At 42.6% G+C, this 70522-nt stretch overlaps 5 protein-coding genes across 14 annotated transcripts in view; all 5 read right to left on the reverse strand.

Annotated features, from left to right (window-relative positions):
- Positions 1–5254: 5254 nt before the first annotated feature.
- On the reverse strand, positions 5255–9078 carry LOC121579616 (ras-related protein Rab-1A). The gene is made up of 6 exons (XM_041894359.2): positions 8730–9078; positions 8133–8205; positions 7919–8014; positions 7707–7802; positions 7476–7607; positions 5255–7281 (listed from the first exon to the last, which is right to left on the reverse strand). The coding sequence occupies exons 1-6, from the start codon at positions 8741–8743 to the stop codon at positions 7087–7089; spliced, it is 606 nt and encodes a 201-aa protein (XP_041750293.1). The 5' UTR covers positions 8744–9078; the 3' UTR covers positions 5255–7086.
- A 3302-nt stretch (positions 9079–12380) lies between these two features.
- On the reverse strand, positions 12381–37934 carry LOC121579617 (titin). 7 transcript variants are annotated; one of them, XM_045224467.1, is made up of 32 exons: positions 37306–37934; positions 31848–31905; positions 31622–31717; positions 31399–31452; positions 31084–31262; positions 30827–30966; positions 30552–30620; positions 29761–30009; positions 29494–29670; positions 28845–29015; positions 28497–28661; positions 27869–28243; positions 26528–26587; positions 26213–26426; positions 24959–25462; positions 24054–24674; positions 23504–23704; positions 22784–23254; positions 22054–22515; positions 19779–21131; positions 17936–19258; positions 17339–17684; positions 17023–17195; positions 16734–16782; positions 16037–16603; positions 15807–15858; positions 15589–15650; positions 14544–14664; positions 14270–14369; positions 14024–14097; positions 13789–13903; positions 12381–13446 (listed from the first exon to the last, which is right to left on the reverse strand). In XM_045224467.1, exons 1-32 carry the CDS (start codon positions 37407–37409, stop codon positions 13359–13361), a joined length of 8793 nt encoding a protein of 2930 aa, XP_045080402.1. In that variant the 5' UTR covers positions 37410–37934; the 3' UTR covers positions 12381–13358. The 7 variants fall into 7 exon arrangements, with proteins under 7 accessions (XP_045080402.1, XP_045080401.1, XP_045080400.1 ...); XM_045224466.1 differs by having other exon boundaries at positions 14544–14655; positions 23504–23914; XM_045224465.1 differs by having other exon boundaries at positions 23504–23914.
- A 4566-nt stretch (positions 37935–42500) lies between these two features.
- LOC121579619 (leucine repeat adapter protein 25) lies at positions 42501–47590 on the reverse strand. Its single transcript, XM_041894363.2, has 2 exons — positions 46778–47590; positions 42501–43361 (listed from the first exon to the last, which is right to left on the reverse strand). Exons 1-2 carry the CDS (start codon positions 47024–47026, stop codon positions 43077–43079), a joined length of 534 nt encoding a protein of 177 aa, XP_041750297.1. The 5' UTR covers positions 47027–47590; the 3' UTR covers positions 42501–43076.
- A 498-nt stretch (positions 47591–48088) lies between these two features.
- Positions 48089–50852, reverse strand: LOC121579618 (protein ZNRD2). Its single transcript, XM_041894362.1, has 4 exons — positions 50752–50852; positions 49818–49969; positions 49516–49600; positions 48089–48945 (listed from the first exon to the last, which is right to left on the reverse strand). The coding sequence occupies exons 1-4, from the start codon at positions 50765–50767 to the stop codon at positions 48500–48502; spliced, it is 699 nt and encodes a 232-aa protein (XP_041750296.1). The 5' UTR covers positions 50768–50852; the 3' UTR covers positions 48089–48499.
- Positions 50853–59765: 8913 nt separating this feature from the next.
- LOC121579620 (arrestin-C-like) overlaps positions 59766–70522 on the reverse strand; it is an 18253-nt gene continuing 7496 nt past the window's right edge. For 2 of the 4 annotated variants that reach the window (XM_041894365.1, XM_041894366.1), the window contains exons 2-15: positions 63751–63782; positions 62838–62868; positions 62646–62706; positions 62501–62545; positions 62159–62412; positions 61992–62068; positions 61701–61839; positions 61504–61588; positions 61351–61423; positions 61108–61242; positions 60934–61017; positions 60770–60843; positions 60585–60588; positions 59766–60116 (exon numbers count right to left, since the gene is read on the reverse strand). In XM_041894365.1, the coding sequence (XP_041750299.1) occupies positions 60089–60116; positions 60585–60588; positions 60770–60843; positions 60934–61017; positions 61108–61242; positions 61351–61423; positions 61504–61588; positions 61701–61839; positions 61992–62068; positions 62159–62412; positions 62501–62545; positions 62646–62706; positions 62838–62868; positions 63751–63758 (1098 nt within the window). In that variant the 5' untranslated portion in view covers positions 63759–63782 and the 3' untranslated portion in view covers positions 59766–60088. Of the gene's footprint in view, positions 60472–60584; positions 60589–60769; positions 60844–60933; positions 61018–61107; positions 61243–61350; positions 61424–61503; positions 61589–61700; positions 61840–61991; positions 62069–62158; positions 62413–62500; positions 62546–62645; positions 62707–62837; positions 62869–63750; positions 63783–66963; positions 67266–70522 lie in introns of those variants that run through there. The other 2 variants (XM_041894364.1, XM_041894367.1) reach the window with 2 other exon arrangements.

The following is a 70522-nucleotide window of genomic DNA, read 5'->3' on the forward strand; positions in this document are numbered from 1 at the left end:
AACCAATGCTTCTAAGACCATTCAGAGAGCTTTATAGACATTCAAAACATATTTCTGAAAAATGTACATGGCACAGGGTCAGTGTACAGCAGCCTTTGTGCATTGTACTGGAGAGTAGGGATTCCAATAGCACAATACACAGGAAATATTTTCACACATTCAGGAAATGTCTGCTCTTGCACAGCTGGGATGTTATTGCTCTGTATAATACTCCACATTTGAGTGTCTTTTCAATAAAACATCTTTCTGGTGGCTGATATTCTACCCAGCATTGTTTTGATTAATTTACACTGGGACACAAATAAAATGTGCAGCTCCTGTGGCCCTCCAGGACCAAGACGGGACTGGGACGCAGTGGTTTAGGGGGGTGTAGGGGCAGACATCTACAACTGGAGAACCATTTTAGGGCTGCAAAGCTAGTATTCACAGTCAGTTTCGGCAACTTAAGGCAATCTAGGTTATAAAACGATTTAGCCATTGATCTTAGTATTGTCTCTCTCTAAGAGTTTACGAGAGTATGATTTATGGAATGACACCTCCCTCTGTGCTAAAGCGGTGATAAAAACTCTGTCCCCTGTTCAGACAGTAAAACCTTACATTGTTCCCCACTAAAGTGTGTCAGGGGAATGCACCAACAACCATATGTGTGAAACAGCTACTGAACCAGCTGAATATATTTGTTATTGGCATTTAAAATACTCTGGAGACAAAACATAAATATTCCAAGTAGAAAACAGTTGTTTTCTTTTCTTTTTTGAGCAAAGTCATGCTGGGAGCTGGATTACACATGAGCATGTGTATAGTTTTAACATCATAATGGGCTAAACTCACTAGTACATTTCAGTGGAATATGAGGCCACATAGGATGGAGATTGTAGAAATTGTTTTGGACTGTCTGACTCAAGAACCGCAAAGGGAAACATTAAGATTCTAACAAAGAAAAGGGAGCATGCAAGATGTAGATTCAGAAACCAGCCTAGCTGTCTCTCACTGCGCACATACAAGACTGCACTCACTGAGAAGCATGTTGGTAAGGAGCTGATGGTGGCATCAGGAGCATAAAGTGTGTGAGCCAGGTGCTAAGCTGCAGATGGATGCTATGCCATAGAAGAAATGGTCAGTTAGAGGGAAGAGGAGGATCAGAAAGAGGACTGCACCAAGCAGCGCTGTGGGTACTCCAGGGCTGAGCCGATGGGAGGGAGGAGTGGCACAGCACTGGGCCCACCAAATGGCCTGAAGAGAGAGACCAAAAACACACCAAAATGGACCAATGTAACAGTGTGACAGAGAGGGAAAACAGGGGTATAGACGTTCTGATTGAAATTCAAAGAAGTCCTATGTTCAAGAGTTTTAGTAGCTATGGTCACTGGCCAGTCACCAAACATTCAGTATGAAAGGTAAAGGTATATATACAGTTGAAGTCGGAAGTTTACATACACCTTAGCCAAATACATTTAAACTCTGTTTTTCACAATTCCTGACATTTAATCCAAGTAAAAAGTCCCTGTTTTAGGTCAGTTAGGATCACCACTTTATTTTAAGAATGTGAAATGTCAGAATAATAGTAGTATTTATTTCAGCTTTTATTTCTTTCAACACATTCCCAGTGGGTCAGAAGTTTACATACACTCAATTAGTATTTGGTAGCATTGCCTTTAAATTGTTTAACTTGGGTCAAACGTTTCGGGTACAAAAAGTTGGGTGAATTTTGGCCCATTCCTCCTGACAGAGATGGTGTAACTAAGTCAGGTTTGTAGGCCTCCTTGCTCGCACACACTTTTTCAGTTCTGCCCACAAATTGTCTATAGGATTGAGGTCAGGGCTTTGTGATGGCCACTCCAATACCTTGACTTTGTTGTCCTTAAGCCATTTTGCCACAACTTTGGAAGTATGCTTGGGGTCATTGTCCATTTGGAAGACTTCCTGACTGATGTCTTGAGATGTTGCTTCAATATATCCACATAATTTCCCTTCCTCATGATGCCATCTATTTTGTGAAGTGCACCAGTCCCTCCTGCAGCAAAGCACCCCCACAGCATGATGCTGCCACCCCCGTGCTTCACGGTTGGGATGGTGTTCTTCGGCTTGCAAGGCACCCACTTTTTCCTTCAAACATAGCAATGGTCATTATGGGCAAACAGTTCTATTTTTGTTTCATCAGACCAGAGGACATTTCTCCAAAAAGTACGATCTTTGTCCCCATGTGTAGTTGCAAACCGTAATCTGGCTTTTTTATGGCGGTTTTGGAGCAGTGGCTTCTTCCTTGCTGAGCGGCCTTTCAGGTTATGTCGATATATAGGACTCATTTTAGTGTGGAAATAGATACTTTTGTACCTTTGTCCTCCAGCATCTTCATTTTAGTCATTTAGCAGATGCTCTTATCCAGAGCGACTTGCAGTTAGTTGCATTTTTTTTTTCTTTCTCCATACTGGCCCCCCGTGGGAATCAAACCCACAACCCTGGCGTTGCAAGCGTACACAAGGTCCTTTGCTGTTGTTCTGGGATTGATTTGCACTTTTCGCACCAAAGTACGTTAATCTCTAGGAGACAGAACGCGTCTCCTTCCTGAGTGGTATGACGGCTGCATGGTCCCATGGTGTTTATACTTGCGTACTATTGTTTGTACAGATGAACGTGGTACCTTTAGGCATGTGGAAATTGCTCCCAAGGATGAACCAGACAGAATTTTTTTTCTGAGGTCTTGGCTGATTTCTTTTGATTTTCCCATGATGTCAAGCAAAGAGGCACACACACACACTCACCTGTCCTGATGAATATGAAGGCTGTGTAGACACAAGATTTCAAGCTTAAATGAAGGGGTGGGGTATATCTGTATGTTGAAGTGTATGCGTGTATTACACGTGTCTGGTTTCAAGGCTTCTGTAACTGTATGCCTCACGTGCAGAGAGCAGGATTACTGCCAGAGTGTCTTCTCTGAGGTGCAGCTGTTCAATAACATGGTGGAAACGGGCTGCAATGGTTGATGGAAGACAGAGATGCCTACTGTAATAATGGTGGAAATGGGCTGCAACGGTCGATGGGAGACAGAGATGGCCACAGTAATAATGGTGGAAATGGGCTGCAACGGTCGATGGGAGACAGAGATGGCCACAGTAATAATGGTGGAAATGGGCTGCAACGGTCGATGGGAGACAGAGATGGCCACAGTAATAATGGTGGAAATGGGCTGCAACGGTTGATGGGAGACAGAGATGGACACAGTAATAATGGTGGAAATGGGCTGCAATGGTTGATGGGAGACAGAGATGGCCACAGTAATAATGGTGGAGATGGGCTGCAACGGTTGATGGGAGACAGAGATGGACACAGTAATAATGGTGGAAATGTCAAGCAGTCTACTAATGTCTATAAGCTGCATTGTTCTACCCACGCCAAAGAAGAGAGGAGCGATGAAGATGGCAGTGGTGGGTCCAGTGTAGGGCACTAGCATGGGCATCATACAGGCCCGGAACACCAGTTCCTCAGTCAGTGGTGCCACCACCTGGTTCCTCAGCCACACCAGGTCCCCCCCACACACCATCCAGGACCTGGGGGTCTACAGCAGGGTGAGTATCGTGATGGGTACAACAAACACATGCACTCATGCTCATGTCAACACCCACCCACACTGCACAGACGGACTAACACCAGGCCATCTCTGGAGAACGTACCCACCAACAGAACACCACACAACAGGAGCATGCTAACAGACATTTTGACACGTATACATGCTTGATCAAACTCACCAAGGCCTGATTTAATTTCTGTGGGTTATCCATAGCTGACTGGGTCAGGGGACCAAGAAGAAGACATTTAGAATTGAACTTGAGGGATCAAAATGCAGTTGAGAATTGCATAGGCTACAGCAGATCCTACTGTACCAGTAAATATCCCCCTGAATAATGTTTTATATATTTATATTTTAGTCATTTAGCAGACGCTCTTATCCAGAGCGACTTACAGGAGCAATTAGGGTTAAGTGCCTTGCTCAAGGGCACATCGGCAGATTTTTCACCTAGTCGGCTCTGGGATTAGAACCAGTGACCTTTCGGGTACTGGCACAACGCTCTTAACCACTAAGCTACCTGCCAACATTTAGAATGTTGTAAATGGCATGGTTTCATACTTTCATAGTGTGGGAAGTACAATATAAAACATGCTCACTGCTATGGTGAGGATGGGCTCTTCCTGGGGCTTACATCTATACGCCTACATTATAACAAATATATACGATTTAGCTAAATGCATATAGAGGAAACACTGACTACTACACAATATTACACTATGGACAGACAACTGTGACCCAGTACACACAGGTACCAGTTGGTACTGTAGCTTGCTACGCTATATACAGGTAGATGCCATAATAAAGGAAACACCAACATAAAGTGTCTTAATAAGGCGTTGGGCCACCACGAGCCGCCAGAACAGCTTCAGCCTTGGCATAGATTCTACAAGTGTCTGGAACTCTATTGGAGGGATGCGACTTTCTTCCACGAGAAATTCCACCATTTGGTGTTTTGTTGATGGTGGTGGAAAACGCTGTCTCAGGCGCCGCTCCATAATCTCCCATTAGTGTTCAATTGGGTTGAGATCCGGTGACTGAGACACACACAGACACACACTTTAAACCCCCTATGCTCCTTTGAGACCCCCCTTTCAAAGTAACTGAGACATCTTCTTCTAGCCATGTTAGCCAAAATAATGGACAACTGGGCATTTTTATACATGACCCTAAGCATGATGGGATGTTAACTGCTTAATTAACTCAGGAACCACACCTATGTGGAAGCACCTGCTTTCAATATACTTTGTATCCCTCATTTACTCAAGTGTTTCCTTTATTTTGGCAGTTACTTGTATATAAGCTCCCAATGTAAGAACAGGCTAGAAGTAAACAGGACAGAATGGACACCCTGCACACTCTATCCAGCATCAACAAACTATCATAACATTATCATCCTTGTGGCATACGTGTGTTGAGATTATGCTGTTTTTAAGTCATCCCCTGACATGAGATGGGGATGACTTATGAGAGCTAGGTGAATAACAAGAGCATGCACATGGGTTATTTCAGTCAATTCTCTTATGTCAGATGGTGTAAAACTCAAGCGGATTATCAGAAGCCTATAATAGCATAAGATGAGCTACTGTCACAGGTACTGTTTCTGTGCTGACTCTGACCTCTACTGGTCATTACAGGTATCACATAAATCTGAAATATGTACAAAACAGATACACAGTGAACACACAATAATGGCAACTATAACAATATACTTTATTACTATGGACTCCCAATATCTTCTGGGCATTAAGAGCATGTTACATTGTCCACAGTAAAGAAGAAATAACCATCATCCTCACAATCTTTCCATTATATCCCTCCCCTGACCAAAAGATTGAATTAGGGAATAGAAATTAACTATTTGTCATTTAAAGGGGAAATGTAAACCTGATAGAATATATTAAGGAAGCCTCATCGGTCTGCTAACTATTCAAATGGGACAAATTTCACTAAATTAAAAACCCAGCAACCTTTTCCTGGTGTTTACCATCCAACCGTAAGATACTTCATTATCAAAAAGGCAAGGATATCAATGGTGATGCTTAAAGGAGTGGAATTCTCAGACAGTCATCAGCTCTACAGTATTTACCCAGGAAAGCAAAAGTGTTCCTCTTGTTTGAAATCCCATACTAATTTGAGATGCTGGTGATTTTTCTCTGGGGTCCTTTCTCTCTTTCCCCCGATCATGTCATTAGAATAGACATATCTGCAACTAAAGTTTGAGCAAGCGGTTAAACATGGAAACAATACACTCAAAAGCGAACTGTGGTAGGCTATGTATGTGACATACTCTCCCAAAAATATTTTCTAAAAAAAAATCTAAACCTTCATGTAATGCTGGATCATGGTGACTAATGGCATGGTTGAACCAGTACTGAAATAATACATGTTACCTGTAACCTTATCATCAACCAGAGGTTGTCCATTCAGTATTATAGTGAGCATGTAAAGGTCTGATGGTACTGGAACAGAAGCATTGTGACTTGAGATGAGGTCAAACTAAACGCTAAAGGATTGGACATGCCTGAAAACCCCCATGTTTATAGCCAGCTACCACGCCAGACAGAAAGAACCATATGCCGTTCGCCTTCGGTTTTGCTCTCATTCATCAAACAGCAATAACATACTTATTGATTACACACTTCCTAGATTAGAAAACAGAGAATGAAAACAAACCAAAATCACAGTAATAAAACCACCATGTAATAATATTATATATTATGATGTATTATATAACAATGATTAAAACAGACATTAAAGATGTGGACACCATGATTGTAGATTTCCATTCGCCATGTTGTCCCCACTTTCTGAACATTGTTTTGATGGAAAGCCTGTTATTTACTTCACCCTTCTCTTTCTTCCCAACAGCAACCCTATTACTACCTATATCTAGTCTTTATGTGTATGGGCCCAATGACAACTTACAAATCTGAATCTAAATTCCGAAAGACAGATGATACAAATGGAGCTTGTCTTCACTATTTTTCCTCTGGGGTGTGTCCATAAAGCCTCTGGTTTAACTGTCACAATGATCCTCTTATTTCACATTCACACCATCAATGATCAGCAGTCATAAAGGATAGTTATATAGTCATCCATAGTTGAAATAACATCCATGATTTCTTTCAACCACTTATGTATGTATGTGTGTGTATGTGTTTAAACAGCCTGTGCTACAAATAGATACATGTCTGTGTGAGAGACGGAAAGTGCTAGATTAGCTAAAAACATTTTTTATGCCTTGCAATGCCAACCACATTTTTCAATGAAGATGTTTCCAATTCTGTGCATATTGGTGAATAAAAAGAGAGTGTTTGGGGGGAAAAACTACTCCTTGGGCACAAACCCTTCTCACTCACTAAATTATGGGCATAGGTCAAGATGAAAAAAAAAATGTCAGTCAGTTCTTGAAGATCCCACCACCTCCATCACCATAGTTTCCTGTTCTGTCAGCTCCACCCTAATACTGTCACTCTACCCCTGGGCCTCTGGAGGTGAGAGGAGAGGGCAGGGCAGTCCTAACAGCATCCTCCCCCAGACTGCCTTACTGGGGTGCTGTCAATCTTCAGGTTGGGCTTGTCACCTCCTGCCGTGGCCCCGGGCCCCATGCGCTTCTTAATCTCGGCCGCCATGGTCATGAAGGATTGCTCCACGTTGGTTGCGTTCTTAGCACTGGTCTCGAGGAAGGGGATGGATAGGGAGTCAGCAAATTCCTGTTTGAGGAGGGTGAGACAGAGGTCAATAACCAGTCTGACTGCGGTAGTAGAGTGCTTCCATTGCAAGTAAAACACAGTGTGTCCTAAGAGTTGATAATTCACCATGTCGACTAGTACAAAGGCTAGAGTATACTTTATACAAATACTGTGGTTAATCTGTATCCAATTCCACATGTTTCCTGTTGACTCACCTTGGCTGTTGTGTAGTCTACAACTTTCTTGGTGGTGAGGTCACACTTGTTACCCACCAGCAGCTTGTTGACATTTTCGCTGGCATAGCGGTCGATTTCCTGCAGCCACTGCTTTATATTGTTGTAAGACTCCTAGAAAAGAGAGAAAATACCTCAGTTACGTGTTGTCAATAAATAAATGTTTAACTCATAGATGTTAATGAATCTTCTTTGTGGCGGGGTGTCACTAACCTGATCTGTTACATCATAAACAATGATGATACCATGGGCTCCTCTGTAATAGCTGGAGGTGATGGTGCGAAACCGCTCCTGACCAGCAGTGTCCCACTACAGACATAAGACAAGAAAAACAATTCGTTAATTAGCTAAAACACTACATGGCTGCAAGCATGAACTGCAATGACACTTCCCGACAGCTGCCAGGAGTGATGGATTCAACTCACAATCTGTAGTTTGATAGTCTTGCCGTCCAATTCAATAGTTCGGATTTTGAAGTCCACGCCGATGGTGCTTATGTAACTTTCCGTGTAGGTGTCATCCTGAAATGCATAATTTTAAAAACATATATATCAACAAACTCGGACAGACACACAGTATCCAAACATTGATTGAAAGCTGAACACTGATCAACATGCCAATAACACTGATAGTTTTTACCGCAAATCGAAGCAGGAGGCAAGACTTGCCCACCCCTGAATCGCCAATCAGAAGCAGCTTGAACAGGTAGTCACTAGGGGGAAAACCAGGTTAGAGGCAATCAAATAATGGTTAGAGACTAACAAATCTGTTCTATCAAACCGCCAGCATTGACTTTCATTTGTGTCTCAGACGAGTTAGGCCAGTTTATACGCAATGCTGTCATTTCCATCGGAAATTATGTTATTATAGCTAACTACTGCTGCAAGGGTGTGCAATGAAATGTTCAAGAGGAAAACGTGAAAGAGAATGGTGACGAGACCCATATCTCAACTCCAATGGCTCATCCAACAAACTAGCTAACTAACGTTAGATCAACAATCTTATGCAATTTGATGTCAACATAGCTGTTGCTATGATCATGACAACATTGTAGCTACCATGTAAAACAACCCGATATCACAGCAGATGTTCCGCACAAATAGAGCGTACTAGTATGTAAACAAGTGATGACGCAAGATATTGTTACCCGTTAGAGTTAGCTAGCTACATCTCGTCATCCGCTGTTACTGGATCTGGAGCTATCAAAAACAACTAAATATCACAAACTTTACTCACTATTCAGGATTCATGGTGTGTTCGAAATACGTGTTTTCTCGGCTCTTGTCTGGGTCACACGCGTATCTTCTTGGTAGCTAGCTAGCTAGCTGCGTTGCTAACGCGTAAGAAGAAAGAATACTTGTTGCTAACGTTAGCTAGCTCGCCAAACCGCGTTTGGCAAACTGTTCTGCAATTTCACGAGCCAAAAGGCTGTGTATAGTTTGTTGGTTAGGTGAGTAAGTGTTCAGCGATTAACCAATTTTGGTAGAATTAGTTTTGTTGATAGATACACATTCCTTTCTTTAGCGTGTTGTTTTCCCCTCTGTCTCCCTTTTTACTCGTCTTCCCTAGTCTTTTGCGCACTGTGTGTCTGTGCGCAGGTGTCAGCGAGTGATGACGTCAAATCGTTGTCCTACACAGGTGGGAAATGTAGTTCAGCCAAAAGCCCTTCTAATCTTATCTGGTTCAGCTGGCTCCGGGGATTCAACTATGGCCTGTACCAGTACACTGACACATTTTCTTACCAAATGAGGCTTATTTATTCATCATGCACAAATGTAATAAATATAAACACAACATGTAAAGCAGTGGTTCCCAACCCTTTTCAGTTACTGTACCACCAACTGTATTTTGCTCTGCCTGCAATACCCCTTAAGTACCTCCTCGTGCATTTTACCAGTAAGCCTATGGTCTCACGAGTATTCTCAAGTACCCCCTATGGATAGGCCAAGTACCCCCAGGGGTCCTAGTACCCCTGGTTGGGAACCACTGATGTAAAGTGTTGGTCCCATGTTTCATGAGCTGAAATAAAAGATCCAAGAAAATTTCCATAAGCACAAAAAGCTTATTTCTCTCTAATTTTGTGCACACATTTGTTTACATCCCTGTTAGTGAGCATTTATCCTTTGATAAGATAATCCATTCACCTGACATGTGTGGCATATCAAGAAGCTGATTAAACAGCATGATCAATGCACAGTGCTGGGGACAATAAATGGCCACTCTAAAATGTGCAGTTTTGTCACACAACACAATGCCACAAATGTCTCAGGTTTTGAGGCAGCGTGCAATTGGCATGTTGACTGCAGGAATGTCCACCAGAGCTTCTGCCAGAGAATTTAATGTTAATTTCTCTACCATAAGCCGCCTCCAACGTCGTTTTAGAGAATTTGTCAGTACGTCCAACCGGCCTCACAACCAAAGACCACGTGAAACCACGCCAGCCCAGGACCTCCACATTCGGCTTCTTTACCTGCGGGATCGTCTGAGACCAGCCACCCAGACAGCTGATGAAACTGAGGAGTATTTCTGTCTGTAATAAATCCTTTTTGTGGGGAAAAACTCAGTCTAATTGGCTTGGCCTGGCTCCCCAGTGGGCCTATGCCCTCCCAGGCCCACCCATGGCTGCGTCCCTGCCCAGTCATGTGAAATCCATAGATTAGAGATAATGAATTTATTTAAATTGACTGATTTCCTTATATGAACTGTAACTCAGTAAAATCGTTGAAATTATTGCGTGTTGCGTTTGTATTGTGTTCAGTATAATAGCGCAAGATCATGATAATATAGATATTCAGAAATTACTCCTCATTCACAGAACACAATAACATCTCTCCGTGAAAAAAGTGAACAAGTACCACATAAGATATGACAACAAATTAGAGGAAACATATTTAAACAAACTCCCAATTTTCTTTTTAAACGTTTAAAATGTATTATTTATCATTCACTGGTTTAAACAAAACATATCGTGTTCGAATGTCCTTTTTAAAAAGAGGCTGGGACAAAGTAATACTTCATTACATTTTCAGATCTACCAATGGTTAGTAACAAATAATCATCATCATCATCATCTATGATAATAGCGATTTGAAACTAAAGGTCTTTGCTAAAAATAAACATTAAAAGAACTGCAGTGCCAGGTAATAATAGAGGACCTACAGTTGAAGTCGGAAGTTTACATACACTTAGGTTGGAGTCATTAAAACTAGTTTTTCAACCACTCCACAAATGTCTTGTTAACAAACTATAGTTTTGGCAAGTCGGTTAGGACATCTACTTTGTGCATGACACAAGTAATTTTTCCAACAATTGTTTACAGACAGATTATTTCACTTATAATTCACTGTATCACAATTCCAGTGGGTCAGAAGTTTACATACACTAAGCTGACTGTGCCTTTAAACAGCTTGGGAAATTCCAGAAAATTATGTCATGGATTTAGAAGCTTCTGATAGGCTAATTGACATCATTTGAGTCAATTGGAGGTGTACCTGTGGATGTATTTCAAGGCCTACCTTCAAACTCATTGCCTCTTTGCTTGACATCATGGGAAAATCAAAAGAAATCAGCCAAGACCTCAGAAAAAAAATTGTAGACCTCCACAAGTCTGGTTCATCCTTGGGAGCAATTTCCAAACGCCTGAAGGTACCACATTCATCTGTGCAAACAATAGTACGCAAGTATAAACACCATGGGACCACGCAGCTGTCATACCGCTCAGGAAGGAGACGCGTTCTGTCTCCTAGAGATGAACGTACTTTGGTGCGAAATGTGCAAATCAATCCCAGAACAACAGCAAAGGACCTTGTGAAGATGTTGGAGGAAACAGGTACAAAAGTATCTATATCCACAGTAAAACGAGTCCTATATCGACATAACCTGAAAGGCCGCTCCAAAACCGCCATAAAAAAGCCAGACTACGGTTTGCAACTGCACATGGGGACAAAGATTGTACTTTTTTGAGAAATGTCCTCTGGTCTGATGAAACAAAAATAGAACTGTTTGCCCATAATGACCATCTTATGTTTGGAGGAAAAAGGGGGTAGCTTGCAAGCCAAAGAACACCATCCCAACCATGAAGCACGGGGGTGGCAGCAGGATGCTGTGGGGGTGCTTTGTTGCAGGAGGGACCGGTGCACTTCACAAAATAGATGGCATCATGAGGAAGGAAAATTATGTGGATATATTTTTGCAACATCTCAAGACATCAGTCAGGAAGTTAAAGCTTGGTCGCAAATGGGTCTTCCAAATGGGAAATGACCCCAAGCATACTTCCAAAGTTGTGGCAAAATGGCTTAAGGACAACAAAGTCAAGGTATTGGAGTGGCCATCACAAAGCCCTGACCTCAATCCTATAGAAAATGTGTGGGCAGAACTGAAAAAGCGTGTGCGAGCAAGGAGGCCTACAAACCTGACTCAGTTACACCAGCTCTGTCAGGAGGAATGGGCCAAAATTCACCCAACTTATTGTGGGAAGCTCGTGGAAGGCTACCCGAAACGTTTGACCCAAGTTAAACAATTTAAAGGCAATGCTACCAAATACTAATTGAGTGTATGTCAACTTCTGACCCACTGGGAATGTGATGAAATAAATAAAAGCTGAAAGAAATCATTCTCTCTACTATTATTCTGACATTTCACATTCTTAAAATAAAGTGGTGATCCTAACTGACCTAAGACAGGGAAGTTTTACTAGGATTAACATTTACAGTCATTTAGCAGACGCTCTTATCCAGAGCGACTTACAGGAGCAATTAGGGTTAAGTGCCTTGCTCAAGGGCACATCGACAGATTTTTCACCTAGTCGGCTCGGGGATTAGAACCAGCGACCTTTCGGTTACTGACACAACGCTCTTAACCACTAAGCTACCTGCCGCCGATTAAATGTCAGGAATTGTGAAAAACTGAGTTAAAATGTATTTGGCTAAGGTGTATGTAAACTTCTGACTTCAACTGTATACTATTATTTACAGGATGGTATGTATTGTCCTGTATGTATTCTCTACAAGTAAAGTTTCACGTTTGTTCACTATCCTCTTTTTCTTTCATTTCTGGGTAGATTGATTGACTGTTCATGCCACTCGAAATATGACACACACCTAACCCAAACATTTCTCATGCAAATGTCCAAACCATAAATAAAAGTAGGATTGATAACACAATAAAAAATCTTCACCAGAAGTCATCAAGACGTGATACTCTCATAAACTTGAGTCTTTCATCAAACATATGGGTCCAAAGTAAAACCCAGAACGGTCAGACCATTTTGTGTGAAACCACCATACCGTTGTTTTCATAGCCAGTTCCACCAAATTGTCTACTTTAGTTGATTCTCTTATATTGTTGGACCAGATAAGATCAATGAGATATTTACAGATGTGAGTAGGCAATTATGGCCCTTAATTATGGAACCACTTATCTTCATGGTGGTCTAAAAGTATACACACACATCTGTTGGTACAGTGGGCTTTCTGTCTACTGAATGACAGAGTAAGGCATATTGACAGACTGTACTGTAAAGGTCCCCGTTTTTTCAATGAAAAGTTTTTAATGGATGAGGGACCTTCCCAGTACAGGGGGAAATTTGTTTCAAGTATCTCCAAAGGGGAAGGCACACAGCTCCAGCATCCCAGGGGACATAATTGGTCCCTAATGACCAGTCCCCAAATCCCAGTTAATGAGAGAAACACTGCTTGACAATCATCCCATCGGTTCAGAGGGCTTTGGATTTGTTGCTGGGGTGGCAGGTTTGCCTAGGAGTGTTTCATATTGTAGGATGCTGAGTGAGTGAGAGCTTGATTTCAAGCAGGGATTGGGGAGGTTTAGTTCTGGATGGGTTGGTATTTGTCATTGTCGTCCCTTCTCTCACTGCAGCACACACTTGTCTTTGTTGCTGAACTTCCTGCGTCTAAGCTCCAGCCCCCGCTCCAGACGCTCATCCTCCTCAACGGCCCTGAGGACACACACATAAACAACCACACAGTACTGCATCATATCAAACATATGGATAAATGCATGTGTAGCACATGGGGACGTGTGAAACTTACTCCTCAGCCTTAAGTGCCCCGCCTGCGTCGCCTCATTAGCTAGCTTTTGAGGTGGCGCCATCGGCTAAGACGCTTGAGAGAGGACGGTCATGTGTGTTTGTGAGGCAGAGGTTCTGAGTTCGCGCCAGATATGGGCCGAATCGGGAGGAAGTGGTACTCGCTGAGCAAGCAGCGTGACGTCCTTTACACATGCTTAGTCTTTCATACTGTATATGCATGGCTGTAACAAACAGATGGGCTAGTCTCACCCTCGTTCTTTGGCATCCATGTCTCTGACCAGCTCGTCCCGCTGGTTGACCAGAGAGACCAGTTCCTGCAGCAGAAGCTCCTCGCGGTGCTGCTGGGCCTTAGTGTTCTGCCACTCTGAAGAGAGGGAGGATGAGGGAAGATAGTCATTAGGTATGCACAACTGTTATAGGTCTACAGTCGTCTCACCGGTTGTGTTCAATGTAAATAAAGGTTGTGCTTATGCATTGGACTAACCTTCATTGGCCATCATGGCTCTGAGTTCTCTATTCAGCAGCTCAAATCGTTTCTCCAAGTCGTGCTCCTCCTGCCTGGGAATACAATACATTCGGTTAGCTGCCCTCTGCTGGGTACACAAACAGAGCATAATATGGCATATATAGTTGGATGGCACATTTCAGGTCAAACCATTTCCTCGTAACATAAACATGTTACGTATTCTTAAGAAAACTAGATGTGTGAGTGGTCTGGTATGTGTCTTACAGCAGCTCCAGGTGGTCCTGTCTCCTTATTAGGGCGTTCTTCTTGTTGACCAGAGTGAACCACTCCTGGATCAGCTTCTCTTCCTCGTCACGGTCGCTACCTGGAGCGAGGACACAATGTCCACAGTTAAAATGGCACCTTAGAGGTGAGATTTGTTGTACATACTGAGAAAATGAATCCCAGGACCCTGTGGCCTTTGATAAGCACACATAAAGGTATGCCTGACACAGCTCATGTTAGGTTTAGCACCTTTTGATATCTTTCTAATTCTCACCTGATTCCATCAGTCTTCTGAGTCTCCTCTCCACGATGCCTGCTCTGTTGTCAATGTGCTTTTGTTCACTCTCCAGGGCTTGCAGCTCACTCAGCACATACTGACTGGTGTCCTGCAGACGCTGACCAGGAAGATACAGAGACACACATTGCCAAAATGAAACAGACAACAGACAGATGGGAGGACATACAAGGACAGACACACAGATGAACATAGATAGATGACAGACAGGAGAAGGTCAGGAGATTAGAGGGAGAAACAGGAATAAAGGCAAAGAGAAGACCAGAAAGTAAACATGATACACATTAAGAGTAGTGACGGATAGGTTAAGCCACGGACTAAGAGCCACAGAGGCCTAGCAGTAAAGGAGTAGTGACGGCTAGGTTAAGCCACGGACTAAGAGCCACAGAGGCCTAGCAGTAAAGGAGTAGTGACGGATAGGTTAAGCCACGGACTAAGAGCCACAGAGGCCTAGCAGTAAAGGAGTAGTGACGGATAGGTTAAGCCACGGACTAAGAGCCACAGAGGCCTAGCAGTAAAGGAGTAGTGACGGATAGGTTAGGCCACGGACTAAGAGCCACAGAGGCCTAGCAGTAAAGGAGTAGTGACGGATAGGTTAAGCCACGGACTAAGAGCCACAGAGGCCCAGCAGTAAAGGAGTAGTGACGGATAGGTTAGGCCACGGACTAAGAGCCACAGAGGCCTAGCAGTAAAGGAGTAGTGACGGATAGGTTAAGCCACGGACTAAGAGCCACAGAGGCCTAGCAGTAAAGGAGTAGTGACGGATAGGTTAGGCCACTGGACTAAGAGCCACAGAGGCCTAGCAGTAAAGGAGTAGTGACGGATAGGTTAAGCCACGGACTAAGAGCCACAGAGGCCTAGCAGTAAAGGAGTAGTGACGGATAGGTTAAGCCACGGACTAAGAGCCACAGAGGCCTAGCAGTAAAGGAGTAGTGACGGATAGGTTAAGCCACGGACTAAGAGATACAAATGTCAACAGTCAAGTGGATAATAACATGACGTAAAGGTAAAGGTTTGAACTAACCAGAGTATCCTCCTCCTGGCTTGGGACACTGGACTCCTGGACTGGCGCTGTGCTCCTTGTCTCTGCATACAGATCAAACAGTGAGACTGGTAATTAGTATATTTACTGAAAAAGGAAAATCACAGAGAATGCTGCCTTTCATATCATGCTTAAGCATTGTGTCAATTTCTGTTGTCAGCTCCTTCAGTTCAGGTAAAATCTCCTGGTAAACCTCCTACCTGATTCTGAGGAGCCGTTCTTCACCTCTCTGTTTGATACACTTTCAGCTGACTGGACAGGAGACACAAACACAATAGATATTATAGGTGGAGAGAAACATGGCCTGGTGTCAATAGCAAAACATTGACAAATGAATAGAACATCAATCTCTGTTCAAACGCAAGAAAACAGTTTTAAAAGATGGGAAAATGGCTTGGAAGAAAAGATGCAGACAGTATTCAGCATGTACCTCTGTGCTGTTGGATGTGCTACTCTGTTGCTCCAGCCCATCCCCTTCATCCATGGACTCACTCTTCAGCCGCAAGCGCCTTTTCTTCACCAGGTCGGCATCTCTCACGTGACCAAATCCTGATTTTGCTGCAGAGGCGTGTGACCTGGGTGGAGGCACAGGGGTCTGTGACCCACCTGCTCCCACTTCCAAACCCCCAGCTCCGCTCCCTTTCTCTTCCCCCTTTGTCAACCGTTTAGTCCGGGGGGGTGGCACTAGGCTCCCATTGGGCTTAGAGGCCTGTTCTGTAGCACTGTCCTCCAGGAAGAAGCTACCTTCCTGTAGCTTGCGGGCACAGAAACGAGCAGCAGCATCCACATCAGAACCCTCACTGGGCTCAGTCACTGCATAGCTGGACTGGCTGCTGTTGTTCTCGATCTGAAGCACACTCAGCTCCTGGCCAGTAAAGTGGGTGCGGATCTGACACAGGTAAGTCATGACGATCAGGCGGTCTGGCACAGAGAGCAGCACCATGTCTGAGGGCTCCATTAGACGGGAGATGCCCAGCGCAGCAAAGCCATCAAAGGCCTGAGAGAGAGGGAGGGTTCAGGACAAAAATGATGACTTCTGTGTTCCTAATTGACATTATGTATAATTATTAAAATGTGATAATGTGATGTACAGTAAATATGTTTGTTATGCTCATTGACTTTTTCACCTTCTTGTTGTTTGACTTGATATCGTTGGTTTCCAGTGTCTCAAAATCTCTGAAAAGAACACCAGTAGTTAATAGAAGGACATGGATGGAACTTACTGGTACTATTTAGTGAGAACTTCAGCTGTATCCCTGTAAAGAGGTGGAATAATTATACCTTTCTTACATTCAGCTGTCTGGGTTGACTTCAAGTACATGCATGGACTCATAATAAAGTTGCTTGACTTTTCAGATTCAGACTAGGATGGAACATTGTGGGTGGGATTGAACTGATTAGTGATTAAGTGCTTACATCTTGTCAGGATGGAAGTGGTGCAGGATGGCACAGAAAGCCAGGCCATTACGCCAGGAGGTGTTAAAGTTGGTGACCTTCACTCCCTTATACCCCTTCGTAACCTCCTGGCACCACTCCAGCAAAGACTTGCTGGAGGTGACCAGCCCAGGACTGGGCAGTGGACCTGACATCTGAGGAGAGTGTGAAAGAGAGGAACAGAGGGAGAGAGACCTGTTATAGCTACTGACATTCCCATTGACATATTCAGCTGTGTTTGAAATATAATGAACTGTTGATACTTCTTATAAAAAATAAATATGAGAATCAAATGTACCTCCTGGCTGAGGACTAATACATCCTTCCTATAGGCTGTATCCTTGTCCGCCGTGGTAGTGGAGGGCCCTGGGGCAACTTCCTGAAGGAACACAGGAGAGGGAAGGGTTTTCTTCTTGCTGCGTCGGGGAGGTACAATGGTATCTGACGCTTGACCAGAGGTGACCTCCTTATCTGCTGGGGTCTGTCCATTGGACTGTGGCTCTTCACTGCCTGGACTGGTGGCTGGGGGCTGGTCGTTCCCCTGGGTTGTGGTGTCTGGTGCGGATGATTGAGCGGCTTTCTTAGAGCATCTCGTTGGGACAGCCAGGTCACTGGACTTCTTTTCCCCTTCAGCCGTCTCAGATCTATAGGGACAGAAATGGTCGAGATAAGATGATGGGGCAGCCAAGTAAAGTTAGCTGATATGTATAATTTCTGATTTAGTTTCAGTTATTATATGTCCTGCAGACAAACAAAAACAGTTCACAGTTAAGCACTGATCCAAGTCAATATTATTCAACTGTGAAAGGAGTTACAAGAGCCAGATGATATGATCTGATTAACTTAAAATCAAGCATTGCCAAAGCTGAACAATGTCATTGTCCTGCCAACTTACTGTTCATCCACCCCATCCACTGATGTATCCACAGTGCACAGAGTAGCATCCTGTTCTATCTCAATACCATCCTCCTCCTCAACCCCTGAATCAGGCACTTTCTCATTGAGGACTGTCGCCCCTGTTTCAGTCAATAACAAGCACTCCTCTTGGGCAGGGACACAGAAAACAGTAGAGAGCGCACACTTGTCTATTTCAAACCATGTATCAACAGGTACCCCATCTGTCACTGTTTCTGTCATCAGGATACTTTCCTCAACCTCCATTGGCTCCTTTGAATGGACTGTGAAATTCACAGCAGAGTCTGATGATGTCATACCCTCAGTGGTTGCCACCACCTGATTAACCTCAGTAATAGTTTCTGATGGGCTACTATTTGAGGAGGAGATGGCTATGGTAGAGGGCTCACAAATGATTTCCTGCTGCCCGTTCCTTCCATCTAGATCTAGGAGGTTTGGCTCAGGCCTGTCTAGACTGACTTCCTGAGGGATCATTGGTAATAGGGTCTCTTGTTCCTCACTGGCCTCGGAGGCTGGGAGATCTTCTGGGTTCAGAAAAGGGTCATCCTCATGGAAAGAGGGGATCAGGCGTTTCCTGAAGCGGGGGGCAGGCACAGGCACAGGTACTTCTGATGGCTCTTCTCCTGCCATCTGACTAATCTTAGCCAGCAGCAACATTTCCTCCTCAATGAGGCTTAGGTCCTCTTTGGGGGGTTCCGTAGTGATTACGTGAGGGACCTTGGGACATGTAGTAGGTGTTCCAGGTTGAGAGGGCGGTAGAGGCCATGGGACCACTGAGCTGACAGAGACATCTTTCTCTGGGAGATCTTTCTCATCATCACCCTCCTTTGCTAGATGAGGCACGTCATTGGCTCCATTCTCTCTGGATGTCACCAGAATGCTATCTGAAGAAGTTGTTTCCATGGCGAGGATTAGTGGTTTTGGAATGTCTTCCTCTTTAGCATCAGTGTTAAAAGTCTCCTTTATTAAGCTAGATTTGCTGCTCTCTTGTGCCATTGCCTCATTATTGCTATTATTATCGGGTGGTGGAACAGTTTTCTTTTTGATTCGCTTTGGTGGAGCCAGGCAACTGGCAACAGGTGCCGTGTCTTGACTAACTCTGTCTGGGCCTACTTCCTGAAGAGGCACTGGAGGAGAGTTTATTTTTTTTTTGCTGCGACGACGGGGAAGTGGCTCCAGTTCAATGGTTCCAGTAACAGGTCCTGCAGGAAGGGACCCCACTGATATGGCCTGCTGTGTGGACACACTATCAGGGCGGTTGACCTCATGTGGAGCAGGTGGTGGAGAAGAGAACACCTCTTGACTGTGAAACAGAGATATCAATGTTAGCCATCTGGCATGGCTACAATAGCAATTTCCCCAAAATGCGGATTGCCACACAATCCTCAACAACGCCACAGACAAAAGACAACGGTCAACAGCCAAGGCGTGGCAACAGTAAACATCAACACGGCAAGCTCACTATCAGCTATGTCCAACATTTCACTGGGTTCAGTTTCCAAGTTGTTTGCAATAACCTTTACTGTCACATGCAAATGCACATTCAGAGCACTAAAATCTAACAATTAAACTCTCTCCTCAGGCATGGTAGTAGACTGTACACAAAGATCTAAAAACCACAAGTTCATGTGAAATAACTTTACGAGAACTCTTTACAAGATCATTCAGTATAAGCAAAGAAAATACTGTACCACTCCAGATGCCTGAGTACAAAAACCCAGCCACAACCTGACAGAGCTCCATTCCTACTACATGAATACAATCTGTCTCGTTAAGCCATGCAGGAAAGTAGTGCAGAGAGTGACAGGAGCTCAGGCACTTACCCTGCATCCATGTACAACTCTGCTAGCCACACTGTGCCTATGTCCTCCTGCCCCATCTCAAACTCCAACTCATCTGAATCGCTGTCAGGCATGAACACTGTCTTGGTCTTTTCCTTGATTGTCTCTTTACAGGCTTTAGTGTAGTTAGCGATGGGGGTGGATTCATCTTTATTGTCCTCCAAGCACTCTTCATAAGCTATTTCATCCAGCTCTGCTTCTCTCAGTGGTGGGAAATCCTTTTTGTTTTCTACAGGTGGTAACACAGGTGGACGTACATCCTTCTCTGGTTTACCCTTCACAGTGTTCATCTCCTTCAGTGGTTCTGTGCTCTCCTTCAATAGTTCTGTGCTCTCCTTCAGTGGTTCTGTGCTCTCCTTCAGTGGTTCTGTGCTCTCCTTCAGTGGTTCTGTGCTCTCCTTCAATAGTTCTGTGCTCTCCTTCAGTGGTTCTGTGCTCTCCTTCAGTGGTTCTGTGCTCTCCTTTAGTGGTTCTGTGCTCTCCTTCAGTGGTTCTGTGCTTTCCTTCAGTGGTTCTGTGCTCTCCTTCAGTGGTTCTGTGCTCTCCTTCAGTGGTTCTGTGCTCTCCTTCAGTGGTTCTGTGCTCTCCTTCAGTGGTTCTGTGCTCTCCTTCAGTGGTTCTGTGCTCTCCTTTAGTGGTTCTGTGCTCTCCTTCAGTGGTTCTGTGCTCTCATTCAGTGGTTCTGTGCTCTCCTTCAGTGGTTCTGTGCTCTCCTTCAGTGGTTCTGTGCTCTCCTTCAGTGGTTCTGTGCTCTCCTTCAGTGGTTCTGTGCTCTCCTTCAGTGGTTCTGTGCTCTCCTTTAGTGGTTCTGTGCTCTCCTTCAGTGGTTCTGTGCTCTCCTTCGGTGGTTCTGTGCTCTCCTTTGGTGGTTCTGTGCTCTCCTTTAGTGGTTCTGTGCTCTCCTTCGGTGGTTCTGTGCTCTCCTTTAGTGGTTCTGTGCTCTCCTTTGGTTGTTCTGTGCTCTCCTCCAGTGGTTTGTTAGTCTCTTTATGTGGTTTGGTAGACTCCTTCAGAGGTTTGACCTCTTGCTCAATTTTGGTGATTGGGTCCTTGACCATCTCTTGCTCCACAGCAGCTAAACACAAAGTCTCCACTAAGCTTAGCCTGCCAGTCTCTCCAGTTGTAGAGAGCGTTGTTTCATTCTTGTGGGTCAACTGGACCGGTGATGAGTCTGTGACCAGGACTGGGAGTTCCTCTAATGCATCAGAAAAGGCTTCAGGTGGTAGGATCTCAAACTCAGATGGAGAAAGTGGTCTTGAGTATGGTTTTCCTACCTCCTCATCATTAGACATCATTAGGCCAGATGGCTGAAGTATGGAAGTCACAGTCTCATAACTAGGGAATGGGGATATTTGAAAAAATATTTAGGGGATATTTGAACAACGTTTTTAGGTTACATGTACAGCAGGCATGGAAGATGCAGTTATTTTTCAATAGACATTGAGACATATTTCAAGGTGACATTGGACACCTACTACAATTCATATTTCCATCCAATCTTTAAACATGTACACTGAGTGTACAAAACATTAGGAACACCTTCCTAATATTGAATTACACCCCTTTTACCCTCAGAACAGCTTCAGTTCGTCAGGGCATGGACTCTACAAGGTGTCGAAAGCATTCCACAAGGATGCTGGCTCATGTTGACTCCAATGCTTCCCACAGTTGTGTTAAGTTGACTGGATGTTCTTTGGTTGGTGGACCATTCTTGATACACACGGGAAACTGTTCAGCATGAAAAACCTAGCAGCGTTGCAGTTCTTGACACATTCAAACTGGTGTGCCTGGCACCTACTACCATACCCCGTTCCCCCATTCAAAGGCACTTAAATCACCATCTGAATGGCACACATTCACAATCCATGTCTCAATTGTCTCAAGGCTTAAAAATCCTTCTTTAACCTGTCTCCTCCCTTTCAGCTACACTGATTGAAGTGGATTTAACAAGAGACATCAATAAGGGTTCATAACTTTCACCTGATCAGTCTATGTCATGAAAAGAGCAGGTGTTCCTAATGTTTTGTACACTCAGTGTAGATTTTAAATCTTTAAAATTGGTTGAAACAAACGTTGTTATTTAAGCTTCGGATCTTATTGACGACATGTTTTCATAAGCAAAAGCTGTCGTTAACAAAATATACATATTTCAGATTCAGCCTCAGAGTCAAGAGTACTTAATGTCCCTAAAATGCCTGTGGCCATGCTGATCAAAGATGTCAAAGCTGAGCAAGCCTCGGTTGCCTGTCAGACTTACCCTCTGTACAGGGCACTCACTAACGCTCTCATGAAGACATCAACATCAAGACCCTCCTCCTGCACAGCTACAGGAACCTGCTCCAGCCTTCCCAAAACCTGCTCATCTTCCAACTCCTCTCTTGTACTTAAATCTGATGTGTCCACAGAACTTTTCTTCGACACTGGATCTAGATGATGCTCATTGTTGGCTTGTCCTGGGCCGACCACGGAGGAACCAGACTCACCTTCCCCTTCTTCACTCTTAGTGTCGACAACAGCACATTTTTCCAGGTATAATTTCTTCTTCTTCTTAGGAAGGTGAATGGGGGTCTCCTCATTTGATGGTGTGTCAAATGCTACTGAACTGTCACAGTCAAAGTAAATGTCTGTTTCTCTATTTTCCTTGGAGGGAGATGGGAGGGGAGTGTCCTCTAGGTACTCAGTCATGTGGATCTCTGCTACAGATCCCTGTCCAGATGGGCTGCCACAGACAGATATGAAATGAGACACTTGATTGGACACTAGTCTGACACCAGAATCCATAGAGCAGGTGATGATTTCTACTAAGTGGAATATGACTAGTCTCCAGAAAAGTTATAGCCTAAACGCAGTGTTATTGGCACTTTTGGGTGAGCATTAAAACATGTATAAAATGTAAACACCACCACAAACATGCATGTCTAGTGTAAATGTACCTCACACAGACACTTCATGCCAGGCCATGAGGAGTTTCACCCCCAGTAACTTACCCCGTTTGCAAGGTACTCTTTGTTGGCTCCAATGTGCTCATGCCTACTCCCTCTGCCCCCTTCTCCTTAGTTTTCTCCTCTAAAGCAGCCCATAGAGGCTGCTCTGCCTCTACAGCCCCCCTGCTAGGAGGACGCTTCATTTCGCATTGATCCTCTTCCTTTAAACCTGACTCTCCAGCTGGAGAAATGGCTGCTTCCAATGACACAAGCGTGTCTATCTGCAATGAGCGCTCCATGGTGGAGCTACCGAATACCTTTGTGGGGAGGTGCAGAGGGGGTGTAGACAGTGAAGTTGATGGTTCACTCTCTTTACCCTCCTCTACAATTGTCTCCTTGAGAAGTGATTCAGAAGACTGGGCTGTGGGCTCTGGGGTAGGTGGCATTCGGAACAGCTCTGATTCATCTGAGGTGATTTGCTTGTGCCCCTCATCTTTGCTAATGGCAGCTTCTGGCTTAACATCTTTGTCTGAGCTGAGAGGGCAAACGTATGGGAATTACATCAGTATTACTGTATAATTAGCCTACACACAGTGAATATTTACAGATCAGACACACTCAAAAGAACTGTAGGACATGGCCAGGCATCATCATACATTTGAACTATTGCCAATGATAACCACCAGACTATAATTCACACCTTTATGGTAAACTTTAACTGGGGTATCTCTGAGGTAATCAATTACTCTCGGTGGTATAGAGATGCCTCCCTTCCACACTTACCCTGTCTCCAGTGATTCTACGTCTGGCACTAACATGTTCTCATCTACTTTCCCCTGTTCCTCTCTAAGGACTTCATCTTTGATCATCTCCTCTCCAGAGTCCTGCTCTGGTTTCTGATCCTTAGCTTTCTCCTCCAGGGCCTCCCAGAGTGGAACCTCTGCCTGCGCCATTGCATCCTCAGCTATGGTCTCTAACGTAAAGCTGGATTGGATCATAGGTTCAACAACTTCATATTGAGGGGATTCAGCCATATTGGGTGTCTCTAGGCTTTCTGGAGTGGCATCCATGGTTTTATCTATAGAAATATAATTAGTGCTATTTGATAGTAAATCTATTTCTATGGTTTTATCTACACTGACACTGCCTGACAAGGGAAATGTGTCTGCTTTTGATGACAGATGGTCAGAAGAACTGAAAGAGAGACAGAAGGTGAGATGGAACAGGATATGGAGTGGGACAGAGGAAGAGAGAGTTAGACAATAAACAGGTTGACAAGATTAAAGGACATTTCGTAGAGAGGAACATTTTAATAAGATGTGCTCTCACTTACCGCTCTATCTGAACACAGTCAGAATCCCCTCTGTGTGCTTTGAAAATGCCTGCCTCCTCTTTCGTTGCATTCCATTCTGAACCATGTGACTCCTCTTTATTCTTGTTAGCTTTAACTTGAAGGGGGGCTGATTTGTGCCCATCAGCTTGTGATAATGAGGCCTTCTCATCCTGGGGTTGATGGCCCATCTGTTTCTTAGCCTCCTCTTTGGAGCCCTTAATCTCCTCAGCCCATGATGGCCTTTTTGCTTTGATTGGCTTTTTCTCCAGAGGAGGGAGCTCTTGAGTAGGAATACTGGATGGCTCAGCTGGTGTGGATGTAATACTGGGAGGACCTGCCTCCAGGGCAGCCATGTTTTTCATAATTTCCTTGTCTTCATCTGACTTGTTGAGGTCATATAAACAGGGAAAATCAGGTGTTGGCCTTTGTTTCTCCTGCTTCGTCTCCACAGGCTTCTCTTGGCCTTTGGCATGCTTCTCGGCTGCGTCTTCACACGTGATGTTTACAATCTCTGGAAGTGGCTTCGTGTCAACTGGCCTGTGCTCTATTTGGAGCTCCGTTGACGTCGGCATTTTTGAATATGGCACTCCAGTTGAATTTAAATCAGCTTCCTGTTCAACACTGAGGGACAGGGACACTGATGTCAAGGGTTTGAGCGTCAATGGAGATATTAGTCTCAGAAGTGGGTGTGTACGTGTGTGTATGTGTGTATATGTGTGTGTGAAGGAAAGAGGTGCTTTCAATAAACACATGAAGAGTGTCTGTGTAAAATAGCCAAGCATAATGTTTAGGCTAGTAAGAATGAGGATAAATCGTTACATAAGGATGAAAAACTAATTTTCGAAGAAACTGCCTTGAGAGGAAACAGTAGCACTGTCTGCTTGCTTTCAGAATGTCACACTTACCCTCCATTCAGATGTTCCATCTCAGTCTTCAAGGTGCTGAATGGTGACCTCTTTATTGTTTCCACTTTTGATGCTTCTTCATCTGCATTGTCCTCCAAAAATAAGTTACCTGCCATGACTGATGGATCAGGTGTCTCTATGATTATGTCATCAAAGTCAAACTCAGGCTCAGCCAATGGTGGCTTGTCTGCACTAAAAGGTGTTTTGTCCAGGGTCGAGGGAGAGGAGTCCTCTGGCTTGGCAGGTTGATAAGGCACTTCCTTGGTCTCATTGGATGTCTTTTTAAAGTCAGGCTTCTTTTCAGCCAATGGCGGGTTATCAGCACTAAATGCTCCCAGGATGTTGGTAGAAGGCTCTTTAGGGATAGTGCTCTCTGGTGCTTCTGTCTCTAGGCTAGAGAAAGGCCATGGAGGAGGGAGCGCTGGAATAAGCCCTGCTGATTCAGAGACTTCTGTGGGCGTAGGGCCAGAGATACCAGTTGCTGGGCTGCCATCTTGCCCAGAACTGAGGAACAAAGATACTTGGTGTCAGAGCTCTGACGTCGAGAGCAGGGAGGTTGCTGGGCTTGCACAGCAGGCAGGTCACACACATCAGGGTCATGATTGGAAGCACACAGTGGTGTTAGGGAGGGTTGTGAGTCGTATAGAAATTATAGTAGCAGTAACAAGACAGAGATAGGGGATGAGTAATCATGTGTAGGGAAGCATGCTATGTAGCTGTGTATAAGACACTACAGACATACATTCCACTCTCATGCCACTCTTTACCACTCCTCCCTGTTTGAGGCCATAAATAGGCCTATTTCTGCCCTTTATGAGTCTACAGGGATTCATCAGTCAGTAAGTCACACTACAGCATGTCTCTGCAACATTGCTGTGAAGCTGAAAGGATGTCAATGATTTCTTTCACTCCATTAAACACTTGCAGCCATTGGCAACCATTTTGAGGTTAGTCTCAAAATTATAGCAACCAATAGAGATGAAAAGGCCAAAGCTGCCCCATGTGTCAGAAAATCGTGAAAACTATTAATAAAACTTGGGGCTTTCAAAGTCAGTACAAACAAACCTCATGCATGTGCTTATCTCAAACTCACACCATACATTTTTCTCATGCTCATACTGTACCACATACGTACAGCTTCACAACCATATAACCTCTAACACTATATCACACCTCACCAACAGCATTTAAAAATTGAAGCGTGAGGTCCAAGCTGCGAAGTGGCTGTACGGTATACCATCACTAGGAACTCACCCTTTAATGGTACTGCAACCTTTCAACCCCACAGCTTTCTCTGACTCTGGTCGGCTCTCTCGGTCTCTCTCCAAGGATGCAGAGGCTTGATGGTTAGCGATCCGGATGGTGCCAGCAGTCCTGGGGGAGCGGAGAGACTCGTCCCCTCTGTTCAGGGCCAGGGGAAGGGTCTCACTGGAGACAGACAGGCTCTGCTGCTCTGACAGTTTCAGCCCTGGAGGGGTCGGGAACATAGACCAGTCAAACAAGGTTTCTTAATTTTATGGGGAAAACTATATATTATGCTATAATACAATACAGTAAATAATGTCTCACCAAGTGTAGAAGGACTGTGGTATTCCTCTTCTGTGAGAGTGTTTAACTCCCTCTGGATCTCTGTACAAAAGGCACACATAATGTCATGGGAATAACGTACAAAAATGTTATTTACATTTAAACATTGCATTAGTGGGTACAGTTTGGCATCGTTGACAGTCAACAGTGCATGACATGATTCATAGGAACGTCTTGTCTGAACTAAGATTTTACTGGCAGCAGTAACAGAATGATCTACTCCACTGGAGCTGCAACGGAACGTGTCGTACTTTCTACTAGTCGGTTGGGCTCACTTGGGGTGACGATTTCTCAAAGTGATTTTTTTCAAGGTCTATGTCCCTAGAGTGGGAAAATGTGTGATAGCAGTGCAGCAATGGGAGCTTTCTCTGTTATCACTCTTTCTGTCATCCCACCAATGGTTTATTAAGCTGCCGCCGTGCAGTTCATTTTCTTTATGGAGAGCTCTCAGCTATGTTTTGGAAGCGGTGCGTTGATGATATGCTCTTATCTATTCAGTTGTGGGGGTTTGGAGTTGGACACGCTCTGCTGTACGATAGACAGTTCAGTTTGAGTTGAGTCAGGTCTCTCTCTCTCTCTCTCTCTCTCTCTCTCTCCTTCTCCCCTATCTTGCTCTCCCTCCCTCTCCCCCTCTCTCTCTCTCTCTCCCTCTCCCCTCTCTCTCCCTCTCTCTCCCTCTCCCTCTCCCTCTACACTCTCCCTCCCTCTCCCCCTCTCTCTCTCTCTCTCCCCCCTCTCCCCTCTCTCTCTCTCTCCCTCCCTTCTCCCCTCTCTCTCTCTCCCTCTCCTCTCTTTCTCTCTCCCTCTCCCCCCTCTCCCCTCTCTCTCTCCTCTCTCTCTCCCACTCCCCCTCTCCCCCCTCTCTCTCCTCCCCCCCTCTCTCTCCCTCTACCCTCTCTCTCTCCCCCCTCTCTCTCTCTCCCCTCTCTCTCTCCCTCTCCCCCTCTCCCCCCTCTCTCTCTCCCCCCCTCCCCCCTCTCTCTCTCCCCTCTCTCTCTCCCTCTCCCTCTCCCCCCTCTCTCCCTCTTCTCTTCCATTCCCCTTGTGTTGGATATCAAGTGATCTGGAGCAGTAATCGCAATAGTCTTCCACTTCTATTTTCTATTAGTTTACAATTCTAAACTTGGTGAAAAAGGAATGGGAACAACATCAAATAAGGAACATTACATTTTCTTGCCCTCGGCTCGCAGGCCTGCTCCTGGAATATTGTGGTTGTCTCAGTCCTAGAATGGTTTTAATGATGAAACGAGACTGATGTCATAGACCTAGTTGCCCTCCCATGCCCTGATGGTATTCATGCTGTGAGACCTGTTGGTTTAGTACCTGACTGGGAGGCAGTGAGAGCTGCAGAAGGAGAGGCACGGACAGTAGCAGGAAGCAGAGGGACAGGCTTGGGTAGAGGGTCAGAGAGAGGGGCAACGACTTGGGCACGTTTACGGTGGTTGTTAGAGCGAGGAGAGGGAGGGTTGTGAGAGAAAAGACATTTGACAGGAGGTGAGGACTTAGGGAAGGAGATGGAAGGAGGAGGACAGTGAGGGTCACACAGAGCATCCAGGTCTGGGCTAGTCAGCAGAGGGACAGGGGCCATGGAATCCCTAGGAGAGGGACAGGAATAGGAGGGGGACAGGCCAGAGCCAGAGGGGCCACTGGGGCCTGACACAGGCCTGGGCCTCCCCCACTCCCTCTGCCAGATGGAGGCTGAGAGCAGAGAGTTGATGAAGGGGATAGACACAGAGAGAGAGGGTGAATGGGGAGACAAAGATTTATGATTGTGTGTAAACAGAGTTAGTTAGTTCATCAACCAGCATTAAGAGTGAAGACACAGCAACAAGTAAGCTTTGGCTCACCCTCCAAGATAATACAACTGAAGAGAAGCAAGCTACACAAGCTATAACCACTGAAGTAAGTAACACAAAGTGATCAGCGCTAGCAATAGAATGTGTTTCCATACTTGGCGGAGTGTTGGGGAGCTGAGGTTTGGGGAGGGATGGTTCTGGCTGAGATAGGGCAGTAACAGTGTTTTTGTCTTGAGGAGATGCAGCAGAGGAAAAGATAGAGGGGGAGGACGGACGCTGATGAGTTGATACAATCTGAGGTCTGAAGACATTTGAGCGAGCTGCAGTAGAGGAAGAGAGGAAGAGAGGGAGGGTGGGCATCAGGCATAAAGGAGAACAGAGGACAGAAAAATGATAGTGTAAGAAAAACTACAGCATCAGACACTCAAACCGAGTCCAACTTAAAGACATAGAATGGCCAATGTGATAAGCAGGTGGCCTTTGACCTTCCATGCGTCTGCTACCTCTTTGTGGGTCGGAGGGTAGAGAGGGTTGATGAGAGAGGCCAGAGGCCAGGGGCTCAGCTGGTCTGAACTGGGGCCGATCGGGGGCCACTTGGCCAACACCCCGGGGCTTCAAGTCCACTGCAGGGCCACACAGAGCCCCCGGGAGCCTACTCAGAAAAGACACAGGCTCTAGGAGCAAGAAGAAAAGGAAAATAGGGAAGTTGCAGATATAGATAAATAGCAGAAACCAATGAGTGAGAGCGAGGACTTCTGCAAATAGGCATGCTGCATGACATGCTGTGATGTTACTTTTACTTTTTCTAAACCACAGTTTCCTGTTAATAATGCAGAGAACATTTCTGTTAAATTACAGTAACACTGGTATTCTCTTCAGAAAAAGTATTCAACACAAGCAAGCAGGTTCAAAAGCGTCACTGGTTGATGTTGCTAGTCATTTCTATGTTGCTCAAATCACCCTCATAAGACAGCCCAACCTCAGTTATTACTACACCATGCCCTTGCTGGGGGATACTTTTGTTGAGCAAAATTAAAAGGCAATTCATAAGCAATTCAGGGAGTTCCATCATGCAGATTGAGAAACAAGTGAAGCTTCATTAAGCATGTGTCAAGGCAGCATCATTCAGTCTATCTGTCTGGCTGCAGGTACCTGAGCCGCTGCTGGGACGGAAGATTTTGGGCAGTGCCGGTGGTTGATAGTGGGTAAAGGCAGGCAGTGAGGACACTGATGATACTGAGGGTGGTTGATAGTGGGTAAAGGCAGGCAGTGAGGACACTGATGATACTGAGGGTGGTTGATAGCGGGTAAAGACTGGTACTGAGGGAACTGGGGGATCAGGGAACCTTACTGGGGGGGCTGATAGTGGGTAAAGGCTGGAGGAGGACACTGATGAAACTGAGGGCGGTACTGAGGGAACTGGGGGTCCTAGGGGCCTTGATGGCGCTGAGGCTGAGGGCACTGATGGAACTGAGGGCACTGATGGAACTGAGGGCACCAAGGGGAATGGGGGCACTGGTGGCCTGGGGGGCTCAGGGGAGGGTGGCACAGAGCGTGCATGTCTGGAGCGGGTTTGAGGACGGGGAGAGGGGGTCGGGGGGGTAGGCAGAGGGGGCCTTGAATGGAGGACAGGTGCAGTGCCAGCTTTGCCACTCTCTTTCCCACAGGCTATGGGATAAAGAGGGGATGGAGAGAGGGAGGGAGGGAGAGGTAGATGGAGATGAGAAGAGTATAAATTGAAAAAGATGGAGAGGGGAGTGAAGGATGAAAAGACAAGCAAAGAAGTGGAATGATATGACAGGTTAAAAATGAAATGACTGTCATAAATCAGATACAGCTTTATAACTGACATCTCCAAGAAAACTAGCTAGCTGCTGCATAGCATAGACATTGTTTCTAAGTACTACTGTTACTCTCTATTACTTTCTTCTTGGCATTCCGGTATCTTTGGGGAAAGTATCTGATTCAATGGAACATTTGAAGATGTAATGTGGTGACTAATGTAAAATCATATCACATAGGATCCATCAGTTCTTTGTATTGTTACAATTGTCACGTGTATAGAAATCCTTGGATATGATTTTTCTTTCAAAATCATTTAAAATCATTTATACATGAGGTACTATGGTAGGATGATGGGAAAGGTGTCACAAAGGTGAAAACCAAAGGCTAGAACAAGATGAAGAACAAGAGGGAGAGAGGTAGGGTACCTATGACAGGGGGATGTTTTAGAGGAGAAGGCCTCCTTTCTGGGGGGCGCACTGGACGAGCAGGAGGAGCTGGCAGAGGAAGTGGAGAAAGAAAGTGTGAGAAGGAAAAAGTAGGGACAGGAGATGATATGTGATAGAAAAGTGAGGATGCCATCATTCAAGTCATGTGACAGAAAGGAAGGCAGAAAATAGAGAGATGTACAGCAGATATAGAGCATCAAAGAAGGTATGGTTTTATCTAATGATGTATGTATACGTTTATGATTCAAGTATACCTGCGGCAGCTTTGCTAATGCTAGCTCCAGCACTGGACCTCCTGTCTTCCTCCTCATCGCTCTCATTGAAGTCGTCAAGGTTACCGATGTCTGTGGGTTTGACACTCATCAGACTGGCCAGACTCTGCATGTCCTCATCACTGTGGGAGAGTAACACAGCATTGTCACCTTGACAGATAATTATGTTATTACTGATGTTATTACTGTAGTATGGGTGGTAATTATGAATCTAGTGGGATATTATGGGATGGACTCACGTGGCTTTCCCCTCTCTGAGAAACACACAGGACAGGGAGAGCTTCAGAGTTGCCTCCACCACCTTGACAGACAGGGGCTTCAGCTTCAATGTCAGGTCTTGCTGAGTGGGCGTGGCACTGGCAAACTTCTTCATATTCACGTCCACTGCAGCCAAGACCTTACGTTGACCCTTTGTCTCCTGCAAGGCAAGCAGCAGGAATACATTCATGAGCGGGCTTAAGTGGTACCTTTAGATGACCTTTAATGAACATTCATATTTCTATGCTGTCTGTTATGAGCTACTGTAATTAGATTGAGGCAGAAAGTACACTCACACTCTCAATGACAAACGTCCAGTCTTTGTCTTCAAACACATCAGAATGGGGATCCTAGTGGATAAGTATAGAGATAGAATGAAAATAACAGAGAAATATGACACATATTGCACAAATGTTTGTATGTTGTCAATTTACAATAGAAATGTCTAAAGATGAATTATCACAGAGACAAATAGCTCTGGAACAGTGTCCTCATGAACACCCATGGGGTGATATTTACCCTGAAGAGTGTGACAGAGATATCCACATTTTCAGGTACCGGCCACACCACCATCCCTCTGTATGGATTCTTGATGCCCGGCTGCCATCCATGAAGCTAGAGAGAGAAATCAAGAAATCAAGACTACATCAAAACATGATACAAGTTATGGAAATGCATCCCTGACATCCAAGTGGGATAAGAGATGTGCTGTTTATCTTTTAAGTAAAATTGGGTGAGTATTTACCTTGGAGCACATACGCCTATTTCTTCTGGTCCAAACCACTCTCACTTTATCTGGTTGCCTGAAATCATAGAAAAATGGTGATGCATCAAAACATGAGACAAGAGACCGTGAGAAAAGCAATAAATTGTTTTGTAACTTCCTTACATTTTGCAGCATACGGAAAACTGTTGAGCATGAAAAACCGAGCAGCGTTGCAGTTCTTGACACACTCAAACCGGTGCGCCTGGCACCTACTACCATAACCCGTTCAAAGGGACTTCAATATTTTGTCTTTCCCATTCACCTTCTGAATGGCACACATACACAATCCATTTCTCAATTGCCTCAAGGCTTAAAAATCCTTCTTTAACCTGTCTCCTCTCCTTCCTCTACACTGATAGAAGTGGATTTAACAGGTGACATCAATAAGGGATCATAGCTTTCACCTGTATTCACCTGGTCAGTCTATGTCATGGAAAGAGAAGGTGTTCCTAATATTTTGTACACTCAGCGTGTTTAACAAAAACACGCTCTAATACAAACACCAACACCAAGTTCTGTAATATTTGTTTGTTATGGAACAATTTTCTGAGAAGAACGAGGACTGCTCCCCCAGTCAGTTACTGGTGGTTTAGTTACAAAGTATGGTTTGATTTACACAAACAGATTAATGCAATGGAATCTAACAAATGTTATACAACAGATGAAGAAGAGGGTGGATAGCAGACATTAATGGGGATCTTGTGAGAGTCACATAATCACAATCAGCTGTCAATGCCCCAGGGGCTGGAAGAGACACAGTGTGTGTGTGTGTGTGTGTGTGTGTGTGTGTGTGTGTGTGTGTGTGTGTGTGTGTGTGTGTGTGTGTGTGTGTGTGTGTGTGTGTGCGTGTGTATGTGGACCAGAAGTCCCCACAAGAATAGTAAACTAACAAAATTTGACCAACTTGGGACATTTTGTTGGTCCCCACAAGGTCAAATGCTATTTCTAGGGGGTTTAGGGTTAAGGTTTGAATTAGTGTTAGGGTTAGAATTAGGTTTAGGGTTAGGGTTAGGGGCTAGGGTTAGTTTAGGATTAGGGTTAGGTTTAGGGTTAGGTTTTTGGGTTAGGGTTAAGGTTAAAGTTAGGGTTAGGGTAAGAGTACGGGTTAGGGTTAGGTTTAGGGTTAGGGGTTAGGGAAATTAGGATTTTGAATGGGACTGAATTGTGTGTCCACACAAGGTTAGCTGTACAAGACTGTGTGTGTGGACATGTGAAGCCATGGACCCTTGCTACTACGGTTCTATACTACACAACATATTGTAGCTTCGGTCTACACTTCCCTTACAAATGCCTTCCAGATACATCACTATTGAGAATGCCAAACATTGCCTCATACACATCATCCCAGTGGTACCGTATTAGCAATCCATTGGCATACCATGGTGACTACCTCATTTAACACTTGTGGACTAATTTGTAACATCACACGAACTTACGGAATACATCTCACACCCAGGCAAACTGAATTACTGTAAAACTTAATATGGTTTTCTATATGTCTATTGGTGAAATATCAGAAGTAAATGTTGGTATTTATTTTACATAACATAATAATGCATTCCTGAAATATGAATACATGAAATATGTCATTCACTTGAAAAACAAATGTTTGAGTGTTTGTCTGAGTCATTTCTGTTCTATCTTCCCTCAATATGTAACATTATACCAGTGTCGCACTGACTGGGAGAACATTTCAAACCATTGTTTTGTCCATTGTGTTTGTTAGACAGACGGTGAAGCGCTGGCTTCTGCAAAACAAGAAGAATGGAAGGAAACTGCACTAAGGCACGTGACCTGGCTCATTGCACTTTCTTGAGGGCTTTTGAGGGTGGGGTACCTAACAAGAGGAAGGAGCTATATTGCTCAATCACTTTTAACCTATAGTCCGAAGACCCTCCCACCATGATTTTTTTATGGTTTAAGTATCCCCTCCCTCTTTGTATAGCTTTATAATGTGTATCCGGAATACAGTTGAGCTGATTGCTCACTTACATTGCTTGTAAATTGTAATACAAGCAAACAGAAGGCTGTGTTTAATATATTTAACATCTATTCGTAACGTATTGAAGTTCCTCTGTAAGAGACTCCTCACTAACACTAGAGAGCATTGGGCTAACGCAACCTGTTGAGGAGAACATAGAAAAGCAGGCCAAATTCAGTTCTGTCTCGGGTTACAGGCTTGTTATAGCTTCATAGCGGATGGGAGCCAAAAGGCATGTTTGGGTGGGGAGGGGGCTGGTTTGAAAGCATAGTGGCATCACAGGGCACAGAAATAGACGGGCAGACTGGGACAGGCAAACCCATTAGGACAGGAGAAAGCATGTCCATACTCCTTCTGAATAACCAGAGACCAATATGACTCACATCAAAAACCAGGCCGCTGTGTCATGCTCCAGCTGTCATAAACCCAACTAGAGGCAAGACTGATCCTTGGTTGAGTCTGAAGACTTTGACCCACCTGCTAACTAAAAGCTACAATCAATAGTGAGGCTGTCTCTCAAAAAATCTCCCCCTCATTGGTTATCATGTTAGAACAGCTTATGACAAAACATGAGATGGACAGTTCGATCACTCTTCATGTTTGTGTTATTATAAGTGATATCCAGTTCAACTATTGGGTGCAAGGCGCCAAGGATTATGTATGGACATTGTATCAGATTCAAACAGTCTTTGTTTAAGCCTACATCTTATCTACTAAGAAAGAATGATCTAACCACACTACTGTACAGTACACAATAGCGTATACTATTGCTCTGTTGCAACATGACTAGATAAGCAAGAACATGCCATGGTTGGCAGGCCTGATTGCAAATGACATCATCGTTGTATAGCCTACTATGGTGCAACTCAGACACTCATTAAAAGATCTTAAAAGATCGCATTGAAAGATCTCCCTTACCATGGTTAATAGAAAAGAAAAGTGCTAACTAACTTTAGTATTCCGCTAAGAGTGAAGACACTGTTTTAATTTCATCAATCATTAGGCTATTGATGGAGGCTCTTCTCCTCTTTACTTAAGATCGAAGTAGGCAAAGGGTAATTGATGGCATCATGTCAACACTGATGACATCAACACAGGTCTCCTAATTAACAACACAAATGAATAAATACCAACAAATCCAAATCATAGTGAAAAAGAAAAGCTAAACGTTATATCACTCTGGAAAACAATTCCCCTGCTACCCATCATAATGATCCAGATCCTCCTGCCAGTTGAGTGGACTGAAGTAACGGCTGTCATTTATCAGTCTGACAGTGATGTTGTAAAAATGTACGCTGGGAGTCGGGAAGCAAGTACAGGGAGTGCGTTTAATGATAAATAAAACATGGCACAAAACAAGAGTAGCGTACAGACAGGAACAGAGTAACATAATCAATAATGCCTATGGAAGGAACCAAAGGGAGTGACATATATAGGGGAGGTAATCAGGAAGGTGATGGAGTCCAGGTGAGTCTGATGAGGCACTGGTGTGCGTAACGATGGTGACAGGTGTGCATAATAAAGAGCAGCCTGGTGACCTAGAGGCCAGAGGGGGAGTATACGTGACAGATGTATTGATGCGTATTGGGTGCATAAAAGCTACGTGGAAATGTAAAGGCTCGATAAGCTTCTGTTATTCATATTACTGTATCAAAGGAAACCAACCTGGGCTGTAATGCGGGACACTCCAATTAATATGATATGCTATGGTATGTATTCATCTGTGGATGTCCATCATCCATTTCGTCTGATATGTTACGAGTTGCAATTCGTTTAATATGCAACGAATTTGCTAAATGTATGATATGATACGAATTCCAATTTGTTGTGGCTAATGTTAGCTAGGTGGCTAACGCTAACGTTACCTAGGTGGCTAACGTTAGCTAGGCTAGGGGTTAGGGGTTAAGGTTAGGGTTAGGAGTTAGGTTAAAGGGTTAATGTTAGGGGTAGGGTTAGCTAACCTGCAGTTGCAAAGCAGCTAAAAAGTAGTAAGTAGTTGCAAAGTAGCTAAAACGTTGTAGGTATACTGAACAAAATTATAAATTAACTATTTTACTGAGTTACAGTTCATATAAGGAAATCAGTCAATTGAAATAAATTCATTAGGCCCTAATCTATGGATTTCACATGACTGGGCAGGGGCACAGCCAATGCTCCCACTTGGGAGCGCATAGGCATTTTACATTTTAGTAATTTAGCAGACGCTCTTATCCAGAGCGACTTACAATTAGTGAGTGCACACATTTTCATACTAGCCCCCCGTGGGAAACGAACCCACAACCCTGGCGTTGCAAGCGCCATGCTCTACCAACTGAGCTACAGGGGACACCCACTGGGAAGCCAGGCCCAGCCAATCAGAATCAGTTTTCCCCACAAAAGGGCTTTATTACAGACAGAAATACTCCTCAGTTTCACAGAAATACTCCTCAGTTTCATCAGCTGTCCGGGTGGCTGTTCTCAGATGATCCCGCAGGTGATGAAGCCAGATGTGAAGGTCCTGGGCTGGCGTGGGTACACGTGGTCTGCGGTTGTGAGGCCGGTTGGACGTACAGCAAATTCTCTAAAATGAAGTTCAAGGCGGCTTATGGTAGAGAAATTAACATTAAATTCTCTGGCAACAGCTCTGGTGGACATTCCTGCAGTCAGCATGCCAATTGCACGCTCCCTCAAAACTTGAGACGTCTTGTGGAATTGTATTGTGTGACCAAACGGCACATTTTAGGGTGGCCTTTTATTGTCCGCAATACAAAGTGAACCTGTGTAATGATCATGCTATTTAATTAGCTTCTTGATATGCCACATCTGTCAGGTGGATGGATTATCTTGGCAAATGATAAATGTTCACTAACAGGGATGTAAACAAATTTGTGCACAAAATTTGAGAGAAATACGTTTTTTGCGTGTATGGAAAAATTCTGGGATCTTTTATTTCAGCTCATGAAACATATTATATATATTTTTGTTCAGTATAGTTGCTATTTAGCTAAAATTGTCAGTGATGAGATTTGAACACGCAATCTTTGGGTTGCTGGACGTCCACGTTATACACACACCCATACACCCCTGCTTTCCCCTTAAGTAACCTTCTGTTTTAAGTAACAATACCAAACGTAACATACTGATTTAAGTGTCCCGGATTCACGTTTACTATGGTAAATATAGAGACCAACAAGGTTGCAACCAGGCTGAGGAAACAACTAACCACATCTGCTTCCTGTAAGTGTAACTCTTGTCACTTGTAATGAAATGGGCTACGGCCTGTTGTGGTTTGATCAAATAATGGAAGAAGTTATTTGACATGAAGCATAAACAGTGGTAGGCTGCGGAAACCTACTTGTAACATATAACTATTACAAGGAGAAGAAACGCCCTTCATGGGAGCAGTTCAGACAACGTGCATCAATGGGATGTTGTGAAAAGTAGCCTTGTTAGTTTTAAATAAATAACGTAACCTACCATTTCTTAGTGCATTCCAACACAAGTTCTTGATAGGACGCCACAAACTGGAATTTTGAAGCTTTCTTGCCAACGCGTTGTAATCTTTTCCAAACCGAAGTCATAATTTAGTTGAGGTATTACAAAGTTTAAAAAAGTAAGTTCCTGTTTCTTCTCTCTCCTTTCAAAGTAGGCTAACCTAAGGATGGTTGTACAATGACAGTTCGTGGTGCGTGAAACCGATGTCTTTAGGCTGCGGTGTTCAACAGGGACACGCCGCCGATGAAGTTTCATTGAGTTGAGTCTACTGTCGCCATATAAACTAAACGCATTGAAGAACAAACATGTAACACGGAACTACCGTAGCCGAATTATTAACAATTTATCAGCGGAACCGAATCCACTGTCGTCCGCATTTCAACACTTCCACATGATCAGAATAAGAAAAGCAACAGGTAGTCAGTCCTATTCCCAAGGAAGTCAGTGTTGACAATTCATTCAGGTATATAATAGTTGTCCTTCAGCCAGCCAGCAATGGATAAAAAACTGTCAGATAAAGCCACCATAATACATTTTACATTATAGATTATAGTGAGTGGAACACGCTCCCCAAGTGGTAGTCTATCATTTGTTGCGTCTGTGTGGTGCAGATAGAGAACGGGAGCGGTATGCAAAGCATTGATGATGCGGCAGTATGCAAAGTTCCTTGTCGCTATCTGCTGCCTATTGGTACAACAGTGGTAACAGCTATAACTTCTAAGACTTTGGATTCGGTCCATTGTAAGCTGCCACTGCCAGAATGATGCCCAGTGTAGCGCATATACATTAAGGGTGATTCAGATGACACTAATACAACTTTGCTGAACTTTATTCAAAATGAATACTTTATGCTGAATTGTTCAGTCAAACTATTCTAGAAATTCTGCAGGATACATTGTAGCCATTTTAAAAGTGTTCTTGCCTATTTGACACTTTTATCCTAATCGCTTATTTACATTTTAGGAATAGCCTTTAATTTCCTTACTTCTCTAAAAGGTCTGTGATTCAGTTTGGGCCAAGACACATTGTACAATAAGATAATGCATGAATTTCCATGGGGAGAGATGTCCTGGCCCACTGTGCGTATTAGGAGTAGCCTTGCATAGGGATTTTCCCTAGCTGTGTGGAGTATATTTTTAGGAAGGAGAGGAGGGATGGATGGACAGAGGCAGCTGGGGATAGAGGAGTGTGATTAATCAGTGACCTAGAATCATCATTGGCCTAGAATCCCTATACCAGCAGCTGCTCATGTGTAGGCCTACCTCTCCTTTCCACTTTGCAATACAGTCTAATAACAACACTGACAGAGACAGGATGCATGATGACAGGCTCTAAAAGATCAAGGCATTCTGTTGATGTTAGGGGTTTTATTGTGCCCGAGTATGTTCAAAACTCTTCATTACTTAACATAGGGAACACATTTTCTTTTCTCCAGTATTCAGGGCTGAGATCAGTGAAGTACAGTCGTGGTCAAAAGTTTTGAGAATGACACAAATATTAATTTTCACAAAGTCTGCTGCCTCAGTTTTTATGATGGCAATTTGCATATACTCCAGAATGTTATGAAGAGTGATCAGATGAATTGCAATTAATTGCAAAGTCCCTCTTTGCCATGAAAATGAGCTTGATCCCCAAAACTTTTCCACTGCATTTCAGCCCTGCCACAAAAGGACCAGCTGACATCATGTCAGTGATTCTCTCGTTAATACTGGTGAGAGTGTTGACGAGGACAAGGCTGGAGATCACTCTGTCATGCTGATTGAGTTAGAATAACAGACTGGAAGCTTTAAAAGGAAGGTGGTGCTTGAAATCATTGTTCTTCCTCTGTTAACTATGGTTACCTGCAAGGAAACACGTGCCGTCATCATTGCTTTAAACAAAAAGGGCTTCACAGGCAAGGATATTGCTGCTAGTAAGATTGCACCTAAATCAACCATTTATCGGATCATCAAGAACTTCAAGGAGAGGGGTTCAATTGTTGTGAAGAAAGCTTCAGGGCGCCCAAGAAAGTCCAGCAAGCGCCAGGACCGTCTCCTAAAGTTGATTCAGCTGCGGGATCGGGGCACCACCAGTGCAGAGCTTGCTCAGGAATGGCAGCAGGCAGGTGTGAGTGTATCTGCACGCACAGTGAGGCGAAGACTTTTGGAGGATGGCCTGGTGTCAAGAAGGGCAGCGAGGAAGCCACTTCTCTCCAGGAAAAACATCAGGGACAGACTGATATTCTGCAAAAGGTACAGGGATTGGACTGCTGAGGACTGGGGTAAAGTCATTTTCTCTGATGAATCCCCTTTCCAATTGTTTGGGGCATCCGGAAAAAAGCTTGTCCGGAGAAGACAAGGTGAGCACTACCATCAGTCCTGTGTCATGCCAACAGTAAAGCATCCTGAGACCATTCATGTGTGGGGTTGCTTCTCAGCCAAGGGAGTAGGCTCACTCACAATTTTGCCTAAGAACACAGCCATGAATAAAGAATGGTACCAACACATCCTCCGAGAGCAACTTCTCCCAACCATCCAAGAACAGTTTGATGACGAACAATGCCTTTTCCAGCATGATGGAGCACCTTGCCATAAGGTAAAAGTGATAACTAAGTGGCTCGGGGAACAAAACATCAACATTTTGGGTCCATGGCCAGGAAACTCCCCAGACCTTAATCCCATTGAGAACTTGTGGTCAATCCTCAAGAGGCGGGTGGACAAACAAAAACCCACAAATTCTGACCAACTCCTAGCATTGATTATGCAAGAATGGGATGCCATAAGTCAGGATGTGGCCCAGAAGTTAATTGACAGCATGCCAGGGCGGATTGCAGAGGTCTTGAAAAAGAAGAGTCAACACTGCAAATATTTACTCTTTGCATAAAGTTAATGTAATTGTCAATAAAAGCCTTTGACACTTATGGAATACTTAGTAACATCTGACAAAAATATCTAAAAACACTGAAGCAGCAAACTTTGTGAAGACCAATACCTGTGTCATTCTCAACTTTTGACCACGACTGTAGAGAGCTGGCTAGAGCTGAGATTTTCCTAACTCAACCCCACCTTGTTCTCGGATGTGCAAGTCATGACTTAACATAGCGTTTCCCAAACTCAGTCCTCAGGACCCCAAGGGGTGCATGTTTTGTTTTTTGCCCTAACACCACGCAGCTGATTCAAAGCTTGATGATTAGTTGATTATTTGAATCAGCTGTGTAGTGCTAGGGCAAAAACCAAAACGTGCACCCCTTGGGGTCCGAGGACTGAGTTTGGGAAACCCTGACTTAACATGTAATTTACTGTGACTCAAGCAGCAAACACTTCACTATCAATCAGTGTCTGAGAGACATAAGGCCACTGGCATTTGCACCCTTTAAGAGCAAATCACAAGAAGAAATTGAGATCAAAAGTTTTTGCATGCAGATTTCCCAGACAAAACCATTAAAAGTAGGTTATTTAAACTGGGTGATACTGGCCAACCACTTAAAATGGTCCCCAGACAGGCCCCTTGTTGTATCTAACAATATCCATTGCATCTGTGACCTATTTATAGAAATACATGGGCATTTCTAAAAGGAATGTAAAAGCTCTCACCCCTGTTTTAATGTTCTGTTGCTATATGAATAGTGAAATGAAATGGGAACTGACCACCAATGGTAATAAGATATCAAAGACTGTTATTACGAAAATATATTGTGGCCTTGCGCTGTGGCCACAATATTAGGAAAAGAACCGTGGATTTTTATTTTTTATTTTACTTTTATTAAACTAGGCAAGTCAGTTAAGAACAAATTCTTATTTACAATGACAGCCTACACTGGGCCAATTGTGCGCCGCCCTATGGGACTCCCAATCACGACCGGTTGTGATACAGCCTGGAATCGAACCAGTGGGTCTGTAGTGACGCCTCAAGCACTGAGATGCAGTGCCTTAGACCACTGCGCCACTCGGGAGCCCAAATATGGATGTATGAGGGATGTAGGGGGCTTCCTGTTTTCAGTTAGTCATTTCCTGGTGGTTAGTGGATCTGTAAAGTAGCTTGCTTAAGGATATAGCTTTCATCTATTCCTGTAATTACCCTGTCACAAGTTACTATGTGCAGGTAAGCAGTACTTTACTCTCTGACCTTTTGTATGTTTTCTTTGAAGACAGAATCAAAATGAATAGTAGCAAGTACTATCTGACTGCATGTGTACTAATATACGTATTACACTGTGATTCCAGATGTTATTCCATTATGCTGGCATAATGTCTGTGTAATATATATGGAAGTGTGGCAGAGAATGGAGGGAACTATGTGGAGACAACAATAGGCCTGGCCAATTCTATATTGCTTGATGTTGACCTTGATAAAAATAGACATGCGTTGCCGTACAACTTTGAAAGTCACTGAGGGCAATGTTTATGTTTTACACTAAACATTATGGCAAGCTAGCAAGATAAATTACCTGGAATGCCCTGGTTGTATCCTTTTAATTAACCTTCATTTACCACACATATAAAGGGTGTTTCAAGTTTAAACATTACTTTTTAAATGTTTTATTCAAATTCTCTTTCAACCATTAAAGTATAAATACTAGATGTTCAGGGCTAATTATTTTAGTAATGAATGCATGATGATGGTATTTGTAAATGTATTTGAATGTTTTACAGCTCCTGTGTTCTGGGCTCCTCCTCCTTGTCCCCCAGGAAGAGAACAGGGATCATTGCCTAATAAGACCATGTGTGACTGGAATGGTTTGTTTATACTGGCCAGACAGTGGGAGAGTAGTGATCTACATGAACCAAAACATGCAACAGCACAGCCAATGAACTTAAGTTAACCAATTGTATCCACATATAATACTAGTAAACTTCTTGTCTTCTGTGAGACGTAGTAGTTTGGCATAGTTAGAAACAAGATGCATACTTTGCCATGAGCCAGAAAAACATGAACTAAAGTACAGTTTCTGAAGCTGAAGGTCTTTCTGACTTAATTTTGGGAAACACAATATTTCAAGTTTGCAATAACAGAATGGACCAAAAGCTGACATCTCTCAGGCATAACAAATGTTGCCATCTAGTGGTTTGAGTAAGTCAAAAAACCTTTCCAAACCAATATATTACAGCTGAGCTTGACCCATTAGCAGGCCAATGAAGTAGAGTTAAGAGACATAGTAATAAGACATATGTTACCAATGCATTTTTATTTTTGGGCAAAGATTAAAAAAAAAAAATCAATATATAAACTGCACATACACAACAAACAAAACCGAGTAATACAGGCTTGTGTGTATGTGGCTACGTGTCTAAGACTACATTCAATCTTAAAATTGTAGGAGAAAATTACAAGGCATTTACAATCCTAAACCTTTGACATCAGACACTGCCACTTATACAGTCTTCAAATGTAACAATAAGTGTGATTGGATACCAATAAAATATGTTCAATTAATTGTAGGCATTGTGTACTTACATCCAAGTGTAGGTAACAAATGACACCAAATTCAAATGCCTCAAATTGTATCTGAAATATGGTTTTTCTTTTCAAGATGGGCACAATCAGTCCCAAAAAATTAGCAAGGTCTTTTGAATATAAATGGTATAATTACAAAGTTGTTGTAGAAAATGTCAGCTCCTTGTGTGATGAAGACGGTTCAGATCAGAATGGTGCCAGTTTGAATATGCCCTGCTGCCAATAACCTAGGTGGGTACTATTATAATAAATAATATAAAGGCTATACAGAACAGGGAACAGTCTATATTATGTAAATATTGAGAAAAAGATTTGTAGGTTTATAAGGGAATGTGGAAAGACTCTTTGATCCATTGGTCACGAGAGTTTTGAGTTGGCTGGAGAGTCAGTGAAGTACCAGGTGGATCCCGAGGTACATTCTCAACATCGTTGTCCTCCTCTTCATCTTCCTCCTCTTCCTCAGAGTAACCATTTTCTGTAGTGAAGGTGCTCTCTGAAAGCAGAGAGGAGGAGATGTCCTGGAAGGCTCCTTTGTACTCCTGGATGGACTCATATAGAGACCACAGCTGACAGAGCAGAGACATGTCCAACTGCCTCAGGCCCACCTAGGTCAGACAATAGGAACAGATACTTGTGTCAATCATCTCATACATGAACTATAGCAACTTTGTTAATTGTGTAGAAGCAGCTATGATTCCATTTGGAAATGGACTATTGCATAATACTTCTAGTAGTTTTCTAGAATATTTGTGTTTGAAACGCAATTTATTTGCTTAGAATACCCAAAGAAAAAGCAGCAGTGACAAATGAAACAGTTACTGTATATGACAAACAGGGCCGTAGCAGGGTCTGAGTTTTAGTGAGGTCCGAAAGTGGGGGTATGACATTTTAAGAAAGTTAAAGGGCATTAATTTTATTTCTATAAAATGTTAAAACTCAAATGCTATTTGGACAACAGCAAAAACAAGCTAAATTACCCCAGCCATCATCACATTTGGTAGCTGTAGCTTCATTAAAGGGATACTTCAGAATTTTGGAAGCCCTTTATCTACTTTCCCAGAGTCAGATGAACTCGTAGATACCATTTTTATGTCTCTGCATCCAGCATGAAGAAAGTTAAAGGTAGTTTCGCAAGCCAATGCAAACTAGAGTTAGCGCAATGACTGGAAGTCTATGGTATCTACTAGCATGCTAGCAGTTACTATAGACTTCCAGTCATTGCGCTAAGGCTGGTTAGTAACTTCCTTCAAACTGCACGCAGAGACATAAAATAGTATCCACACGTTCATCTGACTCTGATGAAGTAGATAAAGGGCTTCATTGCCAAAATCCTGATGTATCCCTTTAACCGCAGTCGATCTACAAACACAGCCTATTAGCTAAACAGTTAGCCGCCACACATTAACTCACATTTACAAAACTATAATTTAATACATACAGCGGGACCTACACTACCATTCAAAAGTTTGGACACACCTACTCATTCAAGGGTTTTTCTTTATTTGTACAATTTTTTACATTGTAGAATAATAGTGAAGACATCAAAACTATGAAATAACACATATGGAATCAGTGTTGAACAAATCAAAATATATGTAATATTTGAGATTCTTCAAATAGCCACCCTTTGCGTTGATGACAGCTTTGCACACTCTTGGCATTCTCTCAACCAGCTTCATGAGGTAGTCACCTGGAATGCATTTCAATTAACAGGTGTGCCTTCTTAAAAGTTAAAAGTGGAATTTCTTTCCTTCTTAATATTGAGCCAATCAGTTGTGTTGTGACAAGGTAGGGGGGGGTGTACAGAAGATAGCCCTATTTGGTAAAAGACCAAGTCCATATTATGGCAAGAACAGCTCAAATAAGCAAAGAGAAACGACAGTCCATCATTACTTTAAGACATGAAGGTCAGTTAATACGGAACATTTCAAGAACTTTGAACGTTTCTTCAAGTGCAGTCGCAAAAACCATCAAGCGCTATGATGAAACTGGCTCTCATGAGGACCGCCACAGGAATGGAAGACCCAGAGTTACCTCTGCTGCAGAGGATAAGTTCATTAGTTACCAGCCTCAGAAATTGCAGCCCAAATAAATGCTTCACAGGGTTCAAGTCAGACATATCTCAACATCAACTGTTCAGAGGAAAATGTGTGGATCAGGCCTTCATGGTCGAATTGCTGCAAAGAAACCACTACTAAAGGACACAAATAAGAAGAAGAGACCTGCTTGGGCCAAGAAACACGAGCAATGGACATTAGACCGGTGGAAATCTGTCCTTTGGTCTGGAGTCCAAATTGGAGATCTTTGGTTCCAACCGCCGTGTCTTTGTGAAATGCGGTGTGGGTGAACGGATGATCTCTGCATGTGTAGTTCCCACCGTAAAGCATGGAGGAGGAGGTGTTATGGTGTGCTTTGCTGGTGACACTGTCTGTGATTTATTTAGAATTCAAGGCACACTTAACCAGCATGGCTACCACAGCATTCTGCAGCGATACACCATCCCATCTGGTTTGGGATTAGTGGGACTATCATTTGTTTTTCAACAGGACAATGACCCAACACACCTCCAGGCTGTGTAAGGGCTATTTTACCAAGAAACAGAGTGATGGAGTGCTGCATCAGATGACCTGGTATCCACAATCCCCCGACCTCAACCCAATTGAGATGGTTGTGGATGAGTCGGATGGCAGTGTGAAGGAAAAGCAGCCAACAAGTGCTCAGCATAGGTGGGAACTCCTCAAGACTGTTGGAAAAGCATTCCAGGTGAAGCTGGTTGAGAGAATGCCAAGTGTGTGCAAAGCTGTCATCAAGGCAAAGGGTGGCTATTTGAAGAATCTCAAATATAAAATATATTTTGATTTGTTCAACACTTTTTTGGTTACTATATGATTCCATATGTGTTATTTCATAGTTTTGATGTCTTCACTATTATTCTACAATGTAGAAAATAGTAAAAATAAAGAAAAACCCTTGAATGAGTAGGTGTGTCCAAACTTTTGATTGTTACTGCATGTTAGTAGAAAATATATTTTATTAACAAAAGCTAAACACACATGTTTGCTTTACATAACTTTTTTTGTGTGTGCAGTTTTACAGATAATTTAGTGCAATTCTACACAATGTGCCATGGGGTGGTGACACATTCTTGCAGTTTTAAAGCTAATTTCCTACAATTCTACACATTTTACCATGAATTGTGCCATGTTAATATGATCTCTGAGTCAGAGTTACTAACAAAATCAATGGGTGCCCCTGGAGGTCAAGGCCAGGTTGCATAAAACATCTATAGGTTTTCCCTTAAGGAATAATTGTACCTTACCTAAGGGAATTATTTAAGGGCGTTGAATAGAGCCCCTCAAATATTTCCTTAGGTAAGGGCATACTTAAGGGGTTTTACGGTAGTTTGAAGGCATGTATGGCAGAAAGAGTATATGGTTACCATGGAGATGGCCTGGTTCACCTGATTAAATGTCTCCTCAAAGTGATCGCTTTTATTTAGGGAGATAGCAAAATATAACTTCTACAATCAGACAGGATAATAAACCACATTTATTGTAGTTACTTTTATCTCAACTTGTTTATATTACTTTCTAGTATGTCAAGCTAGTTTACAGAGTAGCTAGCTAACTAGCCAGCTAGCTTTGTAGCCATGGATTGTGCACCTTCCATTGTTTAGTTAAGTAGCTAGCTGGTTGATGTTTTCCTTTTGTAACCAGAGCAGATGAAAGACACATTCACCTTCACAACTGCTGTTTACATTTATATTCATACTGAATTAAGCAGTTAAGGGACCTCATGGCCACCCTTAACGTTTTCACTTAATTTAAGGGGGAAATTCACCTAAAAAATGTTTTGTGCAACTGACTTAAAGTTAAGGAGACTTTAAGGGAACATATATGGGGGAAATTAACTGAAGGTGTTTTACTACAACTTCAGACTAACTAGACTAATTTACAAATCTATGTAAATTACTGACATGGGCTAATTGAGTGACATATAACAAGAGGAAAACTGCTGATACCATTTCTTTGCGCAGCACAGCGAGCGCTGCGTCCAGACTTGCAGGCTTGCTGCGGCCAAGAGAGTCGCTCACTCTAGACTTGCTGATGTCGGCTTGAATGCGTGTCCGTTTACTGTATACTTTTTCGATGTCTCTCCATGAGCCGCCACTGGAGTTCAAGATGCCGCTGAGGCCTTTTGGCAAAGGGGGTAGTCCTTCGATTGAAGAGACGCTCCCTGGACATTCAGGACTGGACTGGAACCCGTTCATTTTTTTCAACGTCTCTTTGACAAAGAAAAAACCTTGCCGCGCGTTTTATTATATAGCCTAATAACTGCCCAAAATATTAAATTATAAAGAAAATACTGAATTCAATAATGGAAGCACACAATCACGTATTTGATTTCAAAATAGTAGTCTTCGTTATTGATTGCCTCAGATCAGCGTTTTACTTCAACCGATAATGAGCGTTTAGTTATAACAGAATATGTTGCACATGTACAGCGGGAAAAGGTCTACCGCAACATTGTTTCAATAAAAAACGTCACTTCACCTTCACGCCTATTATTGTAATTCCAACGAATCCTCAATAGTACAATAGAGGCGCCGTGCACACAGCATCCATTGTTGTGTGGTTGAACAATTACTTTGACAATGAAAACATTAACGTATGTTTAAAAAAAAGCTGTTACCAAGATTAATTCATTCCTCATTTCCTTGCTTTTTTCCCACAACGCTTTCCTTTGTCTCAACTGACAACCTCGCCCCTCGATATATCCCCGCCCCATCCCACTTCAATCTCAGCGAGGCCGAGGCGCTACACCGCTGTCAAAATCACGCACTATATTTGGGGATAGAGGAAACAGTAGTAGGACGTCCTTAGGAACAATAATGCTGAGGAAGTAAACTATCCTATGTTGATGCCAGTGTTTTATTTAATTATAGAAATACCAAATTCTGCACCTTTACCCATTCCTAAATGCCTTTATACATAAAGACAAAAAACACTTAGAAAATCTTCGAGAATATTCGAATAGTTGTATTTATACTATAGCTACTTTAGCTCAAATTCTACTCTATTCCAGTTTTTCCAATTATACAAACATACATTGAAATTCGTCCAGTAGCCTACTACCTTAAAGTTATAATTATGACACTAAAAACATCCCAGCTGCTTCATCACATAACAAGGCAACTCTCACTACTACCACATTCCAGAATATTAAGGATGTCATCTCGTATAAATAGATTGCTACTGTATCTACAACGCTATACAATTACATTACATGGATAATTGTTTTAAAATTAAGTAATAACCACAGAAAGTATGAATAATGTGGATAAATTCAGATTTTATAAACAATTGACATACATTAATACCAACCAGTCAAACACCATTAAACTATATTTAGTTCAAGATATTCGACCACTCAGAAGTGCCCATTCTCATCATGCAAGTTTGTGTCAACTTTACCCTGAATCCACAGAGAACTGCAAATAAAAAGTAACAGCAATGTATAAACAAAATGTAACTACAGGTCAGGCTCTCAAAATGCAAATTATGCATACACAGACAGTTGTCCAAGTTTATTACAATAACCTTTACCAGCAGAGGCAAAGCAGCTTCAATTTGCCACAAAAACCTTTGCAAGGGAAACAAGCTGCTATAACTTCCGGTGTTGCTTATGTGAGTGTGTGTTTATGCCTTGTTTCTGTTTTTTTAGAATTGCCATCAGTTCAGTCTCATGATTGGTGAAGCTCTTTCAGGCTGCGCAGTGACTCTGCGCAGCTGCGGATCAAGCCGCACAGCTGGATACTGGCCTCTACTGAGGCTGAGTGCTGGAGCTCCTGTGTGGCCCACCGCAGCTTGTGCAGCACTGCTTCCTCAGCACTGGATAGGGCTGGGTGAGGTGCCAGGGCTACTAGGGGGGCTGGCACCTGGACTGGCTGGATGGAGGGGGCGGACGGAGGGAGGAAGCTGGGGGTCACGGTGGGTGCAGGGGAGGGGTTGGCTGGTGGAGGTAGGGGTCCTCTCAGTCCTGACGCAGCCCCCTCACAGTGCTCTGGTCTGGGCTGCCCAGTGATGGAGAGGGGGACATCGCTGGAGGGTGCTTCATTGGCCTGAGGGACAGGCTGAGAGGCCAGCTGTCTCTCTCGGACCTGTGACAGGGCAGCTTGGGCATTCAGGGCTGAGTGTGAGAGGAAAGTAACAGGAAAGAGAAGGATATGAGAGAAGAAGAAAGTTTAGTTGGAGAAAAAAAAAAGTTCAGTTGCAAACCGAGTCATAAGTTACAGTGCCTTGCAAAAGTATTCATCCCCCTTGGCATTTTTCCTATTTTGTTGCATTACAACCTGTAGTTTAAATGGATTTTTATTTGGATTTCATGTAATGGACAAATTCAAAATAATAAATAACGGAAAAGTGGTGCGTGCATTTGACTACACATCCACATCGCTCCGGCCAAACGCCACGCCCACTAGTGTTTCTTCTCCACGATCAGTCTGTATTTGCTTTCCCCACTGACGTCTTGTAGAATTCGAACACATTCTGACTGTTTCTGATTGGACCCAGAAACCGATAGGTTGGGCCAGAGCAACACCCCTCATTTTGACATCAACACAAACGACTTCTAGGATGGCAGTTTCAGACAATGTATGGAGCGAGCAGCAGAGCAGTGGAATTCAATTCAGGATGAGTCGTCAGGCAACCCTTTCCCTAGTCATTCTGGAAATGATCTTAGCCCTGCACAGACTCTTACCTGGGTTGTCCTTGTCTACGTCAGAGTCCAGCTCCTGACATGCAACACAGTAGTTCTTCTTCTGCTTGTCCTGAAGGAGAATCGTCTGGAGAGGCACAAAATACACATTCTTCAACACAAGACCTAATGTCATACCCCTCATTAGTAAAGCTACTTAGACGCTGACTAAAACTTCCAGACAAGATCAATCAATCTCTTTAGCATTACAGAATACATATATTTAGCTAGATCTCACTATAATTAATGTTAGTTAACAGGGTCAAATATATTGACTGCGTTGGTCTGGATTATCCCCCACTCACCCCACATTGCTCGCAGCATTCTCCTAACATCTTGTAGCCTTTGAGGAGGTAGGCGCCCATGAGCTTGCTTATCTTGTCCTGTCGTTCCCGCTGAGCATGAATAACCTTCATCTCAGATTCTGAAGGGGGTGTCCACTCGAAGTCATCGTCATCTGACAGGGCAACCATGGTGGGTGAGAGGAGTAAACCGACATTAAAGTTACCAGAACTCAGTCATATGGACACTGCTGGCTGGCTAGCTGTTTTTAGCAACGCGTGTGTATGAATTGCTTTCAATTGTATTGACATGAGGTAAGCAGAGAGGAAGTGGGTCTACAACAAACCCACGTTTGGAAAATCTGTTTAATAATACCATCCTTTATATATTGTCTCAAATTTCCCCCATTATAATGACCAACCGCCCTGCCCACCCGCACAGTAGCTAAGTTGAAACGGAATTGTATTTAACTTCTGGCTTCAAGCGGACTGTTTTTGTGCAATCCAATACAATTGAAAGCAACGCTAGAGTATCTAAATACACCCGCGTTACTAAAGCAGCTACAGTAGTACTGGCTGGCTTGCTCATCACGCAACTAGCTAAATTAGCTTGTCGATTTCAGTTAACCTAGCTAATGTTAGCTGCTGATAATCTAACTTTAGATAAGTGAGCTAACTAGCTAGTTAGCAAGCAAGTATCATGCGACGTCAGTTTGTGCTAACTGAACTGGAGACACCGGTAGACCAAAACATCTAGCTAGCAAGCTAATTAGCCAGCTAGCTAACGTTAGCTGGCTAAGCTAACCAAGCTAGCTGTCAAACTGGGCTTTCAGGCAAAACTTTAATTCCCAAAAACGTCGGAGTCTGCCATTCTGAAAGACAACTAGCAAAATAAACTTGTGAGAAAGCCAACCAAAATAAAACATGAGCATTTAAGAAAAGCAGTTGGTTTATTTACCTGCATTCAGTGCCATAATTCCACTGCTATACCTGGTTGCTGCACGCCGTTTCTTTCCTAAAAAAACGTAGTACACATGCGTGCACTGACTAAGTTTGAGGTGTCCGCTACCGCCACCTTTCGTACTGGAAGAATACAGCTAGTTCAGAAACTGAAGCTACCGCCATTGAGATAAGCAAAATTAGTTACGTAAAAGAGAAAATACATTTATTTTCTGCATAGAGAAATACCGATTTTTTATATTATTTTCAGCTCTTAAAGACACACCACCCCACCACCCCTTCCCTAATTGGAGTAAACTAGTGCACAACAATGCTTAGGCCTCTACTTCCAGCGTTTACATACTATATACATTTTATGGACACAGTCAATTTTACAATCATTCTATTTTGTTTGTTTTTACTCCTGAACTTCCTCCACCCTCAACCTCTCCGATAATTTTCATGATGTCCATCTGGTTTGCTTCTATATGCCATATCTTTCTAACTGTGCTCTTTCACAAAAGCTCTCAACCTATAACCTATATACTTATTATGGACACAGTATGCTTTACATTAGTTATCTTGTTGTTATTAGTTGTTGTTAGTAGTTATTAGTCCCTTGATTTGCATACTACTACTACTGCTTTTTGAGCTCCAAACATAATTTATTATTATTGAGTATAGGCAGATAAGTTATAAAACCAGTCTCTGAAGATTGTAATTCCTCAATGTAGGAACAATACATAGGGAGGAAATAGTATTTTTCTGGTCCATACACATTTTTGCAAGAATGAAATAAATGCAATGGTATCGAACATATGGAAACCACGTTTGACTGTGTTCCATTTATTCCATTCTAGCCATTACAATGAGCCTGTCCTCCTATAGCTCTTCCCACCAGCCTCCTCTGTTCAAAATGAACTTATCCTCTGCAGCAGAGGGACTCTGGGTCTTCCATTCCTGTGGCGGTCCTCATGAGAGCCAGTTTCATCATATCGCTTGATGGTTTTTGCGACTGCACTTGAAGAAACGTTCAAAGTTCTTGAAATGTTCCGTATTGACTGAATTTCATGTCTTAAAGTAATGATGGACTGTCGTTTCTCTTTGTTGTTCTTGCCATAATATGGACTTGGTTTTACCAAATAGGACTATATTCTGTAATTCTCCCCCCCCCCCACCACCTTGTCACAACACAACTGATTAGCTCAAATGCATTAAGAAGGAAAGAAATTCCACAAATTAACTTTTAAGAAGGCACACCTGTTATTTGAAATGCATTCCAGGTGACTACCTCATGAAGCTGGCTGAGAGAATGCCAAGAGTGTGCAAAGCTGTCATCAAGGCAAATGGTGGATATTTGATGAATCTCAAATGTAAAAAATATTTTGATTTGTTTAACACTTTTTTGGTTACTACATGATTCCATATGTGTTATTTCATAGTTTTGATGTCTTCACTATTATTCTACAATGTAGAAAATAGTAAAAATAAAGAAAAACCCTTGAATGAGTAGGTGTGTCCAAACTTCTGACTGGTATTGTAGATGACTGGAAACATTAGCAGAATATTTTTTTATATGACAAAATGACAGTGTAGCCTACTCTGCTGACACTGACAAACAGATCAATAAAAACGAAGTTGTCCCTATATTAGGCCTGCGAGAAGAAGAGACACAAATAGAATATGACGTCCATCTAAACTGGATGAGAAAATGCTTGTGGCACTGACTCAACAACTTAAAATAGTGCGCACTCACCGGAGATATGGCCGATGCTCTCCGCTGGTGCCAATAAGAAAGGCTATACTGTTGTTTGCTCAATTAAGTTAAGCATTTTGAAAACTAAAAAACAGATGAGAGTCTTTTCATTGTCTTATCTTTACAGCAATAGCCATTTGCTTTCCAAACTATGTTTTCCTGTGATTGTATTTAGAAATATTGGCTAGGCCTCTCTACTTTTCACTGACAGTCACTACTCAACAATCATCTGTTTGGTATTTGCCGTGCTTGCTGACGTTAGGCAATGCGATTTAAAACAATCTACAACTTATACTTTTTAAAGAAGCTAATGATTCTTTAGTAGCCTTTTTAAAAATGATTTTATTTATTTATGTATAGACAGTTGTAGGCTAATTAGGCTATATAATTTTGGCAATTTAATTCAATTTACTTTAGAAAAAGCTTAGCTTAGCTTCCCCTATAGCCTTATGGACGCATATCCTATGGGTCACCCTGTCTACCAGCTGTCAGTCTTTTGGGATAAGTCTATAAGAGCTTTGCACACCTGAATTGTGCAATTATTCAAGCTCTGTCAAGTTGGTTGTTGGTCATTGCTAGACAGCCATTTTGTCTTGCCATAGATTTATTAGCAGATTTACATCAAAACTTTAACTACACCACTCAGGAACATTCACTGTCTCCTTGATAAGCAACTCCAGTGTAGATTTGACCTTGTGTCCTGCTGAAAGTTGAATTTGCCTCCCAGTTTCGGGTGGAAAGCAGACTGAACCAGGTTTTCCTCCAATATTTTGCCTGTGGCTAGCTCCATCCCGTTTATTTTTATCATGAAAAACTCCCCAGTCCTTGCCGATGACAAGCATACCCATAACATGATGCAGCAACCACCATGCTTGAAACTATGGAGAGTGGTACTTAGTGATGTGTTGTGTTGGATTTTCCCCAAACATAACACTTTGTATTCAGGACAAAACGTTAATTCCTTTGCCACATTTTCTTCAGTATTACTTCAATGCTTTGTTGCAAACAGGATGCATGTTTTGGAATATATTCTGTACAGGCTTGTTTTAACTCTGTCATATAGGTTAGTATTATGGAGTAACTACAATGTTGTTGATCCATCCTCAGTTTTCTCCTGTCACAGCCATTAAACTCTGTAACTGTTTTAAAATCACCATTGGCCTAATGGTGAAATCCCTGAGTGGTTTCTTTCCTCTCCGGCAACTCAGTTATGAAGGAATGGGATGCCTGTATCTTTGCATTGAGTAGTGACTTGGTGTATTGATACACCATCTAAAGCCAGTTAATAACTTTCCCATGCTCAAAGGGATATTCATTGTCTGCTTTCTTTTTCTTTTTACCCATCTACCAATAGGTGCCCTTCTTTGTGAGGCATTGAGAAGGCTGCTTGCATTACTCGCTGAGGGACCTTACAAATAATTGTATGTATGGGGTAGTCATTCATAAACCATTTTAACCCCTATTATTGCACATAGAGTGAGTCCATGCAACTTATGTGATTTGTTAAGCACACTTTTACTCCTGAACTTATTTAGGCTTGCCATAACAAAGGGGGTGAATAAATACACTCACCTCCATATTGTTTTAAGAAGGTCATCCAAGGATCATTAAGCTATTTGATTTAGAATTTTAAGACCTCTTAAAATATAAAAAAATATAACGTTTTTTTTTATTTTTATGAAAGTTTTAATTTGGCCTTACTCCTGGCTCCCCTACCTCTGCGGAAGCATAGTTCCCGCTCAGCCCAGTCAAAACTGTTCGCTGCCCTGGCACCCCAATGGTGGAACAAGCTCCCTCACGACGCCAGGACAGCGGAGTCACTCACCACCTTCCGGAGACATTTGAAACCCCACCTCTTTAAGGAATACCTGGGATAGGATGAAGTAATCCTTCAACCCCCCCAAAAAATGTATTATATATATATGTCTTTTTTTTTTTAAGAATAAATAAAAAAAAATATATATATATATATTGTACAGTGGTTATCCCACTGGCTATAAGGTGAATGCACCTATTTGTAAGTCGCTCTGGATAAGAGCGTCTGCTAAATGACGTAAATGTAATGTAAATGTATTAGCCCATACAGTGAGGGAAAAAAGTATTTGATCCCCTGCTGAATTTGTACGTTTGCCCACTGACAAAGACATGATCAGTCTATAATTTTAATGGTAGGTTTATTTGAACAGTGAGAGACAGAATAACAACAAAAAAATCCAGAAAAAAACGCATGTCGAAAAATGTTATAAATTGATTTGCATTTTAATGAGGGAAATACGTTTTTGACCCCTCTGCAAAACATGACTTAGTACTTGGTGGCAAAACCCTTGTTGGCAATCACAGAGGTCAGACGTTTCTTGTAGTTGGCCACCAGGTTTGCACACATCTCAGGAGGGATTTTGTTCCACTCCTCTTTGCAGATCTTCTCCAAGTCATTAAGGTTGGAATAAGATCTGGTGCCACCAATTACCTTCAGAAGTCACATAATTAGTTAAATAAAGTCCACCTGTGTGCAATCAAAGTGTCACATGATCTGTCACATGATCTCAGTATATATACACCTGTTCTGAAAGGCCCCAGAGTCTGCAACACCACTAAGCAAGGGGCACCACCAAGCAAGCGGCACCATGAAGACCAAGGAGATCTCCAAACAGGTCAGGGACAAAGTTGTGGAGAAGTACAGATCAAATATCCGAAACTTTGAACATCCCACAGAGCACCATTAAATCCATTATTTAAAAATTGAAAGAATATGGCACCACAACAAACCTGCCAAGAGAGGGCCGCCCACCAAAACTCACGGACCAGGCAAGGAGGGCATTAATTAGAGACACAACAAAGAGACCAAAGATAACCCTGAAGGAACTGCAAAGCTCCACAGCGGAGATTGGAGTATCTGTCCATAGGACCACTTTAAGCCGTACACTCCATAGAGCTGGGCTTTACAGAAGAGTAGCCAGAAAAAAGCCATTGCTTAAAGACAAAAGGCATGTGGGAGACTCCCCAAACATATGGAAGAAGGTACTCTGGTCAGATGAGACTAAAATTGAGCTTTTTGTCCATCAAGGAAAACGCTGTCTGGCACAAACCCAACACCTCTCATCACCGCGAGAACACCATCCCCACAGTGAAGCATGATGGTGGCAGCATCATGCTGTGGGGATGTTGTGGCGCAGTGGTCTAAGGCACTGCATCGCAGTGCTAACTGTGCCACTAGAGATCCTGGTTCGAATCCAGGCTCTGTCGCAGCCGGCCGCGACCGGGAGACTCATGGGCGGCGCACAATTGGCCCAGGGTAGGGGAGGGAATGGCCGGCAGGGATGTAGCTCAGTTGATAGAGCATGGCGTTTGCAACGCCAGGGTTGTGGGTTCGATTCCCACGGGGGACCAGTATGAAAAATAAATAAATAAATGTATTCACTAACTGTAAGTCGCTCTGGATAAGAGCGTCTGCTAAATGACTAAAATGTAAATGTAATGTTTTTCATCAGCAGGGACTGGGAAACTGGTCGGAATGATGGATGGCGCTAAATACAGGGAAATTGTTGAGGGAAACCTGTTTCAGTCTTCCAGAGATTTGAGACTGGGACGGAGGTTCACCTTCCAGCAGGACAATGATCCTAAGCATACTGCTAAAGCAACACTTGAGTGGTTTAAGGGGAAACATTTAAATGTCTTGGAATGGCCTAGTCAAAGCCCAGACCTCAATCCAATTGAGAATGTGTGGTATGACTTAAAGATTGCTGTAATCCAGCGGAACCCATCCAACTTGAAGGAGCTGGAGCAGTTTTGCCTTGAAGAATGGGAAAAAAATCCCAGTGGCTAGATGTGCCAAGCTCATAGAGACATACCCCAAGATACTTGCAGCTGTAATTATGCACGCTCAAGTTTTCTGTTTTTTGTCTTATTTCTTGTTTGTTTCATAATAAAACATATTTTGCATCTTCAAAGTGGTAGGCATGTTGTGTAAATCAAATGATACAAACCCCCAAAAAATCAATTTGAATTCCAGGTTGTAAAGCAACAAAATAGGAAAAAATGCCAAGGGGGGTGAATACTTTCACAAGCCACTATGTATGTATGAATATACCCTAAATATACCCTAAAATAAAAGGTGACATTCTGTACTGTTGCCTCATATGAAACATTCCCCCTTCAGAATAACCTCAATTCATTGGGGCATGGACTCTACAAGGTGTCGAAAGCGTTCCACAGGGATGCTGGCCCATGTTGAATCCAACGCTTCCCACAGTTGTGTCAAGTTGGCTGGATATCCTTTGGGTGGTGGACCATTCTTGATACACAAGTGAAACTGTTCAGTGTGAAAAACCCACATTGCAGTTCTTGACATAAACTGGTGCGCCTGGTACCTACTACCATACCCCGTTCAAAGGCACTTCAATCTTTTGCCTTGCCCATTCACCCTCTGAGTGGCACACATACACAATCCATGTCTCAATTGTCTCAATGCTTCAACATCCTTCTTTAAACTGTCTCCTCCACTTCATCTACACTGATTGAAGTGGATTTAACAAGTGACATCAATAAGGGATCATAGTTTTCACCTGGATTCACCTGGTCAGTCTATGTCATGGAATGAGCAGGTGTTCATAATGTTTATACACTCAGTGTACATATAGAGGGGAGTGTATAATCAAGACATTTCAGTTATTTGTAAACACTTACATATTGTTCTTTTCACTTTGACATTATTGAGTATTTTGTGTAGATCAGTGACCAACAAATCCAAGGGGGGTGAATACTTATGCTAGGCACAGTACCTAAATATTTGTATTGTAGTAAAATATTGAAAGTTTACATGGTTTGTTGGACATTTGCCTGGTGCATGTTAGAGAACAGAACACTATAAAACATTTATTGCTATGAAGACCCCTCATTACCTGATGCCAGTTCAGTGCCATGGACAGCTCACCTCAATGCACTGCAATGAATGGATGAATAAGCAATCTTAGAAGTATATGTGGTGTTTTTATTTGGTTCAATTACTTATCAGTCAAAAACATACATACATCTCACAGAAAAACACAATTTATTGAACATGATAAACTACCGGACTCCCTGTCGGTTGGAGTAGTTTATGAGTAGGATTTTATCGACAAACCAATAAACCCCCTGTATGTTGGATGCAGTGGCGATTTTAGCATGTAAATCTTGGTGGGGCAAACATAATGGGATGTACAAACTATGGCATAAAGGAACGACGAGCGGATAAGAGACAATCCGTAATTTCAAAGACATTAATGAGCGAGCTAGAAAGGAAGTAGTCAATATAACTATTTGTTCAGCACTTTTGAAATGTACAGCGACAGAATTCAGAACATGGGCCATTCTTACAGTATTCTCCCTGTACACCAAGTCAGAACCGTAGGCTAAATAAAGGGGGAATATAAGCAGACAATGAAAGCTCTTACAATATTCAATGATTACATTTCTCTAAAACAGGCTGTAGGCTAAATGTGCACCATCAAGTCAGAACAGTAGGCTAAGAGGAAAGGGACCAATTTATTAGGGCTACTAACAGTTTACTACACAACATACACTTAGTATTACTTTGTTGGCTACAGTATACATACAGTGCATTCGGAAAGTATTCAGACCCCTTGACTTTTTCCACATTTTGTTATGTTACAGCCTTATTTTAAATGGAATAAATTGTTTTCCCCCCCCATCAATCTACAAACAATACCCCATAATGACAAAGCAAAAACAGGCTTTTAGAATTTTATTTCAGTTTTTTACTTTTAATAAATGTACAAAAAAATTCTTAAAACCTGTTTTCGCTTTGTCATTATGGGTATTGTGTGTAGATTGATGAGGAAAAACATTTATTTAATCCATTTTAGAATAAGGCTGTAATGTAACAACAATTGGAAAAAGTGAAGGGGTCTGAATACTTTCCGAAGGCACTGTATCTCCCTGGCATATTACATAATTTATGCAGCAGCATACAATACTTTTTTGGACTCACCTTGATGTGCTGTGGTCACTTGAACAGGAAGGTGGCGCAACAGTCCTTCTTGTGGGCTCTAGAAAGAGGCCCGAAATCCCGACTTGGAATTCTGAGTTGGAGGACTGTTCAAAAGTATTTTTCGTATTTTCCCAGTCTGAGCTAGTTTTATCCGAGTTCCCAGTTGTCTTGAACTCACTGAAGTCTGAGATTTCCCAGTTCCGAGTTTCCATTTGTTTTGAATGTCATGCTGGATTGACAGCATGGTCAATGTATTCAAACTTTTCTGGCCCATGGCGTTACCCCCTTTTCCGTGATAACCAATTGGTAGTTACGATCTTGTCTCATCGCTGCAACTCCCCTATGGACTCGGTGAAGGTCGAGAGTCAAGCCGCACTGCTTCTTGACACACTGCTCGCTTTACCCGGAAGCCAGCCGTACCAATGTGTCGGAGGAAACACTGTCAAACTGACGACCGAAGTCAGCTTGCAGGCGCCCGGCCCACCACAAGGAGTCGCTAGAGCACGATGAGACAAGGACATCCCGGCCGGCCAAACCCTCCCCTAACCCGGATGACTCTGGGCCAATTGTGCGCCGCCTCATGGGTCTCCTGGTCACAGCCGGCTGTGACACAACCTGGGATCGAACCCGGGGCTGGAGTGGCGCCTTAGCACTCATTGTTGAATTTGCGATTTCCAACTTGTTGTGTAATGTTTATGTCCAATGGCCGATGAGCACCGATACGTTTTATCTATAATTTATCTTCATATGACAAGGATTGAAAAGGATTTGCCAGTAGATTGCCGACTTGATGCATGATGATGACTGCTTGTCTAGCTTGCTAGCTAAGATTTTGAAAGTGTGATGTTGACATGATCAGTCCAATCAAAGCTACAGTAGATATAACATGATTTGACGTCATTTTATCTGTAGCCAATGACCTTGAGCCTTCTTGGGTGGGCACTTCTAATGTAAGTCTATGACAGCACCCAAGGGGCTTGAATTTTCTGGCTCTACCCGTAGATTTTGCGGTGACGTAGTGTCCCAATGAGTGACAGAACACTGAGCCAATCACGGCACAACTAGAGAACATTACAAACCCCTACGCTCCGTATTTTCCGCTGGCTGTCCCACCACCACAGAAAGCACTGAGCTAGGCTGAAACACCTGCATTTTGGAGCTGCCTTACTCATGAAAGCAAAAAAGAGACCATGTTTGTATGCGGCTTTATTAACTCAATTATATTTCCTTTTTAACATTGTTTGCAAACTGATATGTGACACGTATTAATGCTAAAGTAACATGCAAAACAGGCACACAAAAAAGTAAAAAAAAAGTTTTTTAACTAAACAGGTGGGGCTCAAAACAGGTGGGGCTCAGCCCCAACTGCCCTGAATGACGCGTCGCCACTGTACGTCACCACAGTACAGGCTCACAAAACTACAACTGAAAACGTGTCTGTAATAGTAAGAGAAATCAACATCATGTTTTTGATGGATGGTTCTTCTTATGAGGTATTCCTGTTTTTTCTTTGGTTTGTTCGTCAGTCTTTCAATCTGAGCAGCCGTCAACAGCTTTGCTCCTTTCATCCTTACAGTCCTTCTTTCCTTGTCTTTTTTCTCCTGCTGAGGGAATCTACTCAACCTCAAGGGTAACTTCCATTCTGGGGATTCACGAAACACATGTCATAGACGACTACAGTGAATGACAGCATGTGAATTGAGGCAGTGAACTCTGGTCATGAAGTAATGCCATGATTACTATCACTCGATTTAGTCACAGGATCATCTGATTAATCTACAGTTTTTTTTTTACTTAATTGAAATACTACTGTGGGTGCCTTAATGCTAATTCTATCCAGGGAAAAGCCTGGCCTCTGTAAAGACCAGAGTTCAACAGCCCTACAATGAACAGACACTTCACATCAAAGGTAAGTCTACTGTCTGTACAGTATGGTCTATAAGTCTGTCAGATAGAAGCTCCCATTCACTCTTAGGGGTCTCTACTCTCAGGGGGCTCTGCAGATCATAAAGGAAACATGAGAACAACACAAACTCATGAGGCAATTAAAAAAATAAAACACTTAAGCTGAAGACTGTGTTGTATGCAACTAATACATATTTATACTCACACTTCTGCTCATGTAATAGGGTTCATTGTGGTAGAAGGGAAAAGAGTTCAACGGTTACATTAGCGGCATTGAATAGCAACTCTGAATGAGTAGAGAGAGACATTACACCCTCACCACATCAGCTTTGACAGAGTTTATTAGACATGGCAAATCCTATTATTCAGTAGGTAACACTATTAGTTTACCCTGGGGTTTGGGATGCATGAGGATCAGGGGGAGCTCCACCTGTACGTCACTGGCTGTGAGACCTCCCAACAAGCTGAATGGGGGTAAAGAACATAGCAGATTAGTATGTATTATTTTCCTCAAATTCAATAAAAAACATGACAACTTTTAAGCTAACCCTTACCCTCCTGAAGAGACCATCAAGTTGACCTTGATTTTGTAGGAGACCAAGATTCCCAACACTTCCTTATCCATACCGGCTCTAATCCTAATGGGGGAAAAGGAGAAGATGGTGAGAGAAGGACTCAGGTTGTTCCAGTCTAGATTTGAATGTGATAATAATGGAAGTGCTAGTCACATAGTGTTGGAGGCCAGGTTTGTGTCCTCATCCTTCAGTCTGCCGTCCAGCGCCAGACCGCGCTTCTCCTTGTTGTCGGCCAGTAGGGGGGTGATGGCAAGGGATTTATCGAATGTGCTATTGGCATCTATTGTCCTAAGAGAAGGTTGGAGATGTTAGTACTCAGAGCATCGGGAGAAGAGCACTCCATAGAAGATGAGGAGGAGAGGGACGTTGTCTGAGGGTGGGTTTCTGTCTACTCACCCAAAGTCTTGAGAAAGTATGGTTTTAGTGTATTTGTCTGCGGAGTAGAGCACCACGTCTGTAGTCTGCTCAACTGAAGGAAAGAGCCCGCTGTTACCAAATGAAGTATACTATTTTAGTTCTAACATTCATAGTCAGTGGTGATAGACTTACCTGTGATTGTAATTTTTTTCACTGTTTTGGCGGTTTCGTTTTTGACTTTGACGTTGACATTGATCGGATCTCCATGGTAGTAGATCTGACATCAATACAAGACAAAATTGTCTACATCCCCTTTTGATTATGTATTCCAATACAGTTGTTACTGTAGATGCGCTGTAGAAGCCAGTGAGGCCTTCTGTGTAACTCACCTCCTTTTCCAGAGAGGCCTCTAGGTGGATAGGCTTGTCAGACATCATGAAGCTCTTGCAGATGTCAGCCTTGGGCCCAGGAGCACCAGTCGCATCTGGGGCAAACTGGATCTTACGGACGATCATGCGGGCAGTGTCTCTACAAGGAAGGAGGGAAAAGTAGCAAAGAGAAGAAGGGAGGGAGAGAGGAAAAAAGAGGGTCAGAAAGAAACAATTGTTTTTACATGTAGAGAATTTCTTATGTGTGTAAATATTTCAATAAACAACACAAGGATTTGGATAGCCACTCACTTCTTATCAAGTTTCTCTTTCTCGGGGTCTGCCTCAGTTGCAATGTAAGTCTTGACTTCAAAGTCCACACCGCAAGCCTAGGTGTACACAAAAGGTCAATGTAAATATAATCAATCATGGAATTCAATCTATCTGGGGTAAAAACTGTTATCAAGGCAAGGGCCTACCTTTCCAGCATTCTCTGGTCCTGGCTGGAGTGTGACAGAGCAGGGAAGGTTTGTGGCAATGTCGAAAGTGAAAGCATGGCCCTGCTCTCCTGTCTTCTTGAGCAGGCAGACGTGCATGGGTGTGAGGGTGGGTTTGTGGCCAGCATCAGGGTACAACTGGATGTGCTTGACCCAGATGTCTTTCCTAAAAGACAGTCCAATGACATCCAGGTCCTCACGACCATAATGGAAGGCACAAGCCAGCTGCACAAACACTGGAGAGAACAGGATAAACATGAACCAGTGTGTAATCATTCCATAGAATTGCTAACATGAGCAACTTCTCTGTAAAATAAAGTGTACCTTTCCTGCCTGCGAGGTCTGCAGGATCAATTTCCACTACTCCCTCTGTAACAATGATGGGTAGAGATTTTAGAGATTTGCCCCTCCACACAAATATCTAAACTGGATACGATATGTAAGTGCAAAGTATAAAAGTAAGACTTACCGATAGGGTCCACATTCTGAACATGGTCGACATAGTTTCTCTTTCCAAGGTAAAGGGTAAGCTGAAGATAGGAAGAAAACATTGGTCACACAGAATGTAACTGGAGCTCTTTTACATTCATCACTAATAGGTGATGGTCTCCATTTCTATGGGGCAAGTATTATTAGAGAGACGGAAAAGGTTTTCACTTACTGTGCCATTCCTAGAGGTTTTCTTGTATAACCTGAGGAAAGATCAAAGAAAAACTAAACAGTCAAACTCAGCAGTATTCAAGATGTTTCACTGTAGTGGCACATTCTGAAAGGATAAAACACACAAGGTTCATTACAAGTAGTGAAAAATCTAAGGTTGATTGAAAGACAAATGATCAATCAACAGTTTATAAAACGTGTGAAGGTGTGTAATTGATAATGACACAACCTGATATAAACATATTATTTATAGTAAATGATGATAACTGACATGTTTTGTCCAAAATGTTTCCTAATCCTGAGTTTGTATATGTGTTTGTCGGGCCATACTGATGGCTGGGGCTATAAGTCATGGTCATATCTCGTCTTATAAGAGCAGATTGAGGAATTAACTCTTGAGCATTGTATTACCTAACCAACTGGATTTGACTTGGGTTGTAAGCCCCCCTGCATGAGTGACCATTCATCACATAGTGCTTGTGATATTCACAGATGCTCAAGTCAAAGCTGCAGCCTTAACTGCCCTAGCACCTTATGGCAACCAATGCTGTAAAAACCTATGGAAGAAACACTGCTCAATGGAGTTTTTCTCATGGGAGATGAAAAGTCTGATGTAAGCCTACTGCCACTGATAAATTGACAAATCCTTTGTGAATGGTAACACTTCATGTTATTAATATGCATGTGCTCAGTGTCGGATAGGACCCAAGTTATTTCCGGTGTGAGATTCCTGCTGTTATAGTCAGCAGTCCTCTGAGCTCTTAAAATGACGTTTTTGTTAGAGACCTTTCCTTATTCTGCTCCATTTAGAAGATACCAGCAAGGAAGGTTATAACATATAGGCCTACATGAAATAGATAGCTCTGTAAAATGGAGGAGTGTTGCTACCCCCTAATAGAAAAGGTTTGACTCACTTAGCCATTTTACAGCAACTTCAGGAATATTTCTGTGGAAGACAAAAACAAAATGTACAATGTGTGACTTTATAAAAATGGCACAATAAAAGGTGAATCTAGATCACAATCAGGCTTAACCCCTGATCCACCAACGAGATTAAAGAATGCTCCGTCAGTGTAGAGTGCCAGGGAACGGCGGAATGACTAATCTGGTGGAATGAGATTACGGCATCACTGTGAGTTACCCTGAGCCAAATCTTGGCTGGGGATTATGCACAGAGACCTTAACAATACCTCAAAGTACCTGGGCAGGAATTACACGGTAGCATATTCTTATGTCACACTATTCTTCTCACGGCTCAAAGTCAATCTAAAAGGAGGGTTTTCATCCTCAAGTTCCTGATAGATTCCACACATTGACCAAAGCCCCCCCCAAAAGCATTCACAAGGTCACAAGGTGTCTTATTTTCCTGAAAGATTTACAGCAGATAGATGAAGATAATAACACGAGATCATAACAGTATCAATACTCATAAAGATGAGTAAAAAGAAAAAGAAGATCAATCTAATTTTAGTTGAACTGAAGGATACATTTTAGACAGTGGCGGTCAGTGCCGTTTAAAATGAGGGAGGATTATTCTTTTTTTTATGAGCATGGCCTTATTTATATTACAGCATATTGGATGACTGTCATTCATATTCCATTCACCTAGCTCAATGCAACATCTGATTTTCCCTGTACCCATCATGAGGTTGCTACAACCTAGCCTATGAATGAAGGTTTACAACGTAGAGAATGTTGAATAATCAAGGTGACATTCAACACCGCCTTGCACACTCTTGCCTGCATCTAGCTGATCTAGAGAGTAATCATTAGTCCAACAGTTGCAAATGTGAATTTCTATTAGACGAATTCCGGTATTTTTATCCCCGTTTCGTTCCGTTTGCTTCCGTTTAAGAAACGTTTTTCAACAGAACCGGCGGAAAGAATACACCCCTGATCACACGCAAACACAGTTCACTTTCATAGCAGCCACATACAAACAGCTTGATCACTTTGCTCGTTGTATATATAATTCCTTCTTGCAACTATCTACGCGCTCTCCTCCTCTCACCTTTTCCCTTCGCTTGTGGACTTCAGTGCACAACACATCAGCTGTCTGTGACCAGGCGAAAAAAACTTTCCAAGCTAAACCTTCATATCATGACAGCTATAACTGCTACACACAGCCTACCTCATTGTCACGTCATAGTCAACATAGCTACTAGAACTAACGTGTTAGTAAACCCACTAGCTACAATCATACAGTACAGTGTACAGTCAGAAAGCAGTGTAGCAGTTACACTGGTGAGCCCCAGTGGCAATAAATTAATAAAACCAAAAGCTTACCTTGACTTGGAAGAGTTCCAGTGTTGGATAGCCATAGCCAGCTAGCTAACATAGCATCCCTCTCTGTTTCTGTTTGAGTAGGTTAAACTAGCTAGCTGCATTTTCTAGCTAAGTGAAAGTAAAACAAAATACAACCAAATATAGCTCTCTCTCTCTCTTGCTTCTCCTTAATTTTGGAAGATTTTCATTTTTTCAAAACTGTTCAACTATTGTCTTTCTCTCTCTTTGAGTCAACTACTCACCACATTGTATTCACTGCAGTGCTAGCTAGCTGTAGCTTATGCTTTCAGTACTAGATTCATTCTCTGATATTTTGATTGGGTGGACAACATGTCAGTTCATGCAGCAAGAGCTCTGATAGGTTGGGGGACTTCCTCTGAAAGTTGTCATAATTACTGTGTAAGTCTATGGAAGGGGTTGAGAACCATGAGCCTCCTAGGTTTTGTAGTGAAGTCAATGTACCCAGAGGAGGACAGAAGCTAGCTGTCCTCCAGCTACACCAAGGTGCTAACCTACAGAGTGCTGTTGAGGCTACTATAGACCTTCAATGCAAAACAGTGTGTTTTAATCAATTATTTGGTGACGTGAATATTTTATCTATGTTTCACTATTTTAATTTGTATTAAAATCATGATGGTCCTCCCCTTCCTCCTCTGAGGAGCATCCACTGGTTTTAGTCAACCAGTCACTACACACTTAGAAAAAAGGGTTCCAAAAGGGTTATTTGGCTGTCCCCATAGGAGAACCCTTTTTGGATCCAGGTAGAACCCTTTTTGGTTCCAGGTAGAACCCTGTGTAGAAAGGGTTCTACATGTAACCCAAAAGGGTTCTACCTGGAACCAATAGGGTTCTACTTGCAAACAAAAAGGCTTCTTCAAGGGGTTCTCCTATGGGGACAGCCCAAGAACCCTTTAAGGTTCTAGATAGCACCTTTTTTTCTAAGAGTGTACCCACTGGGCACAGACATCAATTAAAAGTCTATTCCATGTTGGTTCAACATAATTTCATTAAAATGACGTGGAAACAACGTTGATTCAACCAGTGTGCCCAGTGGGTATTATCATTTCTCGTGTTTGTATTTTGGTACTGTATCACTTTCTATACTCAAGAATGGTGCTGTCCATGGTCCTGATCTCAATACAATGCCGGTATTCAATCAATTGATGAGATCAGGACCATGGAGAGTGCCCTTCTCGAGTTGCATTAGGAGAGTGATGCAGAGACAGTGTACCATTTACAGGGAGTAGTTCACTATATTTCAGTAGTCTATATGAAGTTAAGACTGGACTTGATTGTCAGCAGTCAGCTGTCTTTATAAGAATATATATTTTCCACAATGGAATAGTAGCACATTTCTCCTACAAACGGCAGACACTGCCAGTAGGCTGCCAGAGATTGAACACACCTCCATTTCCAATTAGACATTATATCTATGTGTGTTGTAAATGTTATGCAATTACAGGCAGGATGCTATGCTGCTTTTCTAGTAAGTAATTCACCTAATACCTTTTACTATCCCCTACTAAATGTGGACGTATTAACAGGCTAGACACAAGTGTTTCCGAACATAACATTTGAGGCTCCTAGTTGTGGAGTGTGTAATATTAAATTAAGGGCAATAGTTCACTCTACCCATAAACACAGATGTCCCAATTTTAAAATGTAATTGGTTGGCTACATTTATAAATTAAAGCATTTACCAACTTTTTTTCAACTACATTACAGAGGTTTTGTCAGCATCAATTCTGGTTTGAAGCCAGTTGAAAACTGTGTAGGCATTGAAGTTTCAATCATTCAACCTACTTGCAGTTGTGAAGAAAAAAGGATTGCCGATGTCTTACCTTTTCCTAAAGTTATCAGCGCACCACTGATGTTCAAATTCCTTGCATGTGTTCTGTGGTCAGAGAGTGTAGTCTCTGACTGTTGACATCACTCTTTATATACGGACATCTCCCCCCTCCCTCGACCTGACTCTCTTGTTTTAGACGCTGTAGTCTGTCTCAATCCAATTATTCAATCAGCAAACATCTTCTTTCTTTTTTTTTACCACAAATGGTATAAAAATACCGACAGCCAACTGAAGTAAAACGTTCAATGCCTAGTAAAGTACCTCCAGTGACGGAGTCATGACACTGATCTATAGTAAATATGAACAACAGTGATGTTCCACAGCCTGTTGTTGGTGCTGTGGCTGATCCTGAAGGTCTAATCCTCACAGGGTATTACAATGTATAGGAAAGAGGCCTCCCTTGGTAATTGACAACAAAACTTTAACTCAGATTAACTCAGCTTTTTGCCTTTGAGTTTGCTTAACATGTCCTATATTAATTTGCGATTTTGGTGATGGCAATTATCTACAACCCCCGAGTCAGATGAACTCGTGAATACCATTTTTATGTCTCTTAGCATTTTTATGTCTTCAAGCGACAAAGTAAGTTGCTAACTAAAGTAAGCACAATTGCTAACTAGCGTTAGTGCAGTGACTGGAAGTCTATTGGAACATTCCTGTTCCTGTAGTCTTCCAGTCATTGCGCTAACGCTAGTTAGCATTGGCTTGCCAAACTACTTCTAATGTCCTTGATACTGGATGCAGATACATAAAAAAAAGTATCCACAAGTTCATCTGACTCTGGGGAAGTAGATAAAGGGCTTCATTGAACTATCCCTTTAATCCCATTTGGTATCGTGTGCCAATAATCAGGCTATAGCTATACCATCACTAAACCAAGAGATCATCTGCCACAGCCGATAGTGTTTATTAGTCTGGTTAACTAGATGTCCCAAGGTCTGAGACACAGGAAATTACCCATTGGACATTTGATTGAAATAATAAACTATTGCAATTATTGTAGCCATTCCTACATTTGTGGACTTCCACTTATAAGACTCTGACGCAAAGAGACAGGATTTGACTGGTATCTTGCCTAAATGTTGGTTCTATAGAGCATATCGGAACACTCATGCAGGTATACCTATTCTATGTGAAATAGTCTCCCTATGACCATCCTAAATCTAACCAATCTAATCTTCTTCTGGACCCTTCTGGCCTCTCACTCAGATTAACTCCCCAAACCCCTTTACACTAACACTAACCACGTTTCCATCCCACCATTTCATGTGGATTAATTACCTGACGCATGAAAAAAATCCCGACCGGGCTGATGGAAACATCAGACTATTTGTTAATTCGACATGAAATGGTGGGATGGAAACGTGGTTAGTGTTAGTGTAAAGGGGTTTGGGGAGTTAATCTGAGTGAGAGGCCAGAAGGGTCCAGAAGAAGATTAGATTGGTTCGACATGGTGGGCTCTTTTTGTGTCGGTTAAATTAATTAAGCGAGAAATGCAGCAAATATTGACATAATAACCATCATATCGAAGTAAATATAGAGTCACGCGATGATATGTTGTGTGGTCCTCCCACTATGTCTCGGGCATGCAGTTTATTAGGTTACAGATTAAATAAATAAATAATTAAATTAAATTAATTATATAATATATATATAATAATTAATTAATTAAATTAATTAAATAAATTATGATGAACTTCATAGGGTGGTGAAAGTGCAAGGTGATGAGCTTAATGCTCCTTTCCAATAAATATCGAGTGTTTTATTCTGGTGACATGATGATCGATGCTTGGGAAAATGTGCATATTGTTTATGCATATTTTATATTCGCATCAAAATCTGTTGCAAATTGTATGGAAACCTAGCTACTGGCCTTAAATAACTTCACTCAGACAGATGCAACCCTAACACTAATGCTAACCCTAACAAATGATGTACTAAGCCTCCAATACATCTCAAACATAGTGACATTATTCCTGATAATTTAGGATTCTTCAAATAAACACTTTTCAGAGCTGCCTTCCTTGATTAGTGTTACTGTTCTTAATGGTGTACCCACTACTACATTATCTGATTATCCTGTTTAGTTCGCTAGTGGCCTCACCTCTATTGTTTTCTGATTTCATGTGATGCTACACTACATGACCAAACGTATGTGGACACCTGCTTGTCTAATGTCTCATTCCGAAATCATGGGCATTGATATGGAGTTGGTCCTCCCTTTGCTGGTACAACAGCCTCCACTCTTCTGGGAAGGATTTCCACTAGATGTTGGAACAGTGCTGCGGGGACATTGCTACGGCCTCCATTCAGCCACAAGAGCATTAGTGAGGTCGGGCACTGATGTTGGGCGAGTAGGCCTGGCTCGCAGTCTGCGTTTCAATTAATCCCAAAGGCGTTCGATGGGGTTGAGGTCAGGGCTCTGTGCAAGCCAGTCAAGTTCTTCCATACCGATCTCGACAAACCAGTTCCTCGCTTTGTGCACGGGGGCATTGTCATGCTGAAACAGGAAAGGGCCTTCCTCAAACTGTTGCCACAAAGTTGGAAGCACAGATTAATCTAGAATGTCATTGTATGCTGTAGCGTTAAGATTTCCCTTCACTGGAACTAAGGGGCCTAGCCCGAACCAGATGGTGAAGTGTGATTCATCACTCCAGAGAACGCGTTTCCACTGCTCCAGAGTCCAATGGCTGCGAGCTTTACACCACTCCAGCCGACGCTTGGCATTGCGCATGGTGATCTTAGGCTTGTGTGCGGTTGCTCGGCCATGGAAACCCATTTCATGAAGCTCCCAACGAACAGTTATTGTGCTGACGTTGCTTCCAGAGGCACTTTGGAACTTGGTAGTGAGTGTTGCAACCGAAGACAGATGATTTTTACGCACTACGCACTTCAGCACTCGGCGGTCCCGTTCTGTGAGCTTGTGTGGCCTACCACTTTGCGGTTGACTGTTGTTGTTTTTTAAATTTAAATTTTTAAATGTTATTTTTTATTTAGGGGGTAGATCAGCTTTAATATTGCAGATAGATTGTAACTTCCATCAATGTAATTGTCTGCATCACTTCCAATCCCCCATATATTTTTTTTCTCTCGCAAATATATATATATATATATATATATATATATATATATATATATATATATACATACATACACATACATACATACATACATACATACATACATACATACATACATACATCATACATATACATTTCCTTAAAAAATGTATATTTCCATTTATTACTTTCCAACCCCACCACCCCTTCCCTAATTGGAGTAAACTAGTGAACAACAATGCTTAGGCCTCTACTTCCAGCTTATACATACTATATACCTTTTATGGACACAGTCAATTTTACAATAATTCTATTTTGTTTGTTTTTACTCCTGAACTTCCTCTACCCTCAACCTCTCTGATAATTTTCATGTCCATCCGATTTGCTTCTATATGCCATATCTTTCTAACTGTGCTCTTTCACAAAAGCTCTCAACCTATAACCTATATACTTACAGTGCCCTCCACAATTATTGGCACCCCTGTTTAAGAT

This window comes from Coregonus clupeaformis, chromosome 13, assembly GCF_020615455.1.
Source record: "Coregonus clupeaformis isolate EN_2021a chromosome 13, ASM2061545v1, whole genome shotgun sequence".
NCBI lineage: Eukaryota > Metazoa > Chordata > Actinopteri > Salmoniformes > Salmonidae > Coregonus > Coregonus clupeaformis.

Excerpts from the sequence above, each read along its gene's own strand:
- LOC121579616 (XM_041894359.2), bottom strand. Across the intron at positions 8,015-8,132 it reads GCCTCCTGCTTCGATTTGCG|GATGACACCTACACGGAAAG; the intron begins GTAAAAACTATC and ends TATGCATTTCAG. Across the intron at positions 7,282-7,475 it reads TAGACTACACAACAGCCAAG|GAATTTGCTGACTCCCTATC; the intron begins GTGAGTCAACAG and ends CTCCTCAAACAG.
- LOC121579617 (XM_045224465.1), bottom strand. The coding sequence starts at position 37,409 with ATGACTTCGGTTTGGAAAAGATTACAACGCGTTGGCAAGAAAGCTTCA. Across the intron at positions 29,671-29,760 it reads AAGGCCCCTAGGACCCCCAG|TTCCCTCAGTACCAGTCTTT; the intron begins TTCCCTCAGTAC and ends CTGATCCCCCAG. Across the intron at positions 15,859-16,036 it reads GCACATCCAACAGCACAGAG|TCAGCTGAAAGTGTATCAAA; the intron begins GTACATGCTGAA and ends TCTCCTGTCCAG.
- LOC121579619 (XM_041894363.2), bottom strand. The coding sequence starts at position 47,026 with ATGAACGGGTTCCAGTCCAGTCCTGAATGTCCAGGGAGCGTCTCTTCA. Across the intron at positions 43,362-46,777 it reads CTGTGCTGCGCAAAGAAATG|GTGGGCCTGAGGCAGTTGGA; the intron begins GTATCAGCAGTT and ends TGTCTGACCTAG.
- LOC121579618 (XM_041894362.1), bottom strand. Across the intron at positions 49,601-49,817 it reads AATGCTGCGAGCAATGTGGG|ACGATTCTCCTTCAGGACAA; the intron begins GTGAGTGGGGGA and ends GTGCCTCTCCAG. Across the intron at positions 48,946-49,515 it reads CGTAGACAAGGACAACCCAG|CCCTGAATGCCCAAGCTGCC; the intron begins GTAAGAGTCTGT and ends TCTCACACTCAG.